At 35.9% G+C, this 72,089-nt stretch overlaps 3 protein-coding genes across 14 annotated transcripts in view; 2 read left to right on the top strand and 1 right to left on the bottom strand.

The window, feature by feature from the left end:
* The window catches only part of LOC106884226 (rho GTPase-activating protein 19), a 27,018-nt gene extending 14,560 nt beyond the window's left edge, over positions 1–12,458 (top strand). For 3 of the 6 annotated variants that reach the window (XM_014935482.3, XM_052976748.2, XM_052976741.2), the window contains exons 8-13: positions 2,335–2,487; positions 4,604–4,750; positions 5,831–6,016; positions 6,396–6,527; positions 7,337–7,594; positions 9,689–12,458. In XM_014935482.3, coding sequence (XP_014790968.2) covers positions 2,335–2,487; positions 4,604–4,750; positions 5,831–6,016; positions 6,396–6,527; positions 7,337–7,594; positions 9,689–9,757 — 945 coding nt within the window. In that variant the 3' untranslated portion in view covers positions 9,758–12,458. The remainder of the gene's footprint in view (positions 1–2,334; positions 2,488–4,603; positions 4,751–5,830; positions 6,017–6,395; positions 6,528–7,336; positions 7,595–9,688) is intronic. The other 3 variants (XM_089344309.1, XM_052976755.2, XM_089344294.1) reach the window with 2 other exon arrangements.
* An 8,188-nt stretch (positions 12,459–20,646) lies between these two features.
* LOC106884225 (uncharacterized) lies at positions 20,647–63,114 on the bottom strand. 7 transcript variants are annotated; one of them, XM_052976726.2, is made up of 7 exons: positions 62,598–63,114; positions 44,377–44,631; positions 37,496–37,843; positions 31,497–31,736; positions 26,522–26,743; positions 22,625–22,730; positions 20,647–20,901 (listed from the first exon to the last, which is right to left on the bottom strand). In XM_052976726.2, the coding sequence occupies exons 2-7, from the start codon at positions 44,561–44,563 to the stop codon at positions 20,802–20,804; spliced, it is 1,203 nt and encodes a 400-aa protein (XP_052832686.1). In that variant the 5' UTR covers positions 44,564–44,631; positions 62,598–63,114; the 3' UTR covers positions 20,647–20,801. The 7 variants fall into 7 exon arrangements, with proteins under 7 accessions (XP_052832686.1, XP_089200278.1, XP_052832681.1 ...); XM_089344152.1 differs by lacking the exon at positions 62,598–63,114 and adding an exon at positions 60,844–61,092; XM_052976721.2 differs by lacking the exon at positions 62,598–63,114 and adding an exon at positions 55,093–56,070 and having other exon boundaries at positions 37,496–37,804; positions 44,377–44,646.
* Positions 63,115–71,117: 8,003 nt separating this feature from the next.
* LOC106884230 (transmembrane anterior posterior transformation protein 1 homolog) overlaps positions 71,118–72,089 on the top strand; it is an 81,643-nt gene continuing 80,671 nt past the window's right edge. Inside the window, exon 1 of the mRNA XM_014935491.3 lies at positions 71,118–71,359. Within this exon, the coding sequence (XP_014790977.1) occupies positions 71,164–71,359 (196 nt within the window). The 5' untranslated portion in view covers positions 71,118–71,163. The remainder of the gene's footprint in view (positions 71,360–72,089) is intronic.

Below are 72,089 nucleotides of genomic sequence, written 5' to 3'. Positions count from 1 at the left end.
ATAGGAATTATTACTATTGGAATTTGAAGTTTCTTGAATTGTAAGTTTGAGTTTCACTTTAACAATTGAAGTAGGAAGCAGCATAACAATACATAGGTAAAAATATTTGAAAACGTAGAAGATAGAATGCATCACAGACAGAACAGTATAATTATCCATAAATACAAGATTTTTTTTCTTTTATATAGTGTCACCATTAGCCACACTTTTACCAAAATCTTCACTACCTCCATAACCAATACAAATAGAAATATTGCAAAACTCTGTGTAATTTCAACAACCCTAATATCTACCCTTTCAGTGGTGTGTGGCTTAGTGGTCAGAGTATTTGGTTTGCGATCATAAAGCCATGAGATCGATTCCCAATGGTGTGTCATATTCTTGAACAAGACATTTTATTCCCTGTTGCTCCAGTCCACTCAGTTGACAAAAATGAGTTATACTTGTAACTCATAGGATCAGCCATGTCACATTTTGTGCCACCCTAAGGATGTGCATGTCCATGGAGTGCTCAACCACTTGCACATTAATTTCACAAGCAAAGTTTTCTATTGATTGGATCAACCGGAATTTTTGTCATCATAACTGATGGAGTGACAGTAATGTATTAGTTTTAAAGCTTTTCTGCAGATAACTATGGAACAAAATGGTATATAGGACTTACTGAAAATCTCTCTAACCCTCTCCTGACTATATATTTAATGAAATTCACTGTTCACTGGTTTCAATTAGGTTTGAAAATGATCAAGAATTTAAAGAGATTTGGTAAAAATAACTAATATTTTTATTACTAAGCTACCTGAAATTATGATGGAAGGTTTTTTTTTTTTTAATGTAACCATTTGAAAAATGAAATGAAAAGTGGTCTGGAGTATGTTGGTAACCAAACAGCTTTAAGAAAGATTTTTACATTGTATGACATTCAAACATTCAGAAGTCTTTCCTAATATAGCTGGAGTTTAAATGATACTATTAACAATTGTAAAATAGATTGGTCCATGCTAGAACACACTCCTTAGTAATGGTTCTTGAAGACGTGATCTCTGTCTCAGAGAGGTTGAATCTTTTATCACTAGTGAAATCTTGCAACTATTCTCATTGCTAACCTCTAATGGTTTCCCAACTACTAACTGGTTGAAATAGTTTATTTCCTATATGGTGGATTTGTCATATAATTTTCTTCTTTTTAAATTATTTTGTTCATCGACACCAAAACTTTAGTGAAAATAGCTCTCTTGCTTATGTCTGCTTACAAATGTAATACTGAAGACATGAAAGCTTCATATTTTTTTTTCTTGAATAGATGAAAATATCACATTCTGCACATGGCAATTGATTAGATATGTGTATAGCACATTTTCTAACTTCATCAATAGTCAATATTAGATCTTGATGTACTGCTGACCAATCATATTGCAAATCATAATTACAAATACTTTTGCTTGTATATTGCCACACTGCTTACGTACTTCAATCGTTCAAATAATTAGTAAGGTGTAACTCACCGTTATAATTGAAGTAGCTTTGGTTCCTAATAAAATCTACACACTCTACAATGTATTAAGTACTTTTTCCCTAATTGGAAACAGTGTTTAGCAATTTATGTAATTCGTACACATACATACATAATATTTTGTGCTTTTATCATTGCTTTTCTTCCTGGCTTTGTTGCACACAAGAGGTTTTTGCTCTATTACTTGTGAATATAGTAACCATGGATCATCTTTATTGCCAAACGTCTTTAACAAGATGTTATATATTTACACAATGTTTCTCATACCAGTTTCTCCACACATTCTTCAATGTAATCAAAATTAAACCCACCAACTACACCATCACCACCATCATTTTGGAGCCTGGCTCAAATCCTGACTTTTTTTTTTATTTCACTAACCTTGATACCAGTATCTACTTAGTAATACTATCACCAAGTATCACTATTAACTTTTCAGATTACCTTAGACCTATTCAATAGAACATTCAGAGAGTGTTGATTTAAAATCTGTTTTATATTAGTGCAGTTTTCTTTAGCTTTTATATGTTCTTGTACATCCTTTTATTGTGAAATGAAAGAATATTGAATTTGTTGTACTCTGTGTGTCATTGACACTTGTTTGACCAACCTTGAAGGGTTGGTAAGCAAAGTCAAAGAGATAGAATTATTTACAAAGTGTGATTTTATTTCTCTTAGCACTCATGATAGAATTACTGCTTAGTCTTTTAGCAACTCTACTAGAGTTACAGTTTACTTCTAATACTGAAAAAAAAATCTTTCATTTTGAAGTTACTTTTGATCCATAATGGTCCATATTCAATCCCCATTCTTTGATTTAGAAGGCAACAAGTGATGATGCAGTGAACACTTGTGTGAATTTTGCTGACCGCAATTTAGGCAGTGAAGATGTAACGCAGACTGAGATGGCAAAACTATACAACCACATTCAATCAATGCCGAACACTGCCAAGAAAAGGAAGTTGTTAAAGCAGGTACTTTAGTTGCCTTTGATTCTGAGGAAGATGATGTAATTCATAAAAAAAAAATTACTTTGTGTTCCCTCTTGCCTGCTCCACTTTTAATTTTTTTTTTTCTTACCTAACATTTCTGACTGTTGGTCTTGAATGCCTTCGTAAACGTGATAATGAATTTAAGAAGTAAATTCTAGCATTATGCATTAGTTTTGCTTCTTAATTTGTAGGCTGTGAATGATTTCATTTCTTGAAATATCTTCTAAATTTTAAAACTTGATTTATGGTTATTTACTGCATTAAGCCTGCTTAATTAGGTTTTAGTGGCTTCTTCAAGCATGTGTAGTAAATATCTGTAGAAACTTTAGTGTTGTAATTTTGTTTATAAATGTATTCTAACAATAATCCTTTAATGTAGCAAATTTAGTGTTATTAATATACTTCACTTTTATTCAATAACTTTCTAGATTTGTTTCTGATACTCTTTTTATTCCCATTGAAATATGATGTGGTCTTTGAGTTGACCCAGTATTTACAACAATCCTACAACTTGTTTCTACTTCAATTGTTTTCTTGGGATTGCTGCATGCTTTCATTTTATTTGAAAGTAATTCACTGGAGAGGAAGGTTTTATCACATGTTGATCTTTTTACTGATATCAGTCTTTGGACTTTGGTTATGCTGGGTTACTGCCTTCTAGTTGATTACATTGACTGGTTTTTTATCTTATTGACTTGGGCAGGATATGAATTCAGAACATAAAAGAGCATCCCCAAATGCCACAGTGTTTTGTCTGAAGCTCAAAGTTTCTGTCATCCATACACCATAAAATAATTAAAGCCAGACTGTGTTGACCTTTGTTGTGTGGTGGAATACAGAATGAAATAGTTGAATTGGATTCCAAATAGCTTGTGCTGACAGAATAAATGAGAAAAATAAGCCATAAATATATGGAAAAATAAACAAGCATTATTTGAATGCTTTAATCATTACCGTTGGCTGTGAGCAAGCAAGACAGGTTCTTCAAGCCAAACCACCTGGCAGGAAACCAAGGGGTCAACCAGGAATGAAATGGTTGGATAATATCCATAGTCTGTTGGCCATCCTTGGAAATTCAGCCAGAAAGTCTAATGAGAGTTGCTTTTGATAGGGCCCTATGGAGAAAGTACCTTGGGACTCTACCCCAACAACCTTCACCTGAATAGTGGATGGAGAAAATACATTGGTGAATGGACCGTTAGCTGTTTGAAAAGAAAATGTTTATATCTGTTAGACGGATCTGCAGCATGGCATATCATCATTTTTCATAATCCTGCATCATCTGTGTGGAACCCAACATCCTCAGACCAGATCTCACCACTTCATTCTATGCCTTCCTTTGATTTCCTATACCACTTCTTACTGCATCTTATCATTACAGATGCTTCTTACACACATTAACGAAATGCATTTAATGTCCAACTTCTCTCTCTCTCTCTCTCTCTCTCTCTCTCTCTCTCTCTCTCTCTCTCATATGCAAGTTAAAGTTACATATCCAATAGTTCATGTCCTATTCTTTTCCAGCTTCTACAACTGCAAAATCTTCTGCATTTATTACCTGTTTCAAACTGCTATACAGCATTCTTCTAATATTCATCAAGGACATATTTCTAAGACACTCTTAAAACTTGAGCTTCTGCATAGGCTTATTCTAACTCTGCACCTCACTGCAATGTTAGCTTCTTTTTTTTCTTTTTTCTTTCTATTTTAACTTTTAATATCCTTTCTTCACTTGCCATTTTGTGTTGTTTTATTGGTTTAGATTCCACTTACCTTGCCATATAATTTGCTTATCTTCTCTTGCTTCATAATTCTTTCATTGATCTGCTCTTTTTTCCATTTCATTATTTATAGTTTCTGTTTTCAATTGTCCCTGTTCTGCAAAATATTGTATTTTAGCACTTTGCAACTAAAATGTGCAATGTTTTCTATTTCTTGACTGGTGTTGTAAATCTTTGTACTGTATTACTTCATAACATTTTTTTTTGTTTTTTTTCTTGTACATCAATAACAGTTAATCAATTATTAATTTCTATTCACTCTTTCTCACCTTGTGATTTAGTGAATTTATCTCTGTCTTTTCCCTATTCTTTTGAAGTTCGCCAAAGCTAACCATACAAATTTAGATTCAGTTTCTCGCTCAAGCAAAGAGAATCTCAGTATCTATCAACGGGTCAGTCAATCAATCAGGTCAACAGGGCGTCAAACCCGGAGTCGGACTTTTGGTTTAGGTGAAAGCATCATGGTACGTACAATACTTTTCTGAAACTCGGCTTTGTTTTACATTCATAGTGTTTTGTCTGTTGTTTTGATTATTAATGTTGATGAGTGTCAAGACTGAATTGTCGTTCTTGCAACCATATAAACCTTGAATCATCATTATTATTTCATTTATTATATATCTTAATTCGAGTAAGTCATTCACTGAGAAGATAAAAATTTGATGGGAGCAAGGAATAGTTGATGACAAATTTTAGGGTTTTTTTTTACATTTGGGCAAGTACAGGCACAACTCAAAATGTATTTCAGTTTTATTCAGCAAAGCATAACCTTCCCATAATTGTCAGAGTAGTGAGGAATCACAGTGTATAAATTTTTTTTAAATCTTATATATTAAGGATTTATTCATCTATACTCAAAAGTTTGAGAAACTATGCTTTACTAGGGACATCTGAGTAAGAGCAAAATATTTTTTTGTTTATTCATTCATTTAGATTGTTTATTTTCTTCTCTGTGCATATTTATTTCTTGTTAACTTTGTATGGTAGGCACAAGTCCTGAAATTTTGCAGGAGTGGGCAAGTTGTTTATATCAACAGGTACTTATTTTATCAAGCCCAAAAGGATGTAAACACAAATCAGCCTTGGCAGAATTTGAATTTAGAACGTAAAGCGGGAAAAAATGCTGCTAATCATTTTGTCTGGCAGGATAAAAATTCTACCAGCCCCTATCTTTATCAGTCCCAATATTTAATATATGAAAACTACATTACTTAATTGTTTTTTAAGTGGGAATTGTGTTTCTGATTCACATTTAGTTTAATTTGTTTTCAAGTGATTGGAGAGAAGATATAGAGGATGGGAGTTCTATATTAAAAGAAAATTACCTAGAATTGTTGCGAAGATCTAGTTAATTTTATTAACCAATACAACTAGAATTACCAAATTGTTTCTACAGTTTCCTGGTTAATTAATTAGCATGTCTCAGACATAGAAGATACTTCCAGCTAGATCTATGTATTGATTGATTACAATCTTCTTTGATAGACAGCAGTTTTTCTAAGCTATGTTATTTGAATTACTCTTCAATTTGTTGCATTTTATAGAGACATTTGCCTCGAATGAGAAACAGACAGAGAGATGGGGAATCCTATTTCTATGGCTCCAACTCAGTTTTCAAGTATAACAAAGGGAAAAATAAAGAGACCACCCCTTTTGCATGGAGTTCAGTTGTTAATAATTTAAGACGTGAAGAGGTGGCCTCATGTTGCTTGAATTCAACTTACAAGCCAGTAAGCTCATTTTATTTAAGTAATGCAGTATTTTGGCTTTTTTTTTAATTGATTTTCTTTATGCTTTAAAAGTTTTATACTAATTCTCTCTCTCTATCTATCTCTCTCTCTCTCTCTCTCCTCATCATTATACCATCCAATTTACCCTCCTTTCATGGGTCGGATGGAATTTGTTGAGGCAGAATTTCAACATCAGGACACATTCACATGTGCATACACACACACACAATTTAAAAACGAGCATGCTGTACACTATATATATATATATATATATATATATATATTTTTGAATTTTGAAAGAAATTAATCTAATTACATTTTGTATCTTCAAGCTTGAATAATGTTCATTTCTTATTTAATTTATCTCTATAAATTGTAGACGTTTACTGACTACAGTACAAAGAATACAACAGAATCTTCTTGCCAAACACTGGATGACACATTAATTCCTGAACCACCAAGCTCTCTACTGAAAAAGAAGCTTGATTTTGACACTGTCTTACACAGTGAGGTGAGTACTCTGTAGAAGTACCTTAGATCTGTTAATGTTGACTTTTCCTTTTAATTCTGTAATGTATTGCACAACTGTGTTGCACATCTATCAATTTTTTCTGTGAGAAGAGGCCGTTAATTCCTTCTTCATTTCTGGAGAAAGGGATGCTGTGTAAGCCTCCACCACCTCTTTCTCTACCTTCTCATAGTTCAGTGTTACTGATTTTGAAAGTTGTGGAGAAGGATCAGCTCAGTACTTAGTTGATGTTTAATCTATACCAACAGAAGGATGAAAAGCATAAATTGATTGCAGCAGTGTTAAAACTGCATTTTTTTTTTTTTTTTTTTTTTTTTTTTTACAGTAGTATAATTTCTGTGCATTACTAATTATATGATAGCTATATATAAACTATCATATCACTAGCAATGCAGGTAAATTAGTTATGCTACTAAGAATAACTATATATAATCTTTGTCCTGTATATGGCTTTAAACTGCGTCCAGTAGTAAGGCCTTGGAAAGACAGTCAAAACAGTCTTCAAATTTGAGATCCACTGTTCCAAAAAAGTGGGGGGAGGTTTATTTCACATTTTCTCAAAAGTTTACAGATTCTTATGATGTTGACAATATTTTATTTATTTACACTTACAATACGTTTGTGCAAGTCATAATTGTCACAGAAATTATTACTTCAGCAATATATCAATAAAATTTTTCCAAACACGAATTATAAGCATCTATATTTTCTTTGTATTGATTAGTTTAAAATTATTATGTGAAGTCTTGTAATCTCAAAACTCTTGTTTGTCATCTTTGTTTTCCTCTTAGACTGGGAGTCCACTTGTTCATGTGGTAGACCTCCATGAATCATCGGTCACTGTGAAGAATACTAGGAAGCGGAAGAGTGATGAATCTGAAGAAAATAAAGCTAAAATCACAGAAACAGTTCCATCCATTGAGAATGAGATTAGCTACTTGGCTAATGATATCAAAAAGTTAAGAACAAAATCATCGACACCACAGTGTGGAATAGAAGAGCTTGCTTTTTACACTCCTATGACATCATTTCGAAAAAACCACTACAGAGTAAGTTAGGGCTTTTTTTTTTTCTACTTGGGTCGTGGCTGTGTTGCTTTTGAGAAGCTTGCTTCCCAAACTCATGGTCTTGGGTTCAGTGCCATTGCACACCTTATGCAAGTGTCTTCTACTATTGCCCCAGGCCAACCAAAGCTTTCTGAATGGATTTGGTCAACAGGAACTGAAAAGAAGTCTGTCATATACGTGTGTGTTTGTGTACACCCTTGCTTTGACATCACATGGTGGTTGTAAATGAGCATCACCATCATACGAGTGGTGGTGTTCATTTCCAATCTTCCATGAAAAACATATCTGGTCATGGGGAAATATTACCTTGCTTGGAAACAATGATGGTTGATTACTAATAGGGCATCCAAGTGTAGAAATTCTACCTCAACAAATTCCATTTGGCCCAGTATGGAAAAGTGAATGCTAAGTGATGATGATGGTGGTGAACTTGTAAAGTGCTGCAACAACTGAGTCAATATAACACCAGGTCCTTTACAGGTCATTACATTGTCATCTTCTATTTCTTCACTTAAACATAATTTCAGAGTGATAAAATAAGATTAAATAGTCAAAATACAATATTAGAAACAAGTTGGCCAAATTTATTGTACATCTCCTTCAGATCATCTCTTGTTTTCACATAGATTAACCATGAGTCTTAAGTCATTATGGTTAATCTTATTCTTTGAATTTGATACTTGGTGTTCCCAGTTAACAACATAGTGTTTTTTTTTTTTTTGTCTTTTAATCATTAGCAAAAATTATAAGACTGAGTCCACTGTTAGGATATATGTTAAATATCACGTCAAAATCTTAACCCCTTAGTATTCATGTTACTTTGTCGAGTGTAATTCTTATTTATTCACATTGTTTTGAATTAATCATACATTATCTTGTAGCTTTGAGATTTCAATAATGTGGTTGTTTACTTTTTAGAATGATATTGTAGGATAGGTGTGAGAGATTGGATCTAGCTGGTTTGAACATAAAACAAGAAGAATATTTGAGTTGGGTATAGCCAGTTTAATCACTAATGGTTTAAACACTAGTTAATATTAAGAAATGTAATATAAGAGGGTTATAGTCAGTAAAAATTGTAAATGCTCTGCAAAGATAGTAAAAATTTCCATACAGTTCAATTGCTAGTCATTTTAATCAGTTCATAACATCTTAAACAATTTTTTCTGTTCTCTGAATGCTAAAATAGATGCAGGGAAAATTATTTTATTGCTATTTGTCAAGTGCTTAGATTTTAGACCTTAAGTTACAACTTTGTTCATGTGTGAACCACAGAGGCAATAACTAGTAATCAAGACCATTGGTGATATGCCATCAAGGCAAGTGAAATTATAGTTGTAGCCACTGTTGGTGTTGCATAACTGGCACTTGAAAAGCACTTTACGAGTATTGGACCGCACAGAGGTAATGACAAATGATTTGGCAATATGCTGTGCTTAAGAAGACCCATCAAGCCAAGTGAAATCATAATCATGGCATATACCAGTGGCACGCAAAAGCACTCATTACACTCTCGGAGTCTGTTGGCATTAGAAAGAGCATCCAGCCATAGAAACCATGCCAAATCAGATTGGAATCTGGTACAGTCCTTCAGCTTACCAGCCCTGGTCAAACCGTCCGACCCATGCCAGCATGGACAACAGACATTAAATGATGATGATATATGTATGTATCCATTTGGTGTTGACTGTTGGTTAAAAAAGAATACTATAATAGAGATTGATAATACATTTTATTTTGGTCAAGTTATGCCTGAAGACTGTGCACCCAATGATGAAATTCAGAATAGCAAGAGACTGACTCAAGCAAAATAGTATATATTTATTAAATGAGCACCAGATCATCTTCATACACAAGTTCAAAAGTAATTGTCTTTATGTATCAAGTTAACTTTTTGCACTATGAACATTTATGATAATTATGTATTACATTGCTTTTTTTTTCTTGATAAATAAAAAAATAACTTTGTTACTTTTTCTTTCAATATTTTCTTTTATTCATAAATTTCTATAGAAACAATTTTTTATACAAAATAAAATGTTTGGCTGTTATCTATCTCTTCATTTCTCTTGATAGACTGCTTGCAAACTTCCCCGTCGACCAATGGGTATTTGCAATACACCAGTGACTGAGAGCTGTGTCTGAACATTTACTTTCACCTAAAATAATCGATGTACTGTACCTTATGAAATGAGGTAGTTTTCTTCTACCTTGCTCAAATCACAAACATGACAACACCACCACTTATTTCTCCTGGCTGATTCTGCAATTGCTGTTAGCTGAAATGTCTAATGACAGTTTGCCTTCTTCCACATTTCCACAGCCTTTTCTTTCTATTCGAACAATATCTTAATTTGCATTGTGTGATATAATTTTTTTTTTTTTTTTTTTTTTTTTACATATATATGTATAAATGTCTGCAATCCATTGCTTCTCTTTCCCATCTTTCATCAGTATATTCGACCTTACTATCAGATCCCCATTCTCCCATTCTCTCCTGTTGACTCAAATTTATTTAAGTGATACATATGAGTGTATGTGGGTATGTGCATGCAATTTACACTACTGCGATGCAAAATGACATCCAAAACTGAATATAAAAATGTGATTTGTAAACTATACATATATATATATATATATATATATATATATACTTTATGTAAATTTGAATCTAAAACTGTTTTACATAAATCATATATCTCCATTTTAAATGTATCATATAACATACAATATCAGTTCATTTTCTCCATTTCTATTAAACAACATTTTTTTTTGTTTTTGTTTGTCATTAATAATCCCTCACAGACTTCAGTGTTCATGTTTTTGCTGTCACTTCCCTTTTCTTTCATGAGATTTTGGTTCTTCAGATGAATGGTTAAAACCATTGGGAATGTTCTGTACTACAGATAGCACTATAATTATAGAAACAAAATGTGAAGAGCTCTTGTTGGAGAGTGTAAAATGTTTACAGATGTGAGCTGGACTCCTGTAAACCAAATATCCAAAAAATTATACATTAAGAAACAACAGGTTATATTCAAAGATATCTTATTTGACAGACTATACAGTGGAGAACTCTTCCTCCACACACACACACAAGGGTCCCAGAAAGTCGACCGGGGTTGGTTGGCGTTAGGAAGGGCATCCAGCTGTAGAAACTCTGCCAAATTAGATTGGAGCCTGGTGTTGCCATCCGGTTTCCCCAGTCCTCAGTCAAATCGTCCAACCCATGCTAGCATGGAAAGCGGACGTTAAACGATGATGATGATGATGATGATGGTCAGAGTCTGGGTTATTGGCATGTCATACTGTCAAAAATCAAGGTGCACTGTATAAACTTGTACACCTTGTAAGTCGTCAAATATTGTAGTTAGTTGCTGAAATTTGAATATGCTTTCTTCTTTGTCATGTATTTGTGTGCAAAGAGTTAGCTATTTTACCTGTTCATTCCATGAGACTTGGTGTGTTAGAATTTCAGTTCCAAATCTAAGTACAGCTATAGGGTAAATATTCTTTAATGATTGCCCTGAAAATTTTTAATATCTACCCTTTGATATAAATCTGTGTTTTCATCTATACTAACAAAAGAAAATATTAAAGCCTTTATTTGAATAATTATTCAAATCCGAGTATAAGACATTTTGGCGTAGCTGATTTGATGTTTTAATGTTTCTCTCTCTTTCTCTTTCTCTCTCTCTCTATCTATCTATTTATTTATGCATGTGCATGTGTTTGCCTCCATTGCCAAAAAGTACTGTCACCAAAACAGGCTGACTGTCCAGTCAGCCGGGCCAAGCCAGGCCAGATCATCAGCGTTCAAATGGCTGCACCCAGTCATCTTGTTCCTTTCAAAGAGATTATTTCATCTTTCTATGAACTATTTCAATAAAAACTGTCTCCCATTTTAGACAGATTCTTACAAAATCTCTTACATTAAGATGGTGCCAGGACTGATAAGCTATGTGACTGTATGTATATGAAACAAACGAATATCTGTTCATTGTTCTTGTTGCATTTTATCTTGCAACAAAACTTCCCAAATATGTAGCATCCTTCCTATGTTCTTCATTATTTCATTTTTATTTATCAAGTGTCTAATTCTTTTTTCTACTTACAATTTCACAGTCTTCATGTATATAAACATGAAACATGATAAATTTTTAAAATCCTTAATTACTCTCTTAAAGGATATTAGTAATGTAAATTGAGGGAAATTTTGAATTGGTTTCTCTTCTAATTAAATATAATTAAAGAAACCATGGTTATGAATTGAGATTAAATACATTTCCTCTGCTCTTCATTTTGTTTTTCTGCTTTATTATGTTATTGAATATTATGATATAGAAGGTGGCAACCTGGCAAAATCATTAGCATGCCAGACAAAATACTTAGCAGCATTTCTTCTGGCTTTAGGTTCTGAGTTCAAATGCCACTGAGGTCAACTTTTGTCTTTCCTCCTTTCAGGCTTGGTAAAATAATAAGCACCAGTTGAGCACTGGGCTCGATATAATCAACTAACCCACTTCACCAAAATTTCTGGCATTGTGCCTATAGTAGAAAGAATTGTTATTGAATATGTTTGCTTGCATTAATTTACAGTTAGTTACTTTCCCTAGAGTAATGCTTTACATTCTCTAGTCAATTTCTTTGATTATATCATGTAATTATATCATTCACTCCATAAATATGTGCAATATTCATTCATGTCTCACTGTGTAAATGAATTGTTGATTGTTACAAATTCTTTTGTAATGTTTCTATGTTATTTCCCATTGCATCAACACAGTATTATACCACATTTGTAAGCACAGTCTTGTACCATAGCATAATAAATTGAGGGACCAAAGTTGTTTGTTTTATTTTTCTTGTTTTCTGTTTTTTCTTGACAGAAAAGGTGTTTGATGGAAAGTATTCCAACTATGAACATCTCATCCTTTATCAGGCATAGTTGTGTGGTTAAGAAACTTGCTTCCCAACCATGTGGTCTTGGGTTCAGTCCAACTCTGCAACATCTTGGACAAGTATCTTCTGTTATAACCCTCAAGCCAACCAAAGCCTTGTGAGTGAAATTGGCAGATGGAAACTGAAAGAAACCAGTCCTGTATGTATGTGTAGATGTGTAGGTATGTGATGTGTGTCTGTACCATTGTCTAGACATTGTGTGATAATTGGAAATGAGCATCAGCCTCATACAAGTAAGGTTGTTTGTTTCCAGTCTTTTCTATAAAAAAAAAACCTATCTGATCATGGGAAAATATTACCTAGCTTGGTGACAAATTCCCTCTGACCCATACAAGCATGGAAAAGTGGGCATTAAATGATAATACACGCACACACACACACATGCAATACATTATGCCAATCTCTTAAAAGTTAAACTTAAAACAAAGTGAAATAACTACAGAAGAAACTGAGGCACAAATCTGTTTACAAGATACAATTAATCTTTGTTGATTGGTTTTTAAATAGTTCTCAAGATCAAGCTATTAAATTACATAAATGTGTCTCTTTTTTATATACTAGGTTGTTGCCCATTGCTCCCATTTTGTCCTCCCCTTCTATTCAAAGTGAAAGTTTGTTTTTTTTAAAGTCTGTTACAGTGTGTATATGTTGGAAGGCATAGAAACATACACATACATACATGTGCAACAGGCTTTTTCAGTTTCTGTCTACCAAATTCACTCAAGTTTGGTTGCTCTGGAGCTATAATAAAAGGCACTTGTCCAAGGTGCCATGCAGCAGGACTCTACCCAAAATCATGTAGTTGGGAAGCTGATTTCTTAAACACTGCCCTTACCCAATGATTTATTGGGTAAGAGCACTTAACCAATGATTAATGAAACATGTACCAGTATTATAATGAGGTTGATTCAACTGATTCCTTCACTACGAAATATTACTAGAATTCACAAGCTAATTTGTCTACATTCATTTTTCTCGTCTCTTAAAGATAGCCTGTCTGTTTCCATACAGCCTGTTAAATTTTTAAAGCTGCTTGAATGTTAAAAAATAATAGTTAGGAAATTTGCATCGCAGATTTTTGGAAAATGTTCTATACTAAAACCTCAGCTTGATTTGACCTACTTGTGAATAAAATTTGGTAGATGGAAACTGTACCGAAGCCCTTTATATATATATATATATATATATATATATATATATGAGTCCACTGCATTTTATAGCAGATACAGCCGTAAGCTAATGACATTCATAAGATAATCATTTATTCCTTTGTCATTTCATTCTGTTATATATATTCTATGTAGTTGTGTATTTGTTTCTGCATGTTTCATGTTGGTACTGCTTGGGTAGTAGTGTTATCTTTGTCATGTATAAACAGAAAATCTAGCAGTTCAACAATTTGATGTTGTAAAGAGATGAGAACAAGTGAAGGATGGTATCTAGAAGGTTATTGAATACTGTCTCAATAAATTTCATCTGACACATGCCACCATCGAAAAGATGGACATACAATGGAGTGCTGAAAAGTTCCTGGCTTTAAGGGTATTGCAAAGGGCCTGGTTGGAGGCCCAACCTTCTGAATTCTTTTAGAGGGCTTAAAAAAAAATGAAGGACTTCTGCAATAAGTGTGTGAATCTGAGAGGGGGGTATGCTGAATAAAACCATAATTAACTGATCCTCCTGTATTTTCTTTTACCCAAAGCCAAGAACTTTTCAGCACCCCCTTGTATATAATATATATATATTTATTTTTCAGGCTAAGATATTAATCCTTTTGTTACCATATTTCTGATGAAATTCACTGCATTTTTTGTAATTAATTTTGAAAATGACACATTTAATAAAATAACTTAGTCATTATTAACCTGATATCTGGTACAAAAGTTAACATGAAATATTTTATGTATGGTTTAATTTAGATCATTTTAAAACTGGAATTTGTTTCATAGAACCAGCAGTAGTTTCAGGAGGGCTGGTTTCAAAAAGAGCTGAACTGTATGTAGTTGTGAACCTCTATCCAGTTCAGAGGTTAAAGAGTTTGGGGGAAGCATGGAATTACCCCTTAGTTATCACTGCTTCTGGGTCAGTTCTGACTTGAGGTGATAGTACTTATCAAAGGGCCCCAGTTATGGGTCAAATTGCAGAAAATAGTATTTTGGCTTGAACATATAAGACTCAGAGGGCACTGGTGTGTGTGAACATGTTCTGATGTTTATATGAACCAGTTGTGCCTAAAGTTACAGATCCTGTAACACACAAAGGTTAACTCAAGTAAACTGTAAATAAACTGGCAGAAGGCAACAGAAATCCACTGCTGCATATTTCCCAAGAAAAATCATAACTCTTCAGACTTTCACAAAGACTATGATCGCCAATGCCTGTAGGCATTCACACACACATATATATACTAGTTTTTAGTTTCCTGGTTTTCTTTTTGAACTTTAGATTTCTGGATTTTACTGCGGCCCATTATGCCTTCCTCTAATTTAAACTTTTAGTATAGCGTTCATAGCCTCTCTCCCTTAATAGCTCCCTGTCAACCAGCGTTCTTGTTTCTAACGGTTATTTACTTAGCTATATAATGTTATAACTCGTACACAACCTTAGCACTTAATGCACGTCTTGCTTTGGTATGTTGGTTCCCTGACGATGAATTTATGTGCAATTCCAGCACCTCTTACTTCTTTGGAGTAGAGTGCACATAAAGTTTGAAACATATGCAGGAATTAAAGGAACTTGTTGATTATATGCATTTTGCTCCATTTATAATTATTCTTCATATCTACTAAAAATACATCACTTTAATTTGGTATTTCTACCTATTAACCGGGTATGATATCCCAGTTTTCGTGTAATTTTTGCTACCCTGGTAACTATTAACATATTTTCATTATCAAAGTTTTTTCAACTGAGATAATATTAATATATACATAAATTAAATATATATATATATATATACACAATAACAGTTTGACTTAGCTACACAATTTAAAATAAGACATGTCAAGCTAAATAAAATCGCTGTCATCCATACATACACACTTGTCCATTATAGTTGCTGGTACCATATAAAATACTCATGCCAGTGCTGTGTAAATGCGCCAGTGACACGTGTAAAGCACCCAGCATTAGTAAGAGCATCCAACCATAGAAACCATGCCACAACATCAATTGGAATCTGGACAGCTCCTATCAAACCATTCAACTCATGCCAGCATGGAAAACAGACATTAAACGATGATGATAATAGGTGACAGTGACTTTGATGTTTCAGCCTGCTAATCTTTGTCAGATTATCTAACAGGTTGAACCTTTGGAGTCACTCACCCCTCTTGTAAAAGTATAATAACTAAATACTTGACAAAAAGTAATAAATAATTTTGTTGAGTTTGGGGAGAGTCACACTACCTTAATATCTAACACAATCACCAGTTCAATTTCCACTCTCTTTTACTTGTTTCAGTCATTTGACTGTGGCCATGCTGGAGCACCGCCTTTAGTCGAGCAAATCAACCCCAGGACTTATTCTATGTAAGCCTAGTACTTATTCTATCGGGCTCTTTTGCCGAACCGCTAAGTTACAGGGACATAAACACACCATCATCGGTTGTCAAGCGATGTTGGGGCAGACACATACATATATATTCCGTCTACCAAATCCACTCACAAGGCTTTGGTCGGCCCGAGGCTATAGTAGAAGACACTTGCCCAAGGTGCCACGCAGTGGGACTGAACCTGGAACCATGTGGTTCGTAAGCAAGCTACTTACCACACAGCCACTCCTACGCTATAGACTCATTTATTTTATTTTATTTTTTATTTGTGTTTTCCAAAAATTTTCGTTGTTTTTGCAAGACAAAAACAAAAAAGATTGGAAATTGAACCGGTGAATGTATTAGATATTAAAGCAGTATGACTCTCCAGACAACAAAATTTGTTTCAACACATAAATTCACAGAAAGAATCTTGAAAAACAGATACAAAAACATAATTCTTCAGTTTAATATTAAATTACTGACATAAAAACAAACATTTACATATGTGTGTATTATCAACATCATTTTTTATATCTCTGCTCTTATCTATTGGAAAAACACAACTTTACATATGTAAATTGAATTTCTTTATAATCAGTCTTAATTTAAAAAATCAATAAATACTAGAGTTGCTATCAGTTTGTGTCAGTCACCTTAGAGACATCAAGTGTTCTCAAACCCCATACTACTGATTTCTTCTGCAAAAGAGAGGTAACTGCAATCTGTCAGAGAAATGAGTCCTGCAAGGTAGAGTGTCACTGGCCATTCTCCCCGGCAACGCCATTGCAATCATTACTGTGGGGCACAAATAAACAATCCATTTGTTCTGGGGTATGTGACCCATCACCCACTTCCCCTTCTGCTGCTTAACTACCCCCCTCTCTTTTTTTTCTTTCTTATCTCTCTTCTTTCATGTTTAACTTACGAGTTAAGTTAAATTAAGCTAATACCAACATTTTTTCAAAGGTCTTTCACCTTTAGGTAGATTTTGCCAAACATTTTCTTATCTATCTCTATATTTATCTTTAAACTGAAGAAAAAAGTGTTAAGGAGATGAGAAGAAATGATATAATTTATTTTTACCACAACATTCAGAATGATTTATACTTCAAAGATAAGAAGAGAGCATATTAACATGTTTCTTTGGTTGACTTTTGCTTACTTTAACAACCTGTTAATGAAGTATTAATGAAATACTAGAAACAAGCCATTTTTGTTTTTTGTTTTTTTTTTTCTTTTAATAATTATTATGTTCACTGATCACTTAGTTCTGAAAATAATGTTCTGTTAGGTGCAAGCATGGCTTGTGGCAAGCTTGCTTCCCATCTACATGGTTTTGAGTTCAGTTCCACTGTGTGCCACTTTGGACAAGTGTCTTCTACTATGATCCTGGACCATCCAAAGTTTTGCGAGTGGATTTGGTTGGCAGAAATGAGAAGAAAGCATCATATGTGTGTATGTGACTGTTTATCCCGCACCACCACTTGACAACCAGTGTTGGTTTGTTTGTGTCCCTGTAACTTAGCAGTTCAGCAAAAGAGACTGATAGAATAAATACTAAACTTTAAAATAAGTACCGAGGTCAATTTCTTTAGCTAAAAACCCTTCAAGATGGTACCCCAGTAGAGCCACAGTCCAATGACAGAAACCTTTCCCAATTGCTTCTTACTTAGGCATGTAAACTGTGATCTTTTGATCACAGCTTTCCTGTCTGCCACTCTCCCAGCTGAAGAGGATTGGCCTGCAAGAAACCTGTGCCAGTGCCACTTAAAAAGCACCCAACACACTGTAAAGTGGTTGGCATTAGCAAGGGCATCCAGCCATAGAAACCAACCTAAATCAGACAAACCTGGTGCAGCTTGTCAGCTCTGGTCAAACTATCATGGAAAAATAGACATTAAAGGATGATGATATGTGTGTACCCTGGTCTTGATATGTGATGGTTGTAAACGAACATCATTGTCATGCAAGCAATTTTGTTCATTTACAGTCCTTTGTGTAAAAACTTGTCTGGCCATTAGGAAATGTTACCTTTCCTAGAAACAGGTGAGAGTTGGCAACAGGAAGGGCATATTCTGGCTGAACAAATTTCATCTGAACCCATGCAAGCATGGGAAAACTGACATTAAATGATGATGATACTGAGTGATTATAATGCTAGAAAAGGACTAGAAGAGTTATCACCATTAAAACTGCCAAAAGTCCATATGGACAACATAGAGACCAAATAATAGAACAAAATTGATATGTATTAACATTTCATAGATTGATCTTTTTGATACCAACCTGCCAGAAACTGCCTTCAGCTCTATAATACAAATTTCCTGTTTTAAAGAGATCTAAATTAAAAACCTATCAAAATTTCATGTTAATTTATGTTTTAAACACCAGTTTAAAAATTCAGTGTTATTTTACTAAATTGTTCATTATTTTCAAAATTAAATAGTAATAAAGGAAATATATTTCGACAGAGATATGGTAACAAAAGGGTTAAAATAACTTTAGTGTGAGTATAAATGAATGGGTCAACATCCAGATTTAGCAAAGGAACATCATCATCATAATTATTTTTGATATTTCACATGACAAACTAATCAATGACTAGACAAGTTTTTATGACAAACATAAACAATAACACTTCCATCTAAATGGTGACATTGTTTTATACTAAAGTGCATAAACAATGAATACAAGAATACAAATGGAAAGACAAACGCATGTATGTATGTATATATATATATATATATATATAAACGTGAGAGAGTTAAGGGTTGGGGGTTCAACCCACTAAGGGATAGTATCTATCCAGTATACTGCTGGGAGGGTACCCAATTATTGCTACGCTAGTGCTATACTAGGTGCAATCAATGGGAGCGGGTAAAAGTGGAGGTTTTACCCAAAATTTGTGAAACAATTAGAAAATGGAGGATAATATGCTGAACCCAACTACTTGCAGACGGTGTATCCCGTTGAATTCATTAATTTAATTCATAGCAAAAGTGACAAAAAAAGGGGAGAAAAGAAAAAGAAAGAAAGAACCAAAGCACAGGTGTCTATGGCAGACTATGGTTTACATATAGAAGTACAAAGTACATAAGGAATTAGAGGATGAACAGAAGTTTTGCTATGAATTAAATTAATGAATTCAACGGGATACACCGTCTGCAAGTAGTTGGGTTCAGCATATTATCCTCCATTTTCTAATTGTTACACATATATATATATATATTGTTCTTCAACAAGAATAGTATTGACAGTTACTTCAAAGTTTCAACCAGCTAAGCCATCATCGAATTGTAATTACAGTCCAATGATGGCTTAGCTGGCCAAAACTTCAAAGTCACAGTCAATACTATTCTTGTTAAAAAATAATAAATTTGTACTCTACAAAAAATATTGAGTAATCCTTCAATTTAATGTAAAATTGTTTTTATTATAACATAAAAACAAAAATTACATATATACACAAGGTGGTGCCCCAGCTTGGCCACAGTATAATGACTGAAACAAGTAAAAGATATATATATATGTATAGTGAAAATTTCAGAGCTAGAATTCAATAGGTTGGTGGGGTTCTTAGATTTAAAAAGGATTAAGTTCTTTTCACTATACAAAGTATATAGTTCCTTGACCCATTATGTATGGCACAGACCATTCTGATACTCCACTTAATACTGTATGGGATATTGTTGGCCTTCAGGTCCCAGATATGGCTAACTTAGTGGTTTTCTTCTTGTCTATGATGAAGAGAATAAGAAACTCATCTTCCCATCAGAATTACTACAAAATAGACTAAATTATTTACATTAGACGGATATGTGTCCTCATCTTGTTTGTTGTTACCACAATGTCTTGGCTGATTTACTCTCCAGCCTTCATCAGGTGTCCTGGTGGAATTTTGAACCCAACCCTGAAGGCTGGAGAGTAAATCAGCCGAAACGTTGTGGTAACAACAAACAAGATGAGGACACATATCCATCCAATGCAATTCCTCATCTCTAAAATACAGAACAACAAAATAGACTGTATTACAATTTATGTTTTCCTTAATGTTGGTAATGAAATCATCATCATCATTTAACGTTCATTTTTACATGGTAGCATGGGTCGAATGGAATTTGTTGGGGTGGATTTTCTGTAGCCAGATGCCCATCCTGTTGCCAAACTTCACCTGTTTCCAAGTAAAGTAATATCTCCCCATGACTAGACATTTCTCAGAAGATGGAAATGGACAGCACTTGCAGGATGGTGACACTGGCTTACAACTATCATATAACCTCAAGGCAAGGAGACAGCAACATACATACACACACATATGTATACAAGCTTCACTCAGTTTCCACCTATCAAATATGTTCACAAGACTTTGGTCAGCCTGGGACTCTAGTAGAAGACACCTGCCTAAGGTGATACACAGTGGGACTGAACCTGAAACCATGTAGTTGAAAAGCAAACATCTTACCACAAAGCCACACCTGCACCTAATAATATAAATAACTAATAATACAAAAAATATATTATAAAATAATATAAACATATAGTTTCAAGATTTATTTGAAAATGTTTCTTCATGATATGTCAATCAAACAGCATGAACTATGGGAATAGCTTTGCAAAAGATTTACTGATGCTTGCTAAAACTGATCAGTTTAATGCAATATCTATAATGTCGGTATCAATCCTATCAAACCTTAGTAAGTATCAGTTAATTCTGGATCAGATGAGTTACTAAAAAACAACTCTAGTGTCTGTTCATCAAATTGCTCTGGTTGGTTCAAGTATGCCATCCATCTGTAAAAAAATAAAGGAAGAAAAGTTAATAACCTTAAACTTAATTACCAACGATTATTAATTGAGCTTAGGTAGTGAACTGGCAGAATCATTAGCATGCCAGGCAAAATCTTTAGAAGCATTTCATCCATTTTTACACTCTGAGTTCAAATTCTACCAAGGTCAACTTTACCTTTCGTTCTTTTAAAATCGATAAGTACCAGTCAAGTATTGGGATCAACTTACTCCTCCCCCGAAATTACTGACCTTGTGCCAAAATTTGAAACATTTATTAAGCAAGCTTATCCTGGCTCTTTACGTCAAACATCACAGAAGTCAACTTTGTCATTCATAAAAGCAAAATGGCAGTAAAGATGATAGACAAAATATTGTATGGTATTTGGTTATGTCCTGAAATCAGATCTCATTCATGTCCCCTTTACCTTTTATTCTTCTGGGATCAATAAAATAAGTACTAGGGGTTAATGTAATGAACTCTACCCTTAGAAAGTGGAGCTTCAGCATGGCCACAGTCCATCATCATCATCTTTATCATCATTTTCTTCTTCATCATTTAACGTCTGTTTTCCATGCTGGCATGGGTTGGATGGTTTAACCAGAGCTGGCAAGCCAGAAGACTGCACCAGACTTTACTGTCAGTTTTGGCATATTTTTAATGCCTTTCCTAACACCAACCACTTCACAGATTGGATTGGGTGCTATTCATGTGGCACCAGCAAGGGGTGTATTGCTATGGTTTTATGACTGGATGCCCTTCCTAACACCAACCACTTTACAGATTGTATAGGGTGCTTTTCACATGGCACCAACAAGGTCTGTTTTGGCAAGTAACAAAAGAACAGCCCTGTTTTCCGTCGTTCGAAACTTCAAAAGAGTTTGAAACGTGACCGTCAGATAAAGGAGATTCTATCATTCCCGTACAAAAACATAATATTTATTTACTTCTAAATTTTCTGACTATTATTAACCCTTTAACATTTAAATTACTTTAACTTCAGATTACTCAAATGTAATGATTATTAATTTACATTGTTTTGAATTATCAAAACATGCATTATCTCGTAGCTTTGAGTTTGTTATAATGGGATTGTTTATTTTTATAACAACATTGTAGTGTAGGTGCAAGAATCCAGATCCGGCCAGTTTGAACATAAAACAGGTAGAATATTTGGACTAGATATGGCTGGTTTAAAGAGTTAATGCTTTACTTTTTCAAATGTTGAGAAACTGTGAAAAGACTCTCTCTTGGCCAAGGTTTTAATTGGAATATTTCTTTATCAGGAGATTTACCAACTGGCCAAATTATCAAAATATAAGTTCACCAGTCAAACAGACTACAGTTTATATATATATTTACTGGTACTGAACAGTCAGAATACATAACTCTCGCTAATCCAGTAGACATATCTGTGATTTAGTATTATAGGCAGGTGCTACTCATTATTGTAAGCAGTGTAAGCACTATATACCTGAGGAGTGTTTTGTGAATTTGCAAAGATGGTTTCACTATTGTAATAGCAGGTAGTAGAGGAACAACATCAATTGTATTATAACCTCAAGCACTCAGAATCACTGGTCTAATGGTTCTTTAATTACGGGATCAGTAGAAGAATTTTGGTGCTATATAAGAAAATGGTATTTCTGTAAAAATGATTATCATCATCCAATTTGGAGGATTATAATGGTAAACCTTATCAAAAATTATCAGAATCACAATACTCACCTGCCAATGTCAAGCTGTGGTATGTTGTCAACTGAAAGACAGTCGTCTAACTTTTCTTTTAGTCCATCCAAGACATCTAGATCTTTAACAGAAAAAAAATTCTCACCTGTAGATAATCAAATCAAAACCCCAAATGAATTTATTATTATTATTATCATTATTTTAATTATTATCATTATTATAATTATTATCATTATTATAATTATTATCATTATTATGATGAGGAGGAGGACAACAATGATGACGACGACTATGATGATGATTGTTGCTGCCACTGTTTAATATCCATATTTTAATGTCATTGTGTAATGTCCACATTTCCATGCAATTTGTTGAGGGAGATTTTTCAATGGCTGGATGCCATTCATGTCACCAACCCTTACCACCTTCCAACCAGAGTAATATTACCCAATGGCCAGACATTTATTTTTCATACTAAAAACAAACATCACTTGTATGACGGTAGCACACATTTACAAATCATCACACAATGCCAAGACAAACACACATTATCATCATCATCATCATCATTTAACATCCATTGTCATGTTGGCATGGGTTGGACAGTCTGACCAGAGCTAGCAAGCTGGGGAGCTGCACCAGACTCCAGGCTGAGATGGCATGATTTCTACAGGTGGATGCCCTTCCTAATGCTGACCACTTTACAGAGTGTGATGGCTACTTTTACGTGGCACTTGACAAGTGCTTTTACGTGATGTCACATTGGTGCTTTCGTGTGTCACAGCACAGGCACTTTTACATGTCACTTCATGGCCGCTTTTACATGTTGTTGTATGGGAGCTTTTACATGGCACCGCATGGGCAGTTTTACAACACCGCCATGAGTGCTTTACACCACGTCAAGGTGTTGCAGGATACAGGTTTCCTTGAGTATACATATATATATATATATATATATATACATACTCTTTTACTTGTTTCAGTCATTTGACTGTGGCCACGCTGGAGCACTGCCTTTAGCCAAACAAATCAACCCCAGGACTTATTCTTTGTAAGCCTAGTAGTTATTCTGTCAGTCTCTTTTGCCGAACTGCTAAGTTTCGGGGATATAAACACACCAGCATCGGTTGTCGAGCGATGTTGGGGGGACAAACACAGACACACAAACATATGCACACACATACATGTATACGATGGGCTTCTTTCAGTTTCTGTCTACAAAATCCACTCACAAGGCTTTGGTCGGCTTGAGGCTATAGTAGAAGACACTTGTCCAAGGTGTCACGCAGTGGGACTGAACCCAGAACCATGTGGTTGGTAAGCAAGCTACTTACCACACAGCCACTCCTGCCTATATATGTATATGTATATATATATATATATATATATATAGAGAGAGAGAGAGAGAGAGAGAGAGAGAGAGCATGAGTCAAAAGTAGTGCCCAGTTTCTGGGAAGTCATGCGTTTCTTTGTTGTTTTGCAGATTATTACTGGCAGTTTTGAAAGTTACTAAATCATGTATCATGTTGTCAATACTCTTTGATATCCCAACCTGTAGAACAAGAGTTAGGAGTCAAAAGTATCTCCCAATTGGAAAGTCATACATATGAACCCCAGAACAGGAACTGGGCACTACTTTTGATTCATCCTATTTATATATATATATATATATATATATATATATACACATATATATATATATATATATATACATATATATACACATATATATATATATATATATATACATATATATATATATATATATATATACATATATATACATATATATACATATATATATATATATATATATATATATATATATATATATATATATATATATACACACACACACACATATATATATATATACACACACATATATACATACACATATTATATATATTATATATATATATATATATATATATATATATATATAGGGTGGCATTAAAGTCACGACACTGTTACTTATAATAAAAAACCAAAGCTGAATCAGAAAAAAAGCAAAACAATACACACAACACAGAAACAGGTTCACAACTAGCTTATAATTCATCAAAGTTGGTTTACAATTGTAGCTTATCAGAAGTTAATCTGACCAATGAGAGAAGTTTACAAGACGACGTGCTCCGGGGTTGGGCATAAACAGAAGATTGCTTCAGATAATGCTGAAAGAATTAAACTACAAGCCTTACATACCATGACTCAATCATGGATCAATTGAAGATGATGGATATCGTCGTTTACAGTTCTGCGAAATCTTCATTAATCGTTTGAAGTTACACCTACTCTACTCAATAAGATAGCGTGGTCTGACAAAGCACAATTCAAGTTATCTGGAAGTGTAAACAGACACAATTGCACTTACTGGGCTTCAGAGAATCCTCATCTAATCATCCAAAGTCAATTGAACCATCTAACCATCTTTGTCTTAATTGTTATTGTAAGTAACTGTATAGTGACTTTATTGCCACCCTGTATATACAGGGTGCAGTGAATAAACTGTCGTCTAAATTACACAAAAATGAAAATAACACTGACATCTCATTTTAACATATATATTTACCAAAATTACATAAAATTATCTTGAAATACTAACGAGTAAATTTATTCAATAAAATCGACATTGGCTTCATCCACAACCTCCACATGACTTCAGAATCTCCTACAGCTCTTCTGAACAGTCGCCTTGTTTAAGTTGGTGAATGCTGCCATAATCCTTGCCTTCAGTTCATCTTTGGTGTTGCAAGTTTTGTTGGCCTCAGCTGTGCCCCACACATAATAATCAACGGGGTTGCAGTCTGGGGAGTTAGGTAGCCAGATGTTAGGGGTGATGTGATCGCAGAAATTGTTTGACAGCCATGACTGGGTTCTCCTGCTTGCGTGTTACAGTGCAGTCCTGTTGCCAGACATAGGGTCTTCCAGCAGCTCCACCCTTTTGACCCAGGGCAGCACTACCTCCTCCAGGCACTTGATGTAAGCTTCCGTGTTGAATCTGAGGCCATGTGGGAAGATGAATGGAGGCATAATGTCGCCATTACTAGTGATCACTCTTAACACCATGATGTTGACTGGATGTTTGATTTTTATCACTCTTAGTACATGTCCTCAGATTGACACCCAAACTCTCTGAAATGCTCGTATTGAGCTTCTGGCATGAATTCCAAGAAATACAGCATGTTGTTTCCAAATTTCTGGCAGAGTGAATTGTGTCATGGTGCTGTTTTTCTCACAGACGGTACCCAACTGACCCTACTTTACTGTATAGTTGACAAAATCAAAAACAAACAAAGCACAGGCACATAATTAAAAGTATAAAATGCAAGACAATTTACCCATCACACCCTGTATATATATATATATATATATATATATATATATATATATAATCAATAAACAACTAACTGAATTCAGTTTGCTGGTTGAAAGACCCTGAAAAAAGTGGCACAGAAAATTATGCCCAGTTGCATATGCAATTGTACATACTTTGTGCAAACATGTATACGTTGTCATAACCATAAAAACATGCTGTATGACATTGTAAAATAAAAGGAAATAAATTTTAAGGATATTCCCTATCATTATAATTATTGCTAATATACGCTCCATATGATATTACCATCAAATGAAGCAAACATGGAATTACCCATCGGAGGAATTTACAGCATGAGTGACAATTCCTAGTAGTCATAGATGTTAAATACTAATTAATGTGATTAGGTGTAACCTGGAATACAACTGAGAGCTACCATGGTATCTGCCTGGATAATATATGCATCCAAACTCACACTATATATATATATATATATATATGGATGGATCAAAACAGTTTGATTCAAATTCTAAAAGAGCTATAAAGAAGAAAGGGTGTGCCAGTACCATTAAGAAGGTAAAATAAAAAATTTGAAATACTTTGGCATAGATGATTACCTTTTGAATTTGAATAGCTTTCAGGAATTTCCAATATACTTTGGTCAGAACACTTATGTAAGATAGGAGACAGCTTATCAGGGGAGATAAATGGTTCCTCAGAAACTGGCATTGTTGAATTGAAGAGGTATTCCTGACCATGCATATATTCAAGAAAGGATAAATTTTCATTTGATTCACTGCTTTCGTCAGTTTTTAGAGTAGTTGATAAACTGGAAAGGTCTGCAAGAGAAAAGAAAAAAATATGTTGTGGCTGTGTGGTAAGAAGTTTTCTTTCCAACCACATGGTTCTAGGTTCAGTCCTACCGTGTGGCATCTTGGACAAGTGTCTTCTACTATAGCCCTGGTCCGACTAATGCCTTGTGAGTAGATTTGGTCGACGGAAACTGAAAGAAGCCTATTGTATGTGTGTGTATGGGGGGGTGTCTTTGTGTTTGTATTTGTCCTCCACCACCACAAGACAACTGGTGTTGGTTTGTTTGCATCCCAATGACATAGCAGTTTAGCATAAGTGACAGATAGAATAAGTTCTAGGTTTAAAAGAAAAATAAGTACTGGAGTTCATTCACTCGAATAAAACCCTTCAAGGACAATGTCCTAGCATGGTCACAGTCCAATGACTGAACTAAGTAAAAAGTAAAAGATAAATTATAAGTATGAGAACATTGGAATTTAATATGCAGTTACTGATTTGTTAGGCAGGCAAAGGGAATAAAGCTTGTGGTACAAGAAAGAATATATTCTTTTCTACTCTAGGAACAAGGCCCAAAATTTTGGAGGAAGGGGCAGTCAATTAGATCAACCCCTACACAACTGGTACTTAATTTATCGACCCCGAAAGGATGAAAGGCAAAGTTGACCTCAGTGAGATTTGAACTCAGAATGTAAAGACAGACGAAATACCATTAAGCATTTCGCCCGGTATGCTAACGTTTCTGCCAGCTCGCCGCCTTATCGTTTTGGAATATTCTTTTCTACTCTAGGCACAAGGCCTGAAATTTTTGGGGAGGGGGCTAGTCGATTAGATCTACCCCAGTATGCAACTGGTACTTAATTTATCGACTCCGAAAAGATGAAAGGCAAAGTCGACCTTGGTGGAACATAAAGACAGACGAAATACCGCAAAGCATTTCGCCCAGTGTGCTAATGTTTCTGGCAGTTCGCTGCCTTGGGAAAGAGTATATTGTGACACTCTTGCATTTCTCAAGGTATGTGATAGCCTTGCAACCCAATTCATAACAGAGATCCCAAATGTTTAGCAACTGGGAAATTCAATAAAGTTTAACAGACTTTGACTACATCATCATCATCACCACCACCAGTTAATCAATACTATCATCACCATCATTATCATTTAACATCTGTTTCCCATGTTGACATGCACTGGATAGTTTGACAGGAGCTGTCCTGTCGTAGAGCTGCACCGGACTCCAGTTGTCTGTTTTGACATGGTTTCTATGACATAGTTTTGACATGGTTTCTAAGAATCTATTATATTAACTCCCAGTACCTGATTAGTACTTTATTTTATCAACTCTGAAAGAATGAAAGGCAAAGTTAAACATGGCTGGTTATGAACTCAGAAAGTAAAGAGCCAGAAAAATTACTACTAAGCACAAAGCATTTTTTCTGATACATCAACAATTCCACCAATCCACTGCTCTGTAATCAATCAATAAAAATAACTGGTTTATAGACTTGGCCCCATTGTTCTGTAATGTTCATCATCTTTGTTACATAACAGAAGAGAATGAGTGAAAGAAAGAAAGACAAAAGAGAAACTAAGAAGAATCTCTTCGATTTATTTCTCTACAATATGTAACAGAAATGTTGAAAAAATGAAACTGGAGAGGTTTTAACCTTTTTAATTCCAACTCATCTGAGACCTACCACACTAAAGCTTGTTATAATATGAATTATATCTTGAGATTTCAATTTGTCAATACTAAAATAATATACTATTATAAAGAATTACAGATAGTTTACAAAACTCTTCCCAAATTTCATTATATTAAAAATTAATCAAAACAGTCTATTCATTAGAAATATAGTCACAAAAGAATTGAAATATAATTGCTAACTATTGTACAATGTTACATATTTTTTGAAAAAATGCTGTTTTTAACTTGTATCATTCACTATATTGGAATTGGAGGCAAAAACCAGTATCATGCATCCTTTTTCAGAGGGTGATCCACAAAATTAATGATGAAAACTTCATGGCCCATCAAATATAAATTTATATTAAACTGTATTAAACAGGCACAGGTGTGGCTGTGTGACAGGGAGTTTGCTTTCCAATTACAATCACATGGTTTCAGAATCAGTTCCACTGTGTGGTACCTTGGATGAATGTCTTCAACTATAGCCCTGGGCTGACAAGAACCTTGTGAGTAGATTTGACAGAAAGAAACTGAAAGAAGTCTGTTGTGTGTGTGTGTGCGTGCGTGCGTGCGCGTGTGCATGTGCGTGTGTATGCATGCATGCATGTGTTATTGTCATCTTTCCTTGATATTGTGCGATAGTTGTAAACAAGTGTCACTGTCATGCAAGTGGTGTCTTTCATTTCCAGTTTTCTGAGACATGTCTTGTCATGGGAAAATATCACCTTACTTGAAAATAAGTGAGGGTTGGCAACAGGAAGAGCATCCAACCATAGAAAATGCAACCAAACAAATTCCATCCAACCCATATGAACAGGGAAAAGTGAATGTTAAACAATGATGACAATAATGCATTATGCAAGACATAAAACTCACCTTTGACCACCAAAAACTTTGGTATGGATCCCTTGTGGTCCATCTGGAGCACACTGTGTATCATTAGTATAAAAGACAAACTTAACCTCTACTAGGGTTTAAATGTAAAACAGAAAGGGATGTAAAGAAATACCACTAGGTATTCAATTTCACAGTACTGTTTCTGCTATTCCATCACCTTACCAATTAAAAAATCATTTTTATCTTTAGAACAAAGCCACAAATTTTAGGTGAAGGATTTAGTCATGTCATCAGTACTGCAGTGCTATTTATTTTAATATTTTTGGAAGGTAAAGTGATTTCAGGAGGATTTGTAAAGGGAATCAGAAGATCACCTCCTCCAATGCTCCCTCCCCTCTCAAAAGATTTTTGCCTCGCAGGTTTCTTGGTGACCTTGTCAGTGCAGGTGCCCAGCATCCAGTCCACTCTGCTGGGTGGTTGGTGTTAGGAAGGGCATCCAGCTGTAAAAAGTCTGCCAAAACAGTTACAAAAGTTTGGTGCAGCTCCTGTCAAACCATCCCATCCATGCCAGCATGGAAGGCAGACATTAAACGATGATGATGATGATGAATTGTAGTCGTGGTCATTGTCAGTACCATGTAAATGCCACCCATGAATTGGAGTCATAGTTGCTACTAGTGCCACGTAAATGGCACCTGTGCATCATAGTCGTGGCCATTGGCAGTGTCATGTAAATGGTACCTGTGTCGGTGGAACGTAAAAGCATACATTACATTCCTAGAGTGGCTGGCATTAGGAAGGGTATCCAGCTGTAGAAACCATACCAAATCAGACTGGAACCTGGTGTAGCTATATATGTATATATCTATGTGTGTGTGTGTGTGTTTTTGTGTCTGTGTTTGTTTGTCCATCACCACTTGACAACTGGTGTTGGTGTGTTTACATCCCTATAACTTAGTGGTTCGGCAAAAGAGACCAATAGAATAAGTACTAGGCTTAGGAAATAAATCCTGGGGTCAATTTGTTTGACTAAAATCCTTCAAGTAAAAGAATAAAAGAAAAGAATTATTCCTAGTTTTACACCAAAGCAGTTTTGATTTCTCATACAATATTTGATGGCATAAAAGACGAATGGGCAAATGAAATGCACTTCAATTTCTGCAGCACATATTTAGTACATTAAAGCATGTGATATTCAAAGCATGTGATATTCAAAGCATGTGATATTCAAAGCATGTGATATTCAAAGCATTAGCACGCTGGGAAAACTGCTTAGTAGCATGTCATATATCTTTACTTTCTGGGTTCAAATTCTACCAAGATTGACTTTGCCTTTTATCTTTTTGGGATCAATAAAATAAGTACCAGTTGAGCACTGGGGTTCGATGTAATCAACTTACCCCTCCCCAGAAATTACTGGCCTTGAGCTAAAATTTGAAATCAATATTTAAAGCAATCTAGCAGCATACTGCAAAACATTACAGTACAAGTAATAATTATAATGTTTATCTCTTTTATTCTCTTTTTTACTTGTTTCAGTCATTTGACTGTGGCCATGCTTGGGAACCGCCTTTAGTCAAGCAAATCGACCCCAGGACTTATTCTTTGTAAGCTTAGTACTTATTCTATTGGTCTCTTTTTGCTGAACCACTAAGTTACGGGGATGTAAACACACCAGCATCGGTTGTCAAGCGAAGTTGGGGGGGACAAACACAGACACACAAACATATACACACACACACACACACATATATATATATATATATATATATATATATATATATATATATATATATATATATATACACACACACACACACACATATATACGATGGGCTTCTTTCAGTTTCTGTCTACCAAATCCACTCACAAGGCTTTGGTCGGCCCGAGGCTATAGTAGAAGACACTTGCCCAAGGTGCCATGAAGTGGGACTGAACCCGGAACCATGTGGTTGGTAAGCAAGCTACTTACCACACAGCCACTCCTGCACCTATATGTAAATATTATTATTATAATGAAGTAAAGATAGGGAGAAGAGACTGTCTGGATTAAAATTAGTCTATAGTAGTGAGTGTCAGAGAAAAAAATTATCTTATCAAAGGCCTAAATTTGCATAATGGACCCAGTGTGATTTTGTTTGAGATACACACACACATAAATATATTGAGACCATCTGGGTTATATTTTAGTTAAATCACAAAAGAATTATGAATTGATCCGAAGATGTTGCATGAAAATATTGCTAATTGCTTACCTTGAAATGAATCCATTGAAGAAGTTTGCTGAGTTTTATACTGTTCCTCGAGTGGCCAATATTCAGGAGGATTAGACTGAATTTGGTCATTTAATAAGGCAGGACTGTAGCAGTTTGCATTGAGAGTTGCAGCAGAACTTAGCATATATTTAGTGCTATACTGAAGACCTTGAGACGTCTCAGCTGTGGAATATGACACTACACTTCTTAGGTTTGTCCAAGGAGAAATATAACTGCTTGCTAAAATTATGTAGAGAGAAAAGGAGTCAAATTAATAAAATATTGGCTATCGTCATCATTATCATCACTTTAACATCCAGTTTTTTATGCTTGCATGGGTTAGGTGGAGTTTACTGAGGTTGATTTTTATGGACTGATGCCTTTCCTGCCACAAACCACCTGTTGCCAAGCAAGGTAATAATTCTCCATTACCAGACAAGTTCCCACAGAATACCAGAAACAAGTGACACTGCTTATATAACTGTGACAATCATTTTACAATTATCATGCTATGTCAAGACAAAGAGACACAAATACACAAACAAACATACGTGTATGTATGTATGCATGCATGCATGTATGTATACGATAGCCTTCTTTCTGGCTGGCAAATTCATTCCATGACTGGAAAGTAAACTTATTGCCACACAGCCATGCCTGCATCACACAGCCACTACAACTAATAATAAACACAGAAAGTTTTCAATATATTTAAAAATTAGTAACATTAACTGTGGGAAGATGAACTAGCAATGGATCTTATTTCACAAATCTTGACCAAGCATGGATAAGATTTTATTTAAGAACTGTAAGCCACCAATTTACTTAACATTTCCCATTTATTTTGCACTGTACATGTATAAAAATTATATACACTTTACACGTATAAGAATTATGGCTTGCACCTCTTGGGTCATGGTATTTTGATGTATTTCTTGACAAAACACATGCTTCTATATATGCCAGTTTAGCTTCTGAGAAAATTATCTGGTGAGATCCAGCATCATATGCAAAGAAAGATTAGCTTTCTTTTCATCTGGTAACCATGCTTATAGAGCAACCTTCATGAACTATTGTTGGTTATGAGAGGATTAACTTATGATTAAAGCAAAGAGGCATGAGAATATAATGCAAAATCTGTGATTAATGTTTGGAACATTTTACTCAAGAAATTTATCATTGATATCTTCTTACCCAAGGAAAAAATCCTACCCAATACATAAGTTCCTACTTTATTTCATGGTATAATATATTACCTTCTGTTTTCTTCCAAACTGCTTTCTAAGCTTAAAGAAATCTCTAAGATTAAAGGATAGTTAGTTGTTTAAGAAGGAAATCACAACAAAAACAGGGAAATGTTCATAAATCAGGAAAGAAGAACAGGAGAAATCCTTTTTAAAAAAATATTAATTTCATTTAATTTAACATAGGAGTGAACAAGGCTGTGTGGTTAAGAAACTCGCTTTGCAACCTGATTTCGGGTTCAGCCCCACTGCACAGCACCTGGGTCAAGTGTTTTCTACTATAGCTCCTGAGTCAAAGAGTACCATGTGTTTGTGTTTGTCCTCCACCACTGCTTCACAACCGGTGGTGTTTTGTTTACATTTCCACAACTTAGCAATTCAAACAAAAGAAACTGAAAGAATAAGTTTCAGGCTTATAAACAAGTACTGGGGTCAGTTAGTTTGACTAAACCCTTTGAGGTGGTGCCCCAGCAACACTGCAGGTTCAATAACTGAAACAAGTAAAAAAATAAATTTAAAAAAAGATAGAAATATATAATGACTTAAATCTAACCAGTGTATTATTACTAATACTAATTAAATCTAACCAGTGTATTATTACTAATACTAAGAATAAACTGGTAAAGTTTTGATACATTTAAAGGTTAGCAACAGTAGTAGTACGGAGGTGAAATAACTGTAGATCTTAACTTACAGGTCATGGGTTCATGTCACACGCAGAACATAAACTCACTTATTGTATCACAGGGTGGAACATGTTGTTCTACATTCCAACCAATAATTCATCCAGCAGCAAATAGACAGACCTTATGGAAATATTGTTTGTCACGTTTTGGAATCTTATTCATAGACTGATTTGTAACTTCATCTGCTAAATGCTACTCACTCTAAAGTACCAAATTTACAAATGTTTTGCAGCTGTTGAAATAGTAATAGCAGCAACAGTATCAATAATGAACTCTGTGCAACAGATGCACCAGTTTGACTATTTAATGTCACTAATGATACAAAGCAAACATTCATCCATTCAAATTGTAATTTCTAGATGAAAAGGATATCAAAGTGATAAGGAGTTTATTACTCTTACCAGAAGTGGTGAGTTTCATAACTCCATTTGGTCATTAGTATCACTGCTTGAAGACTTTGGCTTCGTGTGATGTTTTTAGGTTAACCTTTTAGCATTCAGATTACTCTGTCAAATGTCATGTATATTTATACTCTTTCTTTTGAATTAATCATGCATCATCTCATAACTTCAAGATTTCAATGATGTGATTCTTTATTTTTAGAATGACATTGTCAGATAGGTGTGAGAGATTGGATTTGGCCAGTTTGAACACAAAACAGCTAGAATATTTGGGTCTGATACAGCCTGTTTAAACGCTAAAGGGTTGTCAGCTTAGCAGAGCTAGTCCTTCTCCAAGCTGTAGATCCAGTCATGGGCAAACTGCAGCCCTCAGGACTTTTGTGACTGGTAGGCCTAACGAAATTTTTTATTAATTTTTTTCAGTAGTGTGGTCCCCCTAATGATAAGCCATGTCTTATGTGGCCTGTTTCTTACAAGAAGGTTCCCCATGCCTGCTGTAATCTCAAGAACTAAACTTGCTACTCTTTTAGCTAATCACACATTCATCAATTTTACAGTGCTACATAGCTGATAACAACAGTGTCCCACCTTGCAGTATCTCTATATAGTTGGGTGGACTGAAACATTTGAGAGTTAAGTGTCTCTGCTAGCTATGGACACTGTGTTGTGCTAGTGATAGGATACAAACCACAAACCTCTCATCTGGTTGTCCAGTACTCTATCAATTTGGCCATCTTGAAGACTCCTCTCTCTTCATAAAGATGGTGGGGAGACTGTATAACTGACGTATATTTTATTGGATTGTATTGCTGACCTCAAATTTCCTCATTGGCAAAACCTAAACAGAAAGGAGAGAGGGAGTTGCAACTGGGGTACAGGTATCTAATCGACCCAGAATGGTTCGGAATTTGGCAGCTTATCCTTGAAACAACACTGACAACAGAAACAGTAACAGTTGTTTTCAGGAAATAAAATTAGCTTGTTTCAACACACACACACACACACACACACATGCATGCATGCACATTGTATGAGGGGGATACAGGTATGTATGTATGTATATATGTTTGTATGAATACATATGTGTCTGTTTGTGTATACCCTTGTCTTGACATTGCATGATAGTTGTAAATGGGTGTCACTGTCATACAAGCAGTGTCATTCATTTCCGATATTCTGTGAAAACATGTCTAACCACAGGGAAATATTATCTTGCTTGGAAACACATTAGGGTTGATGACAGAAAGAGCATCTGGCCACAGACATCATCATCGTCATCATCATTTAACAACCATTTTCCATGCTGGTATGGGTTGGATGGTTTGACTGGGGCTGGCTAAGCAGAAGACTGCACCAGGCTTCGCTGTTTGCTTTGGCAGGGTTTTTATGGCTGGATTCCATTCCTAACACCAATCAACTCAATAAATTCTATTTGACCCATGCAAGAATGGAACAATGAGCATTAAAAGATGACAATGATGATAACCTCTCCTACGTGGGTACCATGAAAAAATATACCCAGTACACTCTGTAAAGCAGTATGGATTAGGAAGAGCTTAGAAACCATACCAAACTAGAAAGCAAATGTACAATGACAATAATGATTACACACACACACATAGCCACACACACACACACACACACACATATGGAGTAGCTATGAATCTCCACTACAGCAACACACTTGTTTTAGTCCCTCTATCATACTCTAACATCTCATTACCGAGCACAAAGCCACCCCTATTCCTCGCTCAGTTGAAGGATCTTGTCATGCGAGTTACTTGCACCCAGTACTCTCTGTAAAGTCGTTGGTGTTAGGGAAGACATTCAGTCATAGAAACCATGCCAAAGCTGACAGTAGAGCTTAGCACAGTCCATTCATTGGATGGTAGGTTTTTTTGAGGTGGGGATTAAAGCAGTGATTTATTTCTGGTATCATTATATCATCGAAGATTTTGTGGCAGGAGAAAAGTTTCAGCGAGGGCTATCCTTTGTTTTGAGTCACAGAGTTGTCAATGATCTATCAGCTGTTAAGGTACAGCATTTGGTAAATTTTTTGAACTGGAAATGTACATTTCGTTTGACGTCAGCATAAAGTGAAAGAGAGAGAAAATGACAGGGACGTGTGTATATGTTGATGGTAGGGTGCGAGATAGAAAGTATGTGTGAGAGAGAGAGAGGTGTTGATGTGTGTGTGGGAGGGAGAGAGAGAGTGACAGCGTACATTTTTTTCATTTATTTCTCTTCGCATCTTTTTTGAGTGAGTGATTGAGAGAGAGAGAGAGAGAGAGAGAGAGAGAGAGAGAGAGAGAGAGAGAGAGAGAGAGAGAGTGTGTGTGTGTGTGATAGCATAACGCCTCTCTCTTTCTCTCTCTCAGTCAAATACATACTAAAAAAAAGATGCGAGGAAAAATAAATTTTAAAAATGTACACTGTTACTCTCCTTCACACAAACACACACACACACACACAGAGCATACATTTAAAAAAAATTTTTTTCTCCTCGCATCTTTTTTGAGTGAGTGTGTGAGTGATTGACAGAGAGAGAGGTGTGTGTTGTTGGAGAGAGAGAGAGAGAGAGAGATAGTGTAAATTTTATTTATTTACTTTTTCTCGCATCTTTTTTAGTGTGTTTGACAGAGAGAGAGGGGGCGTTATGCTATCTCTCTCTCCCCCTCTCTCTCTCTCTCTCTCTCTTTGTCACTCACTCACTCAAAAAAGATGCAAGGAAAAATAAATTTTAAAAATGTATGCTGTCACTCTCTCTTTCTCCATCTCACACACACACACACACCTCTTTCTCTCTCAAACACAAACACATTCAAAATTGGTGAAAGTTATGGTTGAAAATCGATTTTTACCGCAATCCACGAGTGCCTCGAGAAAAATAAGCTGACAGACAAAAGCACAGCCATGGTTGTGACCATTGTCCTCCTAAAATTGGAGCGACATGCGTGCTAATTTGTGGATGTGCATAAATTCATTCGTGTACACACACACACACATCCTGCCTTTTATAGATATAAATAGATGATGATATATATAATCTTTAACCTCAACATCAATGTCCTAACATCTTTCCAGACTAGCATAGATTGAACAGATTTACCATATAGGTCTTTTCTCATCTCATTTGTGAGGACCAGTAGTCTTAGATCTAACTTCACTACTTCTTCCTCACCTCTTAAATCTTTCTCTGCCATAGGTATACTCCTCTATCAGTATAGAGACCTTTTCCCTCCAACATTCATTCTCCATTAACATCATGAAAGATCTCCTTCAGTCATGAATGACCATGGAATTGCACCTAGAAAGTCCCCCTCCCAGGCACAAGTCCGGGCAAGGTTGTTTATGGAAGACCAGCAGCCACTCATGCATACCAGCCTCCCCTCTCCATGCCACTGTTGTTATCCAAGGGAAAGGCAAAAGCAGATACATCTTGGCACCAGTGATGCTACAACTCATTTCTACAGCTGAGTGAACCGAAGTAACGTGAAATAAAGTGTCTTACTCAAGAACACAACACACAACCCAGTTCAGGAATCAAACTCACTACCTCATGATTATGAGCCTGACGCTCTAACCACTGAGCCAGCCGCCTTCAATTAACATCATATATCCATACATATCAGTACAATCCTCTCCTCAGTTTACATGAATCAACTTACCAGAAATATCTTGATTTGACCAACTGGATTCCCATGAACAAACATCAGAATACATTTGATCTTGGCACATTTGGACACTATTAGCAGAAACAAACTCAGTATTGAGCATCGGATTTTCTAAGTTGTTGGGTTCAGGATTAGAGTTAATTGATCCTTCAGCTGGCATAGTTAGGGTCATTGTGTTGTTGGAAAGGGGATAAATAATGGGTATTACTGCCATCTGAGGGATTTGTTGCTTTTGGTCACAGATTATTTTGGGTAGGATTGACTCTGTCAGTTTGTTGTCAACTTGGATATCATTAAATGTACCTTCAAAACGTTGGCGAATATTCGGTCGATACACCCATCCTGTAAAGATAAAATATCAATTACTTTTGACAAAGCAGCAGAGAAAGTTTATGCAGGCGAGTAGGGTTTGCATGACACTGTTAGTTATGATGATGAGGGTTCCAGTTGATCCAATTGGCGGAACAGCCTGTTCATGAAATTAACCTGCAAGTGGCCAAGCACTCCACAAACATGCATATCCTTGATGTAGTTCTCAGCGAGATTCAGCATGACACAGAATGTGACAAGGCCAGACCTTTGAATCACAGGTACAACTCATTTCTGCCAGCTGAGTAGACTGGAGCAGCAGGAAATAAAGTGTCTTGCTCAAGGACACAACGCACTGCCAGGAATCGAATTCATGACCTTACGATCATGAACCGATTATCCAAACCACTAAGCCACATGCCTTCACTGAGAGAGTGGGGTACTGTCATCTGAATTGAGCACAGCAAACTATATCTTCCAAATTATAGATGGCTTTCATTTGTTTTTGAAGAATTTTGCTTCCCAATTACAAGGTTCTGGGTTCAGTCCCACAGCATAGCACCTTGGGTAAGTTTTCTACTATCACCCCGAACCAACCAAAACCTTGTGAGTGAATTTGGTAGACAGAAACTGAAAGAAGCCTAGTGTGTATGTGTGTGTGCATGTGTGTGCGTGTGCGCGTGTGTGTGTGTGTGTTTGTGTTTGTTGCCACCACCACTTGACAATCGGTGTTGGTTTGCTTATGTCCTTATAATTCAGCAGTTCGACAAAACAGACTGATAGAATAAGTACCAAGCTTTAAAAAAATAAGTACTAGATTTGATTCCTTTGATTAAAACCTTCAACGTAGTGCTCCAGCATGGCCACAGTCAAATGACTGAAACAAGATATCTTCGCGTTTAATTAAAATTTTCAGCATTCTGCTTTAAAAAGTGTGTTTGTATATGTGTGTATATACGAACGCAGGCTGAGGAGTTAAATATGGCTAAGTGGTTAAACAGTTTACTTCACAATCATTAGTTTCCAGGTTCAATCTCACTGAGTGGCATTTTAGTAAGTGTACGATAACCTTGGGTTGATCAACACCATGTGTGTGAATTTGAATAAACAGAAACTGTAAAAATGCTGTTAGATGAATTGTACCTGTAATTCAAAGGTCCAGCCTTATCACATTTGTGTCACACTGATTCTAGCAATGAAGGTATATCAAGGTTATATGTATGTGAGTAATACTCAGCCATTTTGTATGCTAATTCAATGAGAAAATTGTTTAGTTGGTTGAACATCAGGATGCTCATATTTTGAAAGCAATGTCAGAGTCTTCCATCTCCATCAGTATGTAAGAAAGCACAAGAGAGAGAGAGAGAGAGAGAGAGAGAGAGAGAGAGAGAGAGAGAGAGAGAGAGACGGACAGACAGTCAGTCAGACACATTTTAAAAAGAAGGAATAGAATCCTGCTTCTTGTGAGTATTTCATATACAATTCTAAAAAGAAAGAACAATAGCAACACGTTATGGCAGTCACAGAGCATACTAAGCATTGCACTAAAGTTCATGTATGTGCAAAGATCATTCAAATCAACACAGACCATGTATTTTAAACGGAAGAGTGGGTTATGTTCCACGTCAATCTAGACTGCATTTACAAATCACAATAGACAGATTAAATACATAATACCAGGTCTTCAACAGAGATAAATTCCTAATCCTTACTGGGCACACTGAGATTATGTAAGCAAGTAAAATTTCATCATCATCATCATCATTATCATCATCATCATCATCCTCCTCATCACTGCCGTCGCCGCCACCACCACCAACACTACCATCGTTTAACATCTGCCTTCCATGCTAGCACACACACACACACACACACACACACACACACATATATATATGTATGTATGTATGTATGTATGTATATAATGAAGCTAACATGCTCCACTAGATGTTTAACGTCAGTGTGCACATACAACAGAGTGTAAGTATCTTAAGAGAAAAATTAGGTATAAGAGGCATCAGATGTAATGTGCAAAACAAAAGACTATGCTGGTATGGTCATATTATGTGTATGGATGAAGACAGCTGTGTAGAAAAATGCTGATCTCTATTTGTGGGAGGAACCTGTGGAAGAATTAGATCCAGGAAGATGTGTGACAAGGTGGTGAAATGTGATCTTCGGACACTGAGTCTCACAGAGATGATAACAAGTGACCGAGACTTCTGGTGAATTGATGTGTATGAGGAGAGATATCAAGCTAAGTGAAGTCATGGCCAGTGCTGGTGTCACATGAAAGATACACATACTGGTGACACGTAAAAGACACCCATTACACTCTGTGGAGTGGTTGGCGTTAGGAAAGGCATCCAGCTGTACAAACCAAGCCAAAACAGAGTAGAGCTTGGTGCAGCTCTACAGCTTACCATCTCCAGTCAAACTGTCTAACCCATGCTAGCAGTGGAAAATAGACATTAAATGATGATGATGTTGAAAAATGAACACGGGTATAACTTGGTACTCCTTTAACGTGCCTAACATTAGAATCGATACCTATGTTGTTTAATTGTCATATCCAATCATACATATATATAAATATAAAAATACACACACACACACACATACAGCTGAAGAATACTGCAAAATCAACAGTCTGATACCTGTTGTTGAAGAATCTATTACACCAGGCTGATCAATATATACAGATGTCTGGCTATCTTCCTCCTTTCACAGGATGCTAGATAAATATTATTTAAATCCTATGAAAGAAACTACTCAAACAGATAACATGAAAATATTAGACTACAGGAATAAGATATAGTAAGTTAACATCCAACTGAAACATAAAAAATATTAAAACCACTTCCAAGCTTTACACTACATTCCAGAAATACAAACCGATGAAAAGGCCTCTATGCATGAATTTTTATCAAATAACATCCTACCATCTTAAAAGGGAAAGGGGGACATGTTGGATAATAGAGTCCTTCAAAGCTTCTGGGAAAAATTTGGGTAGGTGGAGCAAGAGTACATTCAGGCTGTGGGAACAAGATGTCTTGTCAAAATTCAACGAAGCTGTTTGTTTTTGTTTAAATAATGATGGGAACCAGATAGTTATGGGCTTCTCTTTAGTTCTCAATCTGCATAATAATTTATCAGACCAACCCCACTCTTATACACCTTGGTCCTAGATATGCTCGTCATTTTTCAATTAACGTGTTTTCCATGCTGGCATGGGTTGGACGGTTTAACAGGAACTGACCAGCTGAAGGGCTGTACAGGCTTCATGTCTGTTTTGGAATGGTTTCTACTACTGGACGTCCTTCCTAACACCAATTACTATACAGAGTGTACTGGGTGCTTTTACGCAGCACCAGCATGGATGCTTTTTATGTGGCACCAGCACCTATGAGCCTGCAAGATTAGTAATGTTCAGCTGGAGAGGGTTGGAGGGACAAGCCTGTATGCAAATCACATCTGGAATGCCTCTCATCATAGATCTACTCAATCATAAATAGCCTGGGGTTAAATATTAACATTTCTGAAATACAATTCTACATTATCCTACAACACATTGCTTCTCTCACACACACACACACACACACACACACACACACACACACACACACACACACACACACACACACACACACACACACACACACACACACACACACACACAAGATGTTTCAATATCTCAAAGTATCACCACCACCATCATCGTCATCATCATCATTTTTATGCCAATTTTCCCATGCTTGCATCAATCAGATAGAGTTTATGGAGACAGATTCTCTACACCTGTCTCTCCTTCCTGTCATTGACCCTCACCTGTTTCCCAAAGAATTAATATTTAACCCCCCCCCCCCTGTAGCCAGACATGTTTCCACAGAATATTGCAAATGAACAACACTGCTTGTATGAAGCTGACATGACAATCATTTTCAACCATCACATGATGTCAAGACAAGGAAATACAAATGCTTACACATACACATATATAGATATGACAAGCTTCTTTCAGTTTCTGTCAACCAAATCCACTCACAAGGCTTTGGTTGGCCCAAGACAAGAGCAGGGGATACTTGCCCGAGGTGCCATGCAGTGGGACTGAACCCAGAACTATGTGATTAGGAAGTAAACTTCTTACCACACAACCATGATTGCACCAATCAGTTTCATAAAATTATTTACAACAGCAATGACAAACTAGCAGATGAAAGATCAATAATATGGTGAATGGAAAGCACTTTCTCTCATTTTAATAAACATCAAGAGGGAGACATACCTTCTTCTCTAAGCTTGAAAAGTTGTAATGAAGCCAATAATTTAAGCACACCCCTTTTGATATCACTGCCACCACCTGAGCCATCTCTGATTTTATTATGCAAAGTCTCTCATTTCAAAATATTCATATCAAATTACAATCTTCCATCATATTTTTAAATCAGACTCATTGGTTATGTTCCAGACAGTATCTTAATAGTGGTTTCAAATTTTGGCACAAGGCCAGTAATTTCAAGGAAAGGGTAAGTAGACTACATCCACCCCAGTGCTCAACTAGTACCTATTTTATTGACCTTGAAAGGATGAAAGGCAAAGTCAACCTCAGTGGAAGTTGAACTCAGAACATAAAGCCGGATGAAATACTGTTAAGCATTTTGTCTGGCGTGCTAATGATTCTGCTAGCTCCTCGCCTTAGTAATGATAATATTGGTTTCAAATTTTGGCACAAGGCCATAATCTCAGGGAAGGGGCTAAGTCGTTTTTATTAATCCCAGTGTCCAGCTGGTAATTATTTTATCAACCCTAAAAGGACGAAAGGCAAGGTTGATTGAACTCTGAATGTAAGGACAGACAAAATACCACTAAGCATATTGCATGGCATGCTAACAATTCTGCCAGCTCACCACCTTACAGTATCTTAATAATACCAAAAGTTAGTTATTTTAGTAAGTTCCTCTCAGTACATGATTACGTTTCAAAAATAACAACTCTTTACTGCAAAAATCAGTAGATGGAAGCTGTGCAAAGGGCTATCGGATGTACTGTTCCTGTTCTTGGGTTGTAGACTTGATCCAGCATCTGGTACCTGGATGCCTTTAGTAGTAGTTCTCACTTCTCCACTTGATGGATGCAAAATGTGAATGGTCTTCTAACGCCAGGCAAGGAAACTGATATACTTCCACAGCCCTTGCCTCAGAAAACTTCTTGACATACATAAAGTGGCAAGACAAAATCCCAGACATTGAGATACTCATCCATGCTAGTCTGCCCAAGCTAGTCCCCATGGCCAGATGTGTTTTCATGTAGGACTAGAAACAAAGACACCACTTGTATGGTAGTGATTCTCATTTACAACTATTACACAATATCAAGACAAGACACATATACACATACATATACATGTAATACATAAAAAAAAAATGTGAGAGTGTGTGTGTATGGAGAGAGAGAGAGAGAAACAACGTTTATCGCCACTTCAATATGGCTGTTCCATAGGAACCGATGTTACTACCGTCTTTAACCCCAGGAGGAGCCTCCTCCAGCTGGTCATCAATGCAATCTGTACCTAATACATATTGCAAGCAGGGGAGCAAACTCCTACCATCTTCTAGCAGATAACAGGACCACCAGACCATATGGCTTTGAGCTATTTGTGCTCAACCTCAGTGGTGGACATCCATCAGCTAGAGATAGCAGTAATCTGCTCCAGCTCACAGTATATAGAAAAATAACTGACAACCAGTAACTGATCTTGCAACAAGCAAAATAGCTAGTTTGAAAATCTCTATAAGAGACTTTATAAGAGATAGTAGTAACTATACAGATAAGTAATATTTTATTGCCACTTCAAATATATATTGCAAAGGATAAACTTCTTTCAGTTTCCATTTACAAAATCCATTCATAAGGCTTCAGTCAGCCTGAGTCTATGGTAGAAGACACTAATCCAAGGTGCCATGCAGTCTGTCAACATTCAAAGGTACATGGTTGCAAAGCAAACTTCTTTACCGCACACCCTTGCCTGTGCCTATGATTTATATTTTATCACTGAAATGTGACTTAACCAAATACCTACCTCTCACTGGTTCAGTCTACTTAAGTCATAGAGTAGGCACAGCTCAGTGCTAAAAACAGACCACCCTATTATTGGTTTCAAATTGTGGCACAAGGCCAGCAGTTTTAGGGGAAGGGCTAAGTTGATTAAATTGACCCCAGTGTTCAACAGATACACATTTTATTGCCCCCCCCCCCCACTCCAAGAATAAAAGGTAAAGTGAACCTCAGCAGAATTTGAACTCAAAATGTAAAGATGGACGAAATGTTACTAAGCATTTTGCCCAGTATGCTTACAATTCTGCCAGTTTGGTGCCTTAGATATCCCTATTGTTGACAAGTGTTTTGTTTATACTTGCAATACCCAGTTCAAATCTTCCTATAGGTCCTAGTATAGCAATTGGAAACCGCTCTAATTTATCTTATCTTGAATCACCACATGAAAAAACATGAGTTTTCAACAACCAATAACCCAATAGATTACAGAGCTAAATTTGTAATATAATTACCTGGATAGTCTTTGCGGTGTTTATATTTAATTCGATTGGATTCATCAAAATATGGTTTCTGTTGAGCTGGAGACATTTTATGCCAAATCTCCCCCAAGTAAATGCTGATTTGGGAATTGGATGCTGTTGGAAACATTTTCATTAAAGTCGATCTGTAAGTACGCCCAAATACCATAAAAGCATTCATTGGACGCTTAATGTTCCCATTTTTATTACGAGAGCTACTTCCACTTGCCTTGTAAGTTAGCTTGGTTCCTGGAAAGGCAAAAACTGATAATAATAAATGTAAAATAAAATTATCAAAAAAGTTTTTAAAGAATTTATTTGGAATTGTGGAGTTAAATTTTTGTTATATTTCCGAAACTTTGTTGCTTCAAAAACTGGGGTCTTTTCTGTTACTGTCACAGATTTTAAAATTTTAAAAGTAAGTGAAAATTTTCAAATTTGGTGTATTGATGTAATTTTCCACACTGAATCTGATTTTGTTATTCATTAGTTCCATAAAAATTTTAGAAAGATATTACAGAGGTTTAACCCCAGGAGGGTATAGCACAAGACACTTGCCCAAGGTGCCATGCAATGGGACTGAACCCAGAACTATTACCACAGAGCTACACCTGTTAACTTACTATTTATTAATTTATGGCAAAAACGAATTTCATTTTCATAATTAACATACAAAACTAACTTAGTATACCAAATTTGAAAACAAATGGAACAAAATTTTTAAAAACATAGGAAAGTGACAGCAACAGAAAAGATCTGAAAACTGTAATGTATGTCATAATGTTTGTTGTTATAAACTAATTATACTACACAATATATTTATTTCATACATGAATACAAAACAAAAATATCCATAGAAAAAACAAAACGAAACCGCAACATTCACATTGTTCTCAGTAGTAGTAGTAGTAGTAGTAGTAGTAGTAGTAGTAGTAGTAGCAGCAGCAGCAGCAACGGTATGAGTGAAGTGAACTGGCCTTAACTTAGCAATTTTAACCAAATTCACACTAAATAAAATAAGTTCTGGAACATGCTAAACATAGGGTATTTATTTTACCACTTTATTATTTTACATGATTTTGTCCTAAAATAAGGTTTGAAGCCACTGAAGCATAAGGGATAAAAAGAAGGAAAAGAAGATACCTGCAAATTCAAAAAATGCCAATTAACAGAAAGATTGAAGGAATGAACATTGTAAACCAGAGAAAGACAAAAATGATAGTAATGGGTTCCAGCAAGCAGCAGTTCAAAGGAAGAAGCTATTAAAATAAAAGGACTTATGACTAACAGGAAGCTGACAGAGAAAGAATGCCCCTGAGAAGAGAAGTGGGTGACACATTTAAAGGTCTTGACAGGGGATGCTAGACCTGAAAATTCATCAGAGCAATGACAAAGGAAATTCTTATAGAAAAGACACAATGGAGATACATTCCAATGGTGACAGAAAGACTCAACCCATGTTGAGAGAAAAGGACCTGTCATGTTAACAATGCAATTCCATGGGGCAAGAAACAGGGCATGCAAACACAACTCCTAACATTTTTGCGGGGTGCAAAAACTAAAATTTACACTATTACTTATTTCTCTCAGGTTTAGAAAACAGTACGTAAAAAGTGAGCTGTAAAAAGTAGCTGGAAGTTAGGTTTCTTCTCAAAGAACAAAACCAAATAAAAAAGAACCATAAGACCTTGTTTGCAAAAAATTTTAGAACTGGGTTGGCACCCACTAAGCAAATTTCATTCCTGAGTCAGTGTGCAATTCTGAAATTATCAATAATAAATGCATAATTGGATCTTTTCTGTTTGCCTGCACTTGTAGAAATTTTAAAGTTTAGTGAAAATTTGAAAATTTGGTATATCAATGTAATTTTCCACACTGAATCTCAGCATCAAGTTCACTTTTTCCAGAAATTTTTAAAAAAAAGTTACGGAGGTTTAAAGTTTGTTAATTTTTACACAGTCAGAAAAAAGGATTTGGAAGCTGTCATTTTGTGCAAGACTGCATGTGTTGTCCACTGTAAATGAATGAAATATTGGCCATATAACCCCTCATAACACTTTTACTTTTTGGAATTTTCAGAAAATTTTGCGAATTTGTATTCTACACATGGGAATTCATATGATTACGTATATTGAAAAAAAAAGAATTTTGGTATGTGATTTAAGGCCTACTTAGCTATTATTTTTAGTACATGTCATGACCACCATATCCCACATGTGTTCTGAGTTTTTAATAAGCGAAAAATGACCAAGCAGCTTGGTAACAGCTTGGCTTGTTACCATGGAAACAGGCACCTCTATGTCTGTGGCTTTTGACTGGCTAAAATTACTGAAAATTTGCAAACTTTAAAAGCTATTAACTCTTTAATTATTGATTTATGGTGAAAATGAATTTCATGTTAATACAAAACTAAATCAATACATCAAACATGAAAATCAATTGGAACAAAAGTCAAAGAAATTGAAAAGTGGCAGCCAAACAGAAAAGATCCATGTGATCTTGTCCAATGTCATGTGTGACCTTGCTCTATATTATATGTGACCATGTCCTATATTATGTGTGACTTTGTCAACAATATTATTTACTAAATTAAAAGTGAATGCATCAGAATGGAGTTTCCCATTTGGAGGTACTTCTGGTTTATTTTCAGTTTCTATTCACAACTATTTTTTGCTTTACTTGAGTCATTAATTCTACTGAATAACATGAATATAACAATTTTCCAAATGTCATGTTTATGTATGAAAAACAAAAAAGTCAAGAAATTGAATTTAAGGCAAATAACAGCAGCTGTATGTCTATTTCAGTCACTATTATTTTTCTGAAATAAATTTATCCCAATACTCATACTCACTCATTTACTTGTTTCAGTCATTTGACTGTGGCCATGCTGGAGCACCGCCTTTAGTCGAGCAAATCGACCCCAGGACTTATTCTTTGTAAGCCTAGTACTTATTCTATCGCTCACTTTTTGCCGAACTGCTAAGTTACGGGGACGTAAACACACCAGTATTGGTTGTCAAGCGACAGTGGGGAGGACAAACACAGACACACAAACATATACACACACACATATATATATACATATATACAACAGGCTTCTTTCAGTTTCCGTCGACCAAATCCACTCAAAAGGATTTGGTTGGCCCAAGGCTATAGTAGAAGACACTTGCCCAAGGTGCCACGCAGTGGGACTGAACCTGGAACCATGTGGTTGGTAAACAAGCTACTTACCACATAGCCACTCCTGCGCCTTATTGACTTTATCTTTTATACCTTATAAAATCTCATATTGCTTCTGAAGTTAAACACCCCAAGATCAACTTTTCTCTTCATACAAACAGGGTTAATAAGTGCTAGTAGTAAATTGGAATTAATTTAATCAAATATACTCATAGAGAATAAAAAATTTAACCCTTTAACATTCAGATTACTGGGTCAAATATAAAGCTTATTTATTCACATTGTTTTGGATTAATCATGTATTATCTTGTAGCTTCAAGATTTTGATGATGTAATTGTTTACTAGCAATGCAGTGTAGGTTAGATGTGAGTGGCTGGATCTGGTCAGTTTTAGCATAAGACAGGACAACTGTATGTGCAGCTGCACATACAGTTGTCCTGGCCAACATCCAGAGAATGACCAGCAACTTGATTGATATAAGATAACTCACCAACATACTCTAGCCTTTGTCCTACAAGCACATAGTCTTCTCTCTCTGTCCTATTTATTGCTGCTATTATAATGGCCTCTGCTTCACAGAACTGTCTGAGATTGTGCCACATCTACTGAAACAGCTCTGTCCTACTCACTTCCCCTCCTTTCATCACCCCTTTTGTGTTCAACCTTCCAGACCCTGCAAAAATCGCTACATCTATTCCTTCTCCCATAGATTATTGACCCTCTGGAATTCCTTTCTTGCTCATGAGTCTTTCTCACAAATGCTGACTTACAAAAGTCCAATAGGTTCGTTAATGGCAGCGATTCTACCAATCTGGAAGGATCTTCAAAAGCCATAGGCACAGCTTCTTCCTTCAGACCCAGAACTTTTTACTTGTTTTGCTCATTTGACTGTGGCCATGCTTCAACACCACCTTTAAGGGCTCAGTCAAATAAACTGATCCCAGTACTAACTTTTTAAAGTCTGGTACTTGTTCTATTGGCCTCTCTTGCCAAATTGGTGTTTTAAAGATGTATACAAACCAACATTGTTTGTCAGAGGACAAATGCAACACAAAGATAAACACCCAAAACACAAATACATGCATGAGTATATACATATATGTATATATATACATATATACATATATATATATATATATATATATATCTTTTTCTTTTTATCTTTTACATGTTTCACTCACTAGACTGCAACCACATTGGCACACCACCTTGAAGAATTTTAGTCAAACAACCCCAGTACTTATTTTATTTTCAAGCTTGATACTCATGGTATCAGTTTCTTTTGCTGAACTGCTAAGTTACAGGGGCGTGAATATATAAATACATCAATACAAGTTGTCAAGCGATGGTAGGGAACAAACACACACACATACAATGGGCTTCTTTCAGTTTCTGTCTATTAAATCCAATCACAAGACTTAGGTTGGCCAGAAGCTATCGTAGAAGACACCCACCCAAGATGTCACGCAGTGGAACTGAACCCAGAGCCATGTGGTTAGGAAGCAAACTTCTAACCATGCATCCATGCCTGCACCTATACACACGCACGCACCACACACACACACACACATATGCACTTCTACACAGTTTCCATCCACTAAATTCATTCAAAAGGAATTATTTGGTCCAGGGCTTTTGCAGAAAACACTTGTCCAAGATGTTGCACAGTGGAACTGAACACAAAACCACATGGTTGCAAAGTGAAGCTTTATGCCTAGTCAAAATAAACCATCATTATTGGGTAAGTCATATTCTGTTGATGATATCATTTTACGAGGACATGCATTAAGAGATAAATAAGAATGAGTACCACGTTTAAAATTGGCTGTTTATCTAACAGATTGGTTAATTATACCTATATATAAATTAATATGCAAAATAGTAATTAGTTATAATTGTATATTAGCTATATTTCCAAAATACTATCAATACTTTAACATAAGATTTAAAAGTCCAATGTTCAAATCTTGCCATTGTGCTGTGTGTTGTTATTTTATAGCTTGTTCAATAACAATCATTCATCTAACCTGTTATGTGTGAAGGCATGGGACACAGTGGTTAGGGTATTTAGCTCATGATCATAAGGCTTTGAGTTTGATACCTGACAGTGCATTGTGTCCTTGAGCAGAGCTCTATATTTCACGTTGCTCCTGTCCACTCAGCTGACAAAAATGAGTAGTGCCTGTATTTCAAAGGGCCAGCCTTGTCACATTGAATTTCCTCGAGAACTACATTAAGGGTACATATGTCTGTTAATTTCACAAGTAGGATGTTCTGTTGACCAGATCAACTGGAACACTCATCAATGTAACTGATGGAGTGCCAGTATAACCTGTTGTATATACATGTATGTATATACATGTATGTATATTTGTATGTGTATACATGTATGCATGTAAGTGTGCATGTGTGTATGTATGTAAGTAGTTTGTGTGTGCATGCATGCATGCATGTGTGATGTGATCATATATATATATATATATATGTATGCATGTATATATGTTGTCATCATCATCGTCATTAAATGTCCACTTTTTCATGCTTGCATGGTCAGATGGAATTTGTTGAAGCAGATTTTCTTCTGACAGATGACCCCCTTGTTGCCAACCTTCTCTTTCCACACAAGGTAATATTTTCTCAGACCTAGACATGTTTTGCATGCAAGACAGGAAATGGTCAACCTTACTTGTATGACAACAATGCTCATTTACAACCATCACGTGATTTATAAACAAAGATACACACACTCACACACACACATGCGCACACACACACACATGCGCACACACACACACACACACACGTAACAGTTTCTGTTTACCAAATCCATTCACAAGGCTTCGATCAGCATAGGGCCATAGTGCAAGAGTCCAGTTTAGTAGTTGCTAGGAGGGACAATATCTAGTTTTTATCAATAAATCACAATAACTTGCTTTAACTATAGCTGTATTAATATTTTGGGGAACAAAAAATTAATATTTGTCATACATATAATTAGAAGGCAAAAATAATCCTCTCAAATTAAAACTATGATTTCACAACCCCACTGGGAGGACAGACAGGCCTGCCTACAGATGCAGGAATGGCTGTGTGGTTAAGAAGCTTTGCCCTCTGTTATAGCCTTGGGCCAGCGAAAACCTTATGAGAGGACATAGTGCATAGAACTGTTGAATATATGCATGCACACATACACATGTTTGTTTGTATGTTTGCCTTGATATCATATGATGGTTGTAAAATGAGCATCACTGTCATACAAGAGGTGTTGTTCATTTCCACTCTTCCATGGGAAACATGCCTCAGCCATGGGGAAAATATTACCTTGCTTGGAAACAGATGAGGGTTGGCAACAGAAAAGGCATCCAGCTATAGAAGATCTACTTCAATGAACTCCTTGAGACCCATGCAAGCATGGAAAAGTGAATGTTACATAATGATGAAGATGGTAATGATGGTGGTGGGGGTGGTGACAACAATGAAACCTCATGCCAAACCAATGATGATGATGATGATACTATGATGATGGTCATCACCATCTTCATTTTGACATTACATCATCTTTTCTAATAAAAGACCTCAGCTGAACATCAATACCTCTTTTGTCTTACAGCACACCAACAAATATATCTCTTACATTTTTATTGCCATTCTCTGTTATCAAATAAACCACCTGTTTTGAATGTTTTAAAATCATTCAGATTTCAGAATATGGTGCATTTAATATTTTGAATTAGTTGAGTTTGACTTAAATCTTTCTGATACTAGTGACTGGTAATTGTAGACGTGGCTGCATGGTAAGAAGCTTGGTTCCCAACGACATGGTCCTTGATTCATGGCACCTATGGTAAGTATCTTGTAATATAACCCCAGGAAAACCAAAGCTTTGTGAATGATTTTGGTAGACAGAAACTGAAATAAGGCGGCAAACTAGCAGAAACGTTAGCAGGCTGGGCAAAATGCTTAGCGGTATTTCGGCTGCCGCTATGTTCTGAGTTCAAATTCTGCCGAGGTTGACTTTGCCTTTCATCCTTTCGGGGTCAATTAAATAAATACCAGTTATGCACTGGGGTCGATATAATCGACTTAATCCGTTTGTCTGACCTTGTTTGTCCCCTCTATGTGTAGCCCTTTGTGGGCAATAAAGAAATAAGAAACTGAAAGAAGAGCATCGTGTGTGTGAGTGTGTATGTGTGCGCACACGCACATATTGTGTTTGTCTCCATTCCTTACCACCATTTGACAAACAGTATTGGTTTATTTAAGTCCCCATAACTTGGAGTTTTGGCAAAAGAGACCAACAGAATAAATGAGACATAACAACAGATATAAAATTAATATGTTTGACTAGAAACACCCCCAGGCAGTGCCCCAATATGACCACAGTCTAAAGTAAACAAGTAAAAGGTAATCCTTGATCACATCTACTTTAGCAGGCCTGTTATATGGAGGTACCAAGTTAAATGCACAGGAGCAGCTCGTAACTTTTGTATACCAAATACACTCATTTCAATGTTTTGGAGCTCTGTTGTATTCACTGCCATGCAGCTATTGCTCATGGTGATTTCATTGAACAAGTTTTGGAGCTTATTAGTTGTATAAAAGACATTGGAGACAACTAATTACTTTCAGCATGTTCTAGCAGGTTGGCCAAGAAAAAAAATGTTGAACACACTGCCAAATAATTGTACACACTGGAGCCACTGTGCTTGCATTTCCTGAACAGCACCAGAGTCTTCCACCAGAACACCTTGAGCAAACAAGAGAATTTCTTCATAGTTACTCAACACAGGGCGTGACTGTGTGGTAAGAAGCTTGCTTCCCAACCACATGGTTCCAGGTTCAGTCCCACTGCATGGCACCTTGGGCAAGTGTCTTCCACTATAGCCTTGTGCTAACCAAACCCTTGTGAGTGAATTTGGTAGACAGAAACTGAAAGAAGCGGCAAGGTGGCAGAAACATTAGCACGTCGGGCGCAATGCTTAGCGGCATTTCGTCTGCTGTTACGTTCTGAGTTCAAATTCCGCCAAAGTTGACTTTTCCTTTCATCCTTTCGGGGTCGATAAATTAAGTACCAGTTACGCACTGGGGTTGATGTAATCCACTTAATCCCTCTGTCTATCCTTGTTTGTCCCCTCTATGTTTAGCCCCTTGTGGGCAATAAAGAAAGAAACTGAAAGAAGCTTGTTGTGTGTGTGTCTATAGCTATGTGTGTGTGTCTATAGCTATGTGTGTGTGTCTTTGAGCTTGTTTTTGTCCCCTACCACCACTTGACAACTAGTGTTGGTGTGTTTACATACCCATAACACACTGATTTGGCAAAGGAGACTAATAGAATAAGTACTAGACTTTAAAAATAAGTCCTGGGATCAATTTGTTCAACTAAAACCCTTCAAGGTGGCCGCAGACAAATGAGTGAAAAAAGTAAAAGAAAAGGTAAAAGATAAAAGATCACCAATTCCAATGAAGCTACTAAATGCAGGGTTCCATAAGTTATCTTTACAACTTCCAAAGTGTATTGTATCACTGGTTGTGTGGAACCAATGAACCCCATGTAGAAGTGTTCTGATATTTCTAATAGAACTTTATTTGTTTGTTTACCAATACTCTGCTGAGTTATCCATATTTAAAATTTTTTTTTCTAAATTTTTCAAATTGTAAAGGTAATTTATGGACACTCTGTATATTTCAAATATCCTTGTACCATCTCCAAATCAAGAACTACATATGAAAGGTGCTTAAATAGAAGACATCAGCCTCACAACAGTCAGGATAAATACAGCAAGAACACTAATCAAAGTTCAGACCATGCTAATAAGGTAGATAATCATATTAGTTTCAAAGTTTCACACAAGGCCACATTGGATAAAATGCTTAGTGGCATTTCTTCCAACTCTTATTGTTCTGAGTTCAAATGCCACTAAAGTCGTCTTTGCCATCACTTCAGGGTCACAAAATAAGGACCAGTTGAGCACTGGATCTCTGTAATCAACTAATCCCATCCCACTAAAATTGCTGACCTTGTGCTAAACTTTGAAACCGTTACTAATCATCACATGATGTCTGCTTCTCTGATAAATTTCTACAACTAAATTTAGAATGGGGGGCCACAGAAGCTATTTCTTTTAAATAATAATTCATTTTATTATAGAAGTAAAAGTATGTACATGAAAATTATGCAGCTTGTGTTCCTGCCCCTAGAATCAATACTTTGTAAGAACATTCTGTTCACTGATGAGGTTAATGAGCAATCAATAGTAAATGTATGATTCCTTTACATCAAAGCTGTTATTTCCCAGTGTTCAGCACAATTACCTCCCTTTTGTTTTCATGGCATATACCATCTATCTTATCTGTCCTTTGTTGTCTTTGAGACACAAATGTATGATAGCTAATAAATGTCGCGCAAATCCATTACTCATGCTGTTACCATTTATGATGCCGAGCAACTTGAGACTGCTCCCGATTCTATGATACAAACTGCTTGTTTTAAAATGATCGAAATTCAAAACTTCCATCAATATTTCATGCTAATTTATGTTTCAAATACTAGCTTAATAATGACAAAGTTATTTTACTAACTTCATTATTTTCAAAGTCAAAAATTATGGCAGTGTATTTTAACAGGAATAATGGTAACAAAGATTAATGGCATAGGAAAAGGCAGACACGTCAAAACTTCTCATTTAACTCTCCCATCGAATATAACGTGTGCGATGGAAAAAAAAACAAAAAAACAATGAGCAATAAAAAGGCAATGAGATTCAGATGGTGGGCAACTGGTTAAACGGCCATGACTTCAAACCCTGTAACCTACCTTTGGACAAGTTACATAATCCTGTTTGTTTAAATTAAATGGCACTGTAGAAAAAAACATCATCATCATCGTCCTCGTCGTTTTAATGTTCACTTCTCCGTACTCAGACGGAATTTGTCAAAGCAGAATTTCTATGGACGTATATCCTTTCTCTTTCCAAGCAAGATAATATTTCTCCATGGCTGGACATGTGTTCATGGAAGATTGGAAACAATGATATCGCTTGTATGGTAGTGACACTCGTTTAAAACTATCACGATATCAAGACAAGGAGACACAAACACATAGATATATATATATGTATATGACGGGCTTCTTTCAGTTTGTCTTACTAATCCTCTCAAAAGGCTTTGGTTGGCTCATGGCTATAGCAGAAGACATTTGCCCAAGATGTCACGCAATGGGACTGGCCCAGAAACCACGTGGATGGAAAGCGAACTTGTTAACCACACAGCCATGTCTGTGCCGAACTATTAAAACAAAGCAATTGATTATTTTTTTAAATTCCCCTTTACCCAATTAGTACTTTAACCTCTCGGTCACAGCACTTCTTTGTCCACTTCCATAGATAGTGGAGGTTTAAATTACATACGGAAAAAAATTTCACTATTTCTATAGAAGTTTGGGTTTTGTGAAAGAATATAAAGAAAAAAATATGAAGAAATCAAAAGAGAAAAAAAGGGTAGGGAAGGGAAATGATAAATATATTTACCAGGAACATATTTATCGTCAATTGCTTTCTCTGTCTTGTTCATTTGAACAGACAGAGAACGTTGTTTCCTCCGAAACTTTCGCATCGATGTTTGAGTATTAATGTCATCAATGTACAGTCGATGTTGATTATTCAGAGATTCTGAAGTCGAATTCGTTTCAAATTGTGTATTTCCGTGAATAGGATGAATCATGTTTTGTGTCGTTTTCATATATTAAAGTCGATTGTTTATAATAGAAAATACATGGACGATCTTTTTGGGGCGTGCAATAATATTTATATATAAAATATGTATATTATGTATGTATTAAAAAGTATGCGTACATGTGAAGAAAGGTTTATGACGATGTATAGAATTACTAAAACAAAATAATAATAGATATAAAAATTCGTTTTGTTGTTTAAAAGTAAAATCGTTTGATTTTTGTATGTTTTGTTTTTGCGTTTTTTTAACGTTTTAGTATTTTAGAGAATCGTTTACATTCTTGACATTTTTCGTTTTGCTTTTCTCTGGTTCTCGCTTGAAATCAATGTAAAACTGATACAAATATCAAAAGCAGTCATCATTAATATTAAACTATAAAACAATAAACCGTTGAAGTCGATGGCAGTTTGAATGTGACAGTCAAATGACTTATGAGCACGTTACAGAACTCAACATATTCCTCAGTCGCGTGAGAAAGCAAGAGATCTTATTGCGCTTCTCGAAATAGCCTGTTTCTAGAAATAAAAATGATAAATACAAACTATTTTCCAAACATTTCTCCTCAAATGTACTTAACTTTTGGTTCGAAATAATTTACTGCTCCGTCCAACTACGTGGCAACTTAGACCACGCAGTAGGACTTCTACTGTAGCCGCGGGCCGATTAAAGTCTTGTGAGTGGAATTGGTAGATGGAAATTGAAAGAAGCCGTCGAGTGTGTGTGTATACTTGCTTGTACCTCACTACCGCTTGACAACCGGTGCTGGTTTGTTTACGTCCATGTAACTTAGCAATTAGGCAAAAAAGTCAAATAGAATAATACGAGACTTTAAAAAACCATAAATGCTGGGATCGATTTGTTCGACTAATACCCTTCAAGGCGATACCCAAGTATAGCCGCAATCTTATGACTGAAACAAGTAAGAGATAAGGAATAAAAAAAAAACAAAGAATTAAGATTCCAACAAATATATGAGTAGACATTTGTGTCGCAATTCTTAAACTGTGAAAAATCCCCATGTTTTAATAACTTGTATTGGTTAGGTCGCTCATTTTTAGCCATTTGTTGACAACCAAATTCCGAATGCGAATCATAACTTTTTGATGAACCAGAAAAAAGGACGTTTCACACAGTCTGAGATAGCTTTCCTGAAGTGAAAGGTAGGAGATGAATGGATGCATATGATTGGAATGGTTTAATGGTAATTTGAAAGACAAAATATTGTGGAAGTGGAAGACAGAGAATTCTAGAATGATGCAGTTTTGAGAGGGGTGGGTTTCGCGTTAATAATTGCCATAGATTCATGTTCTCATTCAAGTTTCCAAATCCAAATTAACACCATATTCGAAATAAAAATACTAAAATGGATCTTTTCTTTTTGGCCGGCACATAGAAAAAATAATTTTTTGTAAGTAATTAGTAAAAAAAAAAAAAAAAAAAATCCCGGTTTGTCTATATATTCCTAGCAGACATTTTGGCATGTCGAGAAGTTACAATATAACTTTTCGTAACTCCTTCAAAAACAGCACGTACAAGTCAATACAATTTATTCCGCTTTAAATTTTTAATTATACAGCACAGTATAGTTGACTGGATGAAGAAATAGACATTAGTTTAGAGGTGCAGTTATCCATGTAGGTAGAAGAGCTCGTGGTTGGAGAGTGTTCATGAACGAAAATTTACCAGCCAGTTGAATAGACTTTTGTTTGCAGTCCAAGATGTTTACTTGTTTAACATTAGCTGTACTCCATTGTATTGAGTTTCATAAAATTTCTGCAACAGAGCAGGGTGGAAATATTTTCAATAAGACAAAGCTTCGATAAGGAGGAAGCCTACCTAGTTTTTGTGATAAGAGCTTCAGTAATATTAGATATGTGAGATTGCTATATTAGAGATTAAGAGGTTTAGCATTCAGTTATTTTTTTACACCTTAATTAGATCCTCAGCAGTGGCGTGGCAAGGGTTCTCAAACACCCTGTGATGATAATTTTGATAAGCAAGAGGATATTTTGCGATCTTTCACATATGCGCTCGAGGATGGAGATTCCCTTTCGCCCTTCACTACTGTTATATTAAGTTCTCAGTATCCTTTTTGTGGTTTTAGTGAATATAATAAGTTCAATGCCCTTAATTAGATTATACCTCTATTTTGTACCTTCGCTTCAGAACTAAAGAAGTTCGTCATCTTTATTCTAGGGGAAGCAGTATCATAAGCGGTCTTCGATACCAAGGCGCTGAGTTGCAGATTGCCGTTCTGTGGACCATTCGCGTGTCGCAGTCAATGCTCGATCAAAACTGATTTCCGCTACACAGTAAGAACAAAGTCCTCCGACCAACGATAGCAACTTTTATGCGGTCGTTCCTCCTGCGATAACTTTTTCTCAAGTCATCATACCGCCTTATAAAAGGACACATATAAATAATGTCAATAGGGCACTATGCCCGGAGAAAGAAAAAAACCCGGATCGTCACGGCGGGAATGCCTTAAGTTCCTAGATCGGTTATGGTGAGGAATAAACTATGGTTAAACAACAACAGCGAGTTAAGGTCCGCAATAATACAAAAGTCTTCCAATCTAAAACGAATTTGTATTCAAACATTACAAAAAAAATGTTTTGCTACGATAAGTTTTAAAGTGTTTCGGTAGAAAACACACTAAATAAAACATAAATAAAAAGTGGCGCCGGCCAAATCAGAAAGATCCCAACATTGTTATGAAGAACTATGAAAGACATTAGTTCCATTACATTTTGTTATGCAGTTCAATGCGTGGAGAAGTTGAAGTCAATGTGTCCATGAATTGATTCTTACTTGCAACGAAAATATATGCTAACATACACATAAACACTCACAAACCTATCCACACACAACATGCGCGCATTTATACAGTTAGTGTTTTAAGGTTTATTAATTTAAAGTGATAGTTAAATTCACAGGCTCTTCGTTATGAATGAAAACAACAAATTATGTAACACTGTTCGAATTAACTGGATATAGTCAAATAGTTCTGTATATTATATTCTAGTAAATCTTCGTATTGTTCTTTAACTCTAGGTAAGCCCTAATGAGCATAGCTATGATAAGCATCCCGTCCAACTCTCAGATACTATGTATCTTTGACTACCTCATCTGACACAACTACAGAATTGAGCCCCAATGACTTTGTTTCCTCATAAATTTCTGAAAAAAAATTTTTTTTTTTAATGAAGTTTTCTCCAAATATCTTTTAAGTGGTGTCGATGACGATTATATCGTGGTGAAAATTTTCTGCGGAAGGTGTCGAGGGAGACGAGGAGTTTCGAATAATTCACACGTCTCGATACGAATGTAATTATTTTCTCGACATAATTGTAAACTACATCATCAAAACGTATGAGGAAACAAAGTTAAAGTGCAAGAAATATCCACACCTGCCTCCATTTTTTTTTTTCACATTAAATTCCAATATAATATTAGGTTGTCAAGAAAGTTCTTGCGGAATTTTTAATTTTGGTTTTAAATGATGTATTTTCAAATTAATTTTCATTAAATTACTTTGACTTTATATATAATTTTAAATCCTGTTTTTCGCTCTATCTAATCGTGTTACTCTTTTTCTTTCTTAATAATTAGGCCATTTTTTTTTCCGGAACGTTGAATACAACATGGACAAAAAGCAAATTCGCACAATTTTCTGATTCCAGTTCAAGCTAGACCAAAAAGCTGCTGAAACAGTTCACGATATCAACGATGCGATTGGCCCAGGAACCACTAATGAACGTACAGCACAATAGGGGTTCAAGAAATTTCGTAGCGGTGACGAGAGTCTTGAAAGTGATAAGCGTAGTGGTCGGCCATCGGATGTTGACAACGATCAACTAAGAGCCTTCGTCGAAGCCAATCCACACACAACTGTTTGAGAGCCTGCTTCTGAATTAGACGTATAGGAAAGTGGGTTATACATCATTAGATGTACACCTGACTTTCCTATATTAAATTAAGTATTGAACGGAACGCTGAACTCCAGACTATCAGCACAAATAATATTTATTCATGGTGGAAAATATACATCTTTAATCTTGTTTGTTGAGACGTCTTCGGTGTGTGAGAACATGGTTGTTGGGACGTTGGTATATTGATGTGAGCTGTCCAGCGTGAGTTCGAAAGATGGAGAGACAACTAGATACGTCCTTGCTCAATCGCTGGCCAGCAAGAAAAAGATCAATCAAAGCGGGAAAGCTTGGTTGTTGAATTCCACGCATGCGTAAGACTACGCATGCGCACGGCGTTACTACAGACGTAACGTGTACGACGATTTCCAGCCACTTGAAAGAGATTGGAAAAACAAAAATACTTGAGAAATGAGTGCCGCACGAATTGAACGACAAAAAAACAAAACAAAAAAAAACGCTGTTTTGAAGTGTCGTCTTCCCTTCTACGCAACAAGAACGACCCGTTTCTTGACCGGACTGTGACTTGCAATGAAAAGTGGATTCTTTACAACAACCGGCAACGCCGACGAAGCTCCACAGCACTTCCCGAAGCCAAAGTTGCACCAATAGAATGTCATAGAGACTGTTTGGTGGTCTGTGGCCGGTCTCATCCATCACAGCTTTTTGGATCCAGGCGAAACCATTACAGCGGAGAAGTACTGTCAGCAAATGGATGAAATGCATAAGAAACTCCAACAACAACAGCCAGCATTGGTCAATAGAAAAGGACCAATTCTTCTCCACGACAACGCTCGGCTACACATCGCACAACTGACCCTGCAGAAGTTGAACGAATTGGGCTACGAAACTGCTTCATCCGTCATACTCACCAGACCTCTCACCTACCGACTACCACTTTTTCATGCATCTCGACAACTTCCTGCGTGAGAAATGCTTCAAAAACCAAGACGATGTCGGACACGCCTTCAACGACTTCATCGCCACCAGAACGCAGGATTTTTACGCTACTGAAATATATAAACTTGTTTCGCGTTGGTAAAAGTGGGTTGATTCTGATGGTGTTTATTTAGATTAATAAAGTTTTGTTTGAGCCGAGATATGTGCATCTGAATTTAAAGGTTAAAAACCGCAAGAACTTTCTTGACAACCTAATAGCATCTGAAAAAAGTATTTGTAGAAAATATCTTTAAATAAATACCCACTTTTCTGAAAGTTATGATCAAACAAAGCCGAAGCACGAGAATTATTCAAAACTCCGTCTCCACCTACCCAACTCTGAAAAAGTTTTTCACGACAAATATTCGATATAATCGTAATCTATACCATCTTGAAGATATTTGTAGAAAATTTCATTAAAAAAAATCCATTCTCAGAAAGTCATAAGGAAACAAATTCGGATGTGGGGGGGGGGGCACTTCTATCGCTATGCCTCTTATCCAATATTTCCTTCTCTTTTCAAGATGGAAGGGTATACTTTTATGAAGATTTTAGCTTTTAGGAAGACTGTAGCAGGTCGAACGACGGTTTAGAGCAATAGTTTTCAATACTTTTGAATTCGTTGCATATTGAAGATCAAACAAAAAAGTCACTAGTACATAGAAATTTAAAACTTACTGGCGCACTTTGTATAAAAAGTTTAGGCGTGACAAGAAATTTTCTTCCCAACTACATAGTTCCGGGTTCAGTCCCACTGCGTGGTACCTTGGACAAGTAACTTCTACTATAGCTCCAGGCTGACCAAAGTCCTGTGAGTGGATGTGGTAGACAGAAATTGAAAGAAGCCTGTCATGTGTGTTTGTCCCCCACCACCACTTAACACACCGGTGTTGGTTTGTTTACGTCCCCGTATTTTATCGATTCGGTACTTATTCTCTTGGTCTCTTTTTAAAGAGATCAAGAGAATAAGTACCAGACTTTAAAAAAAAAAAGAAGTACTAGGGTCGATTTGTTCGGCTAAACCCTTCAAAGCTATGCTCCAACATGGCCGTAGTTCTATGACAAACAAATAAAAGATAGAGTCATAATTCAGAAAAAAAGAACATAGGAAAATTATTGTTTGTCTTGTTCTATTAAGCATAGTTGATGTATGTAACAACATTAGGGACAACTCGTTTTTCAAGATACCGAACCATTAGCATCGATTTCCTAAAGCCTTAAATTGTATATCTTAATTCTTTGCCGCACCTTAAAATACTTTTTTCAATATATTGTTTAAGGATCACTTGTTGTTGATTCATTGTAGTGCAAGTAGTTTTGGGGAGAGTGCAGTTTGAAATGTAGTGAAATTTGCTTGCAACAATGCATAATAACCGGCTTAGTAACCTAACTGACTGGTAGTTGATTTAATTGAATTGGGTCAAAATTGCTATTCGATCATTCCTGTGACTAATAGTGCTGGTTTCGATAAATTCGGAAAAACCCTAAACTGCGAATATAATTATTAATAACATTAACCTCAGTTTTTAGTGTTTTCCGCAAATCCAATATCAAATAGATCACTTTTCATTGTTGAAAACCTCAGTCGAAATCCATGCGCCCATGCGTTTTTTTTTTTTACAACGGAAGGAAAAATGTACATGCATACATATTATATGCATGTTTATACTTGTTTATATATATAAATATACACACTTCTACTTGTTTATACACACACGCACACACACACATGCACTAGCTGAGTATCCCGTCGTCACCGGGCAAATTTCGCAATAGAATAACCTTAGCGGACTTTTTCGGAATAACACACCCACCCACATGAGTTGGATTTTTTCTGTTTTGATGGGGATCAAATTTTTTTTCTCTCCATACCCTTACAAATGACGAGGGAGAGCTTTTTATGGTAAAAAATTTTTAGAAAATTTATTAAGCCACCCCCATCCATACACACTTCTGGTCCGATTTTGTTGGATTTCTTTTTCAGAAATAACCTAATAGATTTATATTCACGGATCTCGCTACTGTTGATAAATTCATTAAAAAGAAAAAAAGTATGTGTTAAAGTGTGTGTGTATGTTTGTGTGTCTGTGTTTGTCCCCCCAGCATCGCTTGACAACCGATGGTAGTGTGTTTACGTCCCCGTAACTTAGCGGTTCGGCAAAAGACACCCGATAGAATAAGTACTAGGTTTCCAAAGAATAAGTCCTGGGGTCGATTTGCTCGACTAAAGACGGTGCTCCAGCATGGCCGCAGTCAAATGACTGAAACAAATGAAAGAGTAAAGAGTAATGTGAAATATTGGAGTTGTACTCGGCGAGCAAATAGCTTAAGTTGAGACAGTGAATTGTAGGTAAAGCAATGACATCACGGAAAAACCATTTTAGTCATTTAAAAACACGAAAACTGTTAAATTCATTTTTCCATTTACTTACTGAGGCGTCAGAATTTTGGTCGCCGCTCAACTGAAGGCCTGATTACACAGCTCCACTGATTTAAAATAATGATTTCTCCAATTAAAGATTCCAGGAATGTCGATTCCTAAGTTTTATTTTCTCAGAGTTAGTCCCTCATAGATTATCGTTGTCTCTCCAATGTTTTGACGACCTAATTTTCAGGAAACTCGAATACTTGCTTGGTCAGTGTTAGACTCTTTCCAGAGTCCCGCAACCAGGCTGCTTTGCCCAGACGGTTAATAGGAGAGTCACTGCTTCCGTAGCTGAACGGAACAAAACCCTGAAGTATCGGGATCTGGCTATGAACTATCTCTTCCAATCTAGTCTGTGGCGTTTTGAGGGGCTGGGCCGCTAACGACGATGTTCTTGCCATTGTTGGCGGCTCGCCTTACTGAGGTGTCAGGTGATGCCCGTAAGGATGCTTGGCTTTTCCAACACCTTAGCCTAGCCATCACCCATAGTAATGCCACGAGCGTGTTGGCTTGTTTCATTAGGTTCTGTTGAACCTTCGGATGTGGGACTAAATAAAGCACTTGGTGCTGCATTGATGTGTTTTTTTTGTTTTTCTTTCTCCTTTTTTTGTTTTTGTTTTTCGTTTGTATAAATTATTCAACGAAATATTTCGTTCTATACGCTGTCCATAAATTAATCGATATATATTTTTATTTTTATGTTTTACATCAGAAGCTAAATTGTTTGTGTAGAAAGCCATCGACACCAAAAGTTGATATTTCTCAAATTTCTTTCAACTTTCACCATTTGTTTTCTGCCAATGTTCCTTTTATTATTTTTATTATTTCTTGAGCCCTAACACTCATAAGGTCGGTTACTTGGTTTCTATGGCGAGATCGAGATCATAACATTCGCTTTGAACGGGACACTAGTTCGTTGCAGGGTTCGAAGCCAGCAACTTTGAGAAGAGAAGACTCTTACATCGACTCCAGTGCTTGACTGGTACTTTATTTTATCGACCTCGAAGGGATGACAAAGTTGACCTCGGTAGGATTTGAACTCAGAATGTAAAGGGCCGGTTAATTGCCGCTAAACATTTTATCCAATGTGCTAACGATAATGCCAGCTTGCCGCTTTTCTTTTAATATACATATACGTAATATAAGGATTGACTAATTTAGTTCCGAGTACAATCTTGATGCAGGCGACTACTTGCCGCAACACCGCCCTAATATAAGCGAATATTTAACGCATCATTGCGTGACTTTAGTTATTGACCCAACCCTTTTCTCATGGCTCCTGTAAAGCCCAAACACGTCTTTGTTAGAGATACCAGTTGAAATTTATCTTTATATTCCGAATTGTGTTTGATGTGTTGCAACAGTGACTACGAAGCAGTTCACCATATTACATTTATTAATTTTTTCCTATTATTTAAACAAGACAAATAGATTTTAATATACACACACACACACACAGATGCATCGATCGTACCCTTATAAACAGCTCCCTTTGGTCCGTACAACCTATATAAAACTTTCCACCACCTCTAGAGGTCGTTCGGTGGTACCTCCCACTTTGTGAAACACTGATTTAGAGGAAAGCTTTTATATGATCACAGAGTAGTTGAGTTCTAATGATGGAAATTAATTTTTTATTGTATGTTTTTAGCGAAAGCTGAAGAAACATATTAAACAAAGGTAATCTTCAAGTTTAGGGAGGTAAAAAAAGTAAATAAAAATATACAAGGGAAATAATTTAACGTCTCACTAGTATTATCCGTGAGTGAAGTTAACTGTTTATATATAAATCACACACGTAATTGAATATCATAGTACCGGCTGAGAGATCGAAAATGCCTCGTGGAAGACCGGCTGCACAACAACTTATTGTTCCTCAAAATGAAATCCTCACTCGTCAATTAATTTTACAAGAATATTGGAATATTAATGAATTATGCAGCAGTTCAAGACAAAATGTTGGAATGGTGTGCGCGCCGTCGGCTTATTAGGAATAAGTTTACCTGCGAGGATTGTTTAGCACCATGCAAACTTGTTTAAAAAAAAAAAGTGTGTGATTTATTTATAAACAGCTTAAAAAAAAAAACCTTTTCAGAGTAGTACGGATAATACCAGTAAGACATTAAGTTATTTCCCTTGTATATTTTTATTTACTTTTTTACCTCTGTAAACTTGAAGATTACCTTAAACAAAATAGTCTTATCAAAGAAGAGCGTTGTAGTTTGCTTGAAATATTGTGATATAGAAGTAAAATGAATAATGAAGACAGGGCTTTTTGCAATACGGAAGAGAAGTTAAATAACCTTTATATGTGCCAGGTATAAAGGCTCACCAGAAATGAATGGCTTAAAGAAATAAAAGTTTACGTAGATCCTGTTATGTTGATTGCTGTTTATTAAAATTAAGAATATGATTATCGTCAATTAAAGCAAGCAATAGATTTTCTAAAATTTACAAATTTCAGAAAAGCTCAATGTTTTATTTCATTTTCAGAACTATAAATGTACTGCCTTCTTAAATTTCTTGCAACTCTTAGCATGTAAAAGTCATTTCAAATTGTTTTTCCAGAGATTTAAAAAATATATATGTATTGAATGAAATTTTTGCAGTCTCTTGATTATTTGAAATTTGAAATGGTTTAAGAAAAGAAAAAAAAAAGAGAGAAGAGTGGTGCATTGTTAATTATAAAATCAGAAAGAATATGATTAAAAAGTTCCTCTCGTTTCCTACACAAATGCAAGAATAAAAAGATTAAGGCCAGTTAACGCGAACTAATTTATAAGAATTAAAAATTTTTGTATAAATTCGTAGAAATGCTAGCTCACCTTCAAGTTGTATTCTCTGCACCCGTACAAGTCGTTATTTGAAGACCATCAAATGTCAGTTGTGTAGTCGAAGCTACCACAGGAGCTGCGTCGGCATTACTAAGGTTCAAGTCGAAAGTTTTTCTATTTGGACATGCAACTGATGTCACTTCAGCTCTGACATCCTTAGTAGGACAACTTTGCTCTGAAGTCCAGATCCCTGTTGAAGATTTTGGCGCCGCCCTCCAGGGTTTGTCCAAGCTGAAGCTCGTCGGTCGGATCTCTAAGAGTGCTCGAACTTGCCTAACCCGTGTTCTCTCGAAACTGCTGAAAAATGTCTGCTTATCCAACAACAACACGGATTGGCAGAAATTGTTCCCTTTGGTCTCCCTCCACGTAACGAATGGGAATAGTGGATCCTTCACTTCTTCCCTAAAATGGCAGTTCGAGCTGTTCGAATCTATCCTAACCACCGTTCATCTCAGGTCGATCATCAGCTCAACCCCGAACAATGTTCGACCACCTAACTTAAAGAAGGCTGTTAATGCTAAATTCAGCGAATTTGACAGTAAAGGGGCTGTTCGCCTTCTTTTCTCTCTGTCCTCCCTCGTCCAACTGAAGGAGAAACATCCTCCGGCCCCTCCAGATGATTACCTACACTGGTCCGATCCACCAAGATTTCTACAACCCATCTTCACTCCTGACAATATCAGAAGGGCAATTGACTCTTTTCCAGCTGGGATCGATGGCTTACGACCTCAGCATCTCAAGGATGGTATCTCCCTGTCAGCTGGTGATCTGGGTTCGAACTCTTGGAGAACCTAACACAGTTTATAAACTTGTTCTCGTCCGAGAGTATCCTTGCCTACATTCGTCCCCTGTTCTTTGGGGGCCAAACTATTTGGTCTCACCAAGCCCAACGGTGACCTCCTCCCCATAGCAGTTGGTTGTACTCTTCGACGGCTCACAGCAAAAGTATGCCTGACCTCATGGAAGTTTTAGCCGACTAAATGCGAGCTCTGGTTCCTCAACCACCCAACTTCGCATGAGCAGACTACTAAACTATCTGCTGACTCCCTCTCCTCAATCGCGATTCCTCCTTCATCAGCGTGGTGCCCTCCAATTTCTCCTAACTTTTGAGTCCATCTTTAGGTCTAAATTGGTTAACCACGAACAACTTTTTAAAAACCTTGAATTGAACCCCACTAAGGTTTTTTATACTTAGGAATTACTTGTCAATTCCTAAGCTATTGTATTTTCTGATAGTTAGTCCCTCTTACAGATTCCTGCCGTCCCCCCAATACTTTGACGATCTAATCTTCAGGAAACTCGAATGCTTGGTCAATGTCAAACTCTTCCCAGACCCCCGCGACCAAACTGCTTTGGTTAAATGGTTTGGAGGTCTAGGTCTGCGCAAGTGCTCGTCTTTATTTCTTCCCTCCATCCACGCTTGCTCCCCTTTAGTAGGCAACATGCTCTCCTCTCCAACGTGGACTAATTCCAACTGAGAGATGGATAAAGCTTTATCACGCTGGAGAGAGCTAACTTTGTCAGTTCCAGTTACAATGGAGGATAGACGAAAACAGAGAGCATGGGATAATCTACGTGCAGGTGCCACTTTCAACTATCTCCTTGACCAATCTGATTAATTTTCAAGGTGTCACCTACTTTCAGCTAATGCAAAATTCTCAGGGGACTGGATTGATGCCCTGCCTGTGGCCAACATTAGAGGTCTACTCAGTCTAGATGAATTCCGCATCTTCATCGCACTCAGAGTGGGAGCTGACGTCTTTAGGGGACTGAGATGCTGCTGTGGTAGGTCCTGCGACCTTGTAGTGTGCGACCGGCTGCTGTGATAAAAAAAAAAAATTCCCCACAAATGGTTTCAATACAGTTTTAAGAGAGATCTGGAAGAATTAGATGAGAGTTCTCCTGTAATTTTCTTTCGTGCAAATAAATGTTCGTGTTAATTTAATATTTTCATAAAAGTCAAAAATGATAAGATACGTCAATGTTACATCACTTATAATTATCATACACAAAATAGGCTTAAAATGAAACTAAAATAATGTTTAGGAATACTTGACCAAACTCGGCAATTAGATTGGAAAATGCTGCTTTTTTCTTGATTTTGAAACTGAAAACCTATTTTCGAAATTGTTTACGTATAGAAGAAGAGGCTGGATCTTTTATACAACTACTCGTGAGAATCGTGGATGATATCATTAAAATCAATGAACTTACTGAAAGGAATTCCGTGGCACGGCACGAGCGTTGAAACTGCAGTAAACTCCCTTACATCGTTGAGATGATTCATAATTGATTACTGTAATTAACCAATGCATTACCTTCTAGAACCTATGTATTGCTGGCTAATAATTAAATGCCTTCGGTGGTATTCTAATTCTTATATTTTCGTTTATTATTTAAAAAAATATAAAATAAACCAAAAGCATCTCACAAAATATGGATCTGCAATCATTTTTTTATTATATTAGGATTACTTTTATTACTTTTATTTCTTTTCAAAGAAAACTACTTCGCTTTTGTTTAATTGTCGAATTTCCGGTAAATTAATCTTTGCTGACTTCAGTCGTTTCACTTTCTGGATCATAAAACGAAACTTAACTGTTTGTGAAAATTAAATCTAGTGTTGTAATTAATATGAGTCGGTCCGTTAATGTGCCGAATAAGCGTAATATTGCTGATAAAATCTTGTACTCCTTCTTCCTGATTATCTTGATTCATATCATTCCAATATTTCACTAAGTATAAAATCTAAAATTTCTGAATATTGATTCATTTAAAGGGAAAATATGAGAATTTATAATTAGAATTTGGAAAATAATAGAAATATGCATCTAATGGACTCCAGGGGTAGTTTCTGACTGAATAATTGTTATCTCATATTTAATAGAAACCAATTGGGCAATCCCGCCCTGCACTTTCTTGCTCACAACAGTTGATCTATCTGTTCTCAAAATATGATATTTTCCGGTCAAACGGCAGAAAGCTTCCTCAAATCGGTTATGTTTAAGTCACATTTCAATAATCATTAAGACATAATTTAGATATAGTGTCGTTAAAAATAATATTGCTCTTGATTGCATCTGCAACGATAGTTTAGTAAAAAGAAGTGCAATTTCGTACTTTGTGATTTTTAGTTTAATTTAGACTCAATTTGCAGACTTTCAGTTTGTTTTCCCACGTCTTTTTTCTGAACCACGGAATTGTCTGGAGAGTCTCGCTGGATAATTTTATAATTCCTGAAGATCAAAATGGTTTTGCTTTCATCTTTTCTGATCGTCAACCCGGCACGTGACTCCGACTGGACTCCTGCTGATGTACGTTACCTCCAATCTCACGAAAGGCCTATATTTGCCGCAGATTTCCTCTTTCAGTCGGCAACACAAGTCTTGTGCCTATCTGACATTGGCACCTAGCCGCGTTGTACAAAAATACGACCTTCATGATCCTGAACTTTCACGCTAACTCTTCACATACCACGTTCTCCAAAATATGATCCACTTCCAACTTGTCGCACAATTGATCGATCTTTTTTTTTATCTCTGCATCTGTATATATATTTTTTTTATGGCAGAATATTGTTTCAGTTAAGATTTTATAATGTTGAAAATGATTTATTGATTTGTCCAGCAACACAGGCGAGATGAAGTCGATAAATGAATCTGATTATCTTCAGCGAAACTGCTTGCTACAGTATGTTTTTCCAAACTGCCTGCTACTGAGATTCAAAGTTTTTGTCAGAAAACTAGCCGCTGCACTTACATATATGTCCCATTTTAAAGAGAATATCTTTACTACCATCTATATAATACAATGTCACAATGTAGATACGGTATGAATGAAAAGAAAAAAAGGACCACATTTGTAACATTTTTTTCATTACTTAACCTTGGGGTCTTTTTAATGGCTTAGCCAGGAAAGGAAGCAAGCTCGACATTTTTCAGTCTGTTAGGAAGAAGGTATTATACTCAGATGGGAGACTTTGCTACAAAGCGGGCTCAGCTAAAGGCACCCAAGGGTCAGTTAATGGAGTTAAACATGGTGATGGATAATGCTAGTTGCATGGTCTTTCGTGCTCGGCGGAATCCCTCATTAGACTATCATCCCTTTAAACTCCAAATGCAGAGAAAATATAAATTACGAAGTTCAAATTGTAATTTATCTAAAATATTTTCTAGTCCACAAGACTATTTTGTCATTTTGATATTAGTTATTCCACAAATGACAACAGAAGACACTTATTGTTTGTCATACAAAAAAAAAATAATAATAATAATAAACTCTTGAGAGTTTTACAAAAGAGTTTTGTAAAGTCAGAATGTAATTAAACATAGAAATAGTTTGAATATCTGGTTTATAATAACCATTAATCGATTACAAATAAATCAATAAATCTACATTTCTGTTTAATATCGTTTATATTAAAATATAAAGTCAAGTTCGTAGACGATTTTACTTTTACTTTTGAATTTAAATGACTGTATAATGATATTAATATTCCAACATAGAAAATTTATAATTATTTATTCCTCATTATAATGGAATTAATTAGTTAATAGCATGAAAAAACACACAGATCTACAGTGTACTTCGGAGTTTTTAAAAGGTGGCAGAGATATCAGATGTAATTCTGAAATCGTTATTTTGGCAAATTATTAGTGAGAATGTGACGTCACTATCTTGTGGCGGATAAATTAAATGTTGTCCACTGAGTCTCAATTCTGCTTCCTGTGGTCTCTTAAAGCAAGCAAGAGGCAGGTTTGATATAGTTAGGATAGGCACTTATGAAACAAAACAATGTGAAATAAACCACTAACGTAATATTAAATGAAAGACAACAGAGAATGAAGAGGAAAATTAACAGGGACAAAATAAAATTTACATGTAAATAAAGTTGAAAGTAACAGGTCCAAGACCTCTTGTTATAAGAAATAGTATTTGAGAGACATTGCAATCGGAAAAAGAAATCAAATGAGAAAGATTCAAAACGAAAAATAAAATTTAAAAAAAAAAAAAACTCATCGAAACCTTTATGAACGTGGAGAAAATGAAACATAAACCGATTTTACAAGGAAGCCCTTGTATAAATGAAATAATAAAAACATCTGAGAATACAAATAAATTAAAACACAAGAATAAATTACAATTGATAAGATTGTTTCAGATTGCATATTTCAAGGGGTGAGGAAAATGAGAATGTTTAATTCATGCTTTCCCCCTCAATAGTACTGGAGACGTGATTATATTACTAGTATAAAACTAAAGACAGTCTTGAAGCTTCGATGCAGAGTGACAGTGACCAGATAAAGTAAAGAAGAAAAGAGAACGAGATGACGAACTTAAGTAGCATAGCTTCGTTAATTGATAACAAGTTACATAAGTATTTACTGAGATGTAGTCAAAACAGCTAATACAGGTAAAAAGTGAGAAAGAGAAGCGAGAATGATAGAGAGAGGAAGAAAGAGAGAAATATGAAAGTGAAGAGAGAGAAGGGGGAGAAAGAGACTGACTGATAGAAAAGTGAAGAGAGATAGAGTACAGAGAAGGAATGCTGAGTGAGTAAAAGAATAAAGGAGGTGGAGTAACTGGAAGAGATATAGAATGTGAATTAGGGAAATGTATAAACGTATAGTGAGAGTAAATGAGGTATAGTAAGAGTTAGTAAATTAGATAAAGTAACGAGTGGCAGGGAGAATGACTGAAATAGACAGCTAGAGTGGATGAAGTGGTGGATTTCGTTCTATGGCCGCGTACGGAACCTCACAGATCAACAACAGTGAAAATATAACACCCACAGAATCAGGATACAACAGCAATCTAAATCGCCATCAGACAACCGATCTGAACGGTCCAAACGTTGGTCCGTCAGACGTACGTGATAAAGTTGAGACTGTTTATTCGTCAGTACATCATGGTGCGAAAATGCTCCCCAGATCAGGTTAGTTTACTGAGTAATTATTAACCCAAGTGATTTAGTTTATTATATAGTCAGGCAATAAATACATTGCAACCTATATATCTATATATATGGAATGTGTTTGAATATATATATGTTTGTATAATTATCTTTTTGTTGTCATTAACTAGTATATTCATTTCTCTAGCTCCTTTGAGTTATTAACATCTTTTTAGATTTTTATTATATTAATCGGTGGGGGTAAAACGATAAAATAAGGTTTGACAGTTGCAGTGAGATGTCCTTTACTAAAATAAAATATTAAGCAACCCCCGTTGCGAATGATATGTCTTTACTCACTGATGTTAAAATACTACCAGTTAAATTTTTATAAAATAAAATAATCTTTTTTAGTTAATGCACAGATACATATACAGATATATATATAACTTGCATGTGTGCGAAGTCGTTTGTAACAGATCGACGAAAACAAAACATTCGAAATAATATCATCGTTCATTTACCAATGGAAAAATCAATTATAGATGATACTTATTCGATTTATGGTAAACTGCCGATTCCGTCGATCTCGAATTATATTATATTGTTATATATGTCAATCTGTCAATATCCGTATTGGTCTTTTTTAAAATATGCAGTATAGTAGTAAGTATAATGCAAAGAAAGACTTTTCATTTAGTACGATAGATTTAGTAACTGAGTTGCAATCCGTATATTGGGCCGTTACGTCAACATTTGTGTACGTAGCTTC

The sequence above is a fragment of the Octopus bimaculoides genome, chromosome 2, assembly GCF_046866305.1.
Source record: "Octopus bimaculoides isolate indiv1 chromosome 2, ASM4686630v1, whole genome shotgun sequence".
Classification (NCBI taxonomy): domain Eukaryota; kingdom Metazoa; phylum Mollusca; class Cephalopoda; order Octopoda; family Octopodidae; genus Octopus; species Octopus bimaculoides.
The sequence above is the reverse complement of the archived record's forward strand: the minus strand, read 5'-3'. Positions and strand labels throughout refer to the sequence as shown.

Coding starts and splice junctions, on each gene's coding strand:
- LOC106884225 (XM_052976717.2), bottom strand. CDS start 55,303: ATGAAAACGACACAAAACATGATTCATCCTATTCACGGAAATACACAA. Junction 31,737..37,495: donor GTCAAATCAAGATATTTCTG/GTAAGTTGATTC, acceptor ACATAATTTTAG/CAAGCAGTTATATTTCTCCT. Junction 26,744..31,496: donor TTCAATGGATTCATTTCAAG/GTAAGCAATTAG, acceptor TTTCTCTTGCAG/ACCTTTCCAGTTTATCAACT.